This window comes from Rosa chinensis, chromosome 6 (assembly GCF_002994745.2).
Source record: "Rosa chinensis cultivar Old Blush chromosome 6, RchiOBHm-V2, whole genome shotgun sequence".
Taxonomy (NCBI): domain Eukaryota; kingdom Viridiplantae; phylum Streptophyta; class Magnoliopsida; order Rosales; family Rosaceae; genus Rosa; species Rosa chinensis.
In genome coordinates, this window is record NC_037093.1 from 54,776,599 (window position 1) to 54,833,130 (window position 56,532).

Below are 56,532 nucleotides of genomic sequence, written 5' to 3' on the forward strand. Positions count from 1 at the left end.
TAGCGCCTAACTCACTCGACTAGGCTAAAATCAGAACTGGGAGGAGGCGCCTAGCGCCTAGCCCGATTTTTAGAACCTTGCTTTTCTATGATTCACTTTTTGAAGAAACTTTGTTCTGAAAAGTTGTAGAGGGTGTTAAACTAAGTTCGTGGACATGCGGCACTCCAAAATCAGAGTTCGTATGAAGAAGTTACTATTTGAAAAACAAAAATTACTAATTCAACAAACCTACTATAAATTGCAGTTTGACCTTCCATTTTTGGAAGTTTCCATTTCAGTCAACAAACCCTAATCTGGAAACTCTCCCGGTGAGACTCGAATTTCATTATCTGACTCAAAATGTTAACCCAACCGGTTCTCCACCGTTAGGCCACCGTTTGTCTCCACACCGACCACGCTTATGACCTTCTAATCCCCTGCTTCAATTTGCAGTGGAGAAAGAGAATTGAAGCCATAATCTCTTCGGCAATCCGACGCCCTTGACCTGATTCGATCTCCGAACTCCAGCCATTTCAGCCGGCGCCGCCACCGATTTCTGGAAGCCCTTACCCTCTAGCATAATTCATGAAATTTTGATAAGTTATCTAAACTCAAATATTTGAATCTCCACTTTTTGAAAACAAATTCTCAATAATCCAATAAGTCAAGTATCGGCAAAAACTCTGAGAATACTCCATAACTCAAAATGAACTCAATGTCAATAAATCTTAAATAACTTGTTTTTTTTTTTAGTGGAATACGTCAATAGAACCAACACACACACCCATGCAATGTATCCCAGCATAGCCAGCCTAATCACTGCACTGCAGACGCACGAACCATTGGGTGTTTTAACTAACCCAGGTCCCTCAAATCTGCATAATATCAAGAAATCCCGATAATTCAACCATACTCAAATATTCAAATATCATACTTCATTTATTATTAATATAAATCAATATGATAAAAATAATACTACATGCACATTTAATTTAAAAACAAATGTCCACCACCGGAGTTTATAATGAGTTTCCTTTCCAAATTTAATCCTTTCAGATGGTTAGTCGGTAATACCTTCTAGCCATCGCCTCCTCATATTCTGAGCGAAAGTACCCTCCGATGCATCACCCAGTTGGCAGTACCTTCCAGTAGTATGAGATGACTAGTCGGCATTGCTCTCTAGTCGTCGCCTATTTTATCATGTGAGAGTTTTAAATGAGATTTCTGAAATGTTTATGAGATGCTCATATCTTAAATGAAATGATTTACAGATGATAAAGAATTTATTTTGATATTTTAGTACTAGAGAGCGATTAAAAGTATTTTCACGAAATCTTACATGCTTGGTTTTATCTGAAATTAAATTTGGGAAAGTATTAGATTTTATTTTATTTCATTGAAATTATTTATTTTTCGTCCACTCACTCTAACATTAAATACTTTTCCCTAGGCTTTTCAGTTTTTCGTGCCTAGTTTGCAGATTAGTTGAGATCAAGCGTGCGTAGGCGTTGAGGCATAGTGTCCACAACCTTCATCTTTATTGTAGGTTACATATTTAACCGACAGATACGTTATTTCAATATTTCATTTAGATTGCTAAGATTACCGACACTTTAGTTGTATCTAAAATTTGATACTCGAGATTCATCTTTAAGATTCCTTGTATATCACTTATGAAAGTTGAATTGTTGAGGAGAGCTTGTAGGCTCATGGAGATGAAGATATTGTTGGCTATTAGAAGTGTTTCTTTTGTTTTCTTAGGTTTGGATAGTCTATTTTATGGATAATTCTGCCATTTTTTGGGTGAAATTTCCCCTAAGATGGGCCCTACAATGTCACCTCGAATTTCAGGGTGAAATATGGGGCGAGTTCTGTCACTAAATCTTAGTTTATTGATCTCAATATTCAAACGCTTGCGAGTAGGTTGAAATATTCCTCGTGAAATCACTCATTTAATTTAAATTATTCCTCCTAGTCTATTCATGTTGGTACAAGTGTACGTCGGTACATTGAATACTCTCTCACATGTTTGAACCATCCAACAACACCCATAACTTGAGACAACGAAAGGTTGTGGGAGACCACTCTTGTAATGCTCCATGGTGAACGAGAGAAATGAACCCATCATTTGGGAAAAAATAAATATTAAAAACTTTTTCTGGATTCAAAGAGCAGATATTGATTTTGAAAAATAATATTACCGCTAGGATGTAAAACTATGCAACAACTTCCACAAACCGGAAGACCAAAAGGCTAAGAGCCACCACTAAAACAAGAGTTTTTTTTTTTTTTTTGATGACAGAAAAAAAAATTACATAACAAAACCACGAGAGACACTCCCTCTCAACTGATCCAAATGGAATGTTGCGGACACAGAAAGGGGAATACAAGAAAACCAAACCTTACAATTTACATGATTATAGGCTAAAGAGGCCAAATGATCTGCAACAAAGTTCGCTTCTCTGTAAATATGCCTAAATATAATAGACTGAAAAGTAGAAGCTAGCTTTTGATGTCTCTGACAAGCACTTGAATTAATTGTCCAAGGAATAGCAGTTTTTCCAGAAAGAAAATCTATCAACAACTTTGAATAGCCTTCAACAATAACTTTCAATAAATTTTGCAATTGAGCTGTGTGTAAACCTTCACGAAGAGTTGTAGCCTCTGCAACCAAAGCATTAGTTGATCCAATATTTCTACACGCTACAACAAATGGATTCCCTTGAGAGTCCCTAATAATAAAACATGTATAATGGTTGTCGAATTTGACTCCAAAAAGATTGATAAAATAAGGCATGAATCCCATCCAGACCTGGAGCTTTCAAGGAACCAATACTTTGAACAACAGAAAATAATTCATCATATGTAACTGGTGCAAGTAATGACTGATTATCTTCAGGAGAAATAAAAGGATCAATAGTTGAAAGAAAACAAGATAATGAATCATGATGCAGTGTACTAGAATGAGAAAATCTATGTTTAAAAGAAGTGATTAGAATATCAGCAATTTGGGATTGGTCGTTAGTCCAGCAACCAAGATCATTTTTCAGTTTAAGGATTTGATTTTTCTTTCATCTTATAATAGCATGAGTCTGAAAATATTTAGTATTCTTATCACCTAAAGAAAGCCATTTATCCTTAGAGCGTTGAGCCCAAAAAAGCTCTTCATCTCTAAACAGAGAATCAAGTTGAGGAGACTGTAGAGAATCTTCTTGTTGAAATTGATATGAAGAAGGTAAAGAAGACGATTGGAGATTCAGAAGTTGTGAATGTAAATCTTTCATACGCTGAAACAAATTATCAAACACAGTGTAATTTCAATTACGAGCTAAAGCCTGAAAAGCATTGACTTTTGCCACAAAACTCTCAAAAGCATTACCATTAGTTAGAATAAACCATGCAACATTAACTATATTATGAAAATCAGGATGTTGAAGCAGACAGCTTCAAGTTTAAACGGTTTTCGTTGCTCCACGATGTACGAGAGAAATGAGCTATCTTTCGAAAATCACATAAATGATAAACAATGAACAATCCAAATGATTTTGAATCCAAAAAATAGAATTTTTTTCTTCTTCCAACCAATAATATTACCGCAGTCTACTGGCCTATAACAACTCCCCTTACGTCATAACCTATAACAAAATTTACCCCAGTATTACCAAACAAAGCTACGTCTTATCGTTAAACTAACAGGATAAACCAATACTTGATCTCAAAGAAATTGCAAAAAACCAAACTTTGAAAACTCTCAAATAGTTGGTCAGTCTTCTCTGACTCTTGACTCTATCTTCAATCCTTTCTGTCTGTCCTTCTCTCTCCCTTGCCGTCTTTGCATTTGCTTTTCTTGCCTTCACATTTCTTCCTTACATGCCTTTCCCTCCCTCACCGTCACCGTCCTCCTCAACACACCCCTATTTGGTCCCCTCAAACTTTCCCCCAAAACCCTCCTCTCCGATCTTCTCCAATCCAAGTTAGGTATTGTTTCCCATCTGGGTTTTTCTCCCAAAACCAAGAAAAGTCTCCTTCTTGCTTCTGGGTCCAATACTCCAATCCCAAACAGATCTTACCACCCTCAACTTTTCAAAAAAAACCCCATCTTTCTACTCCCCCAAAAGCTTCAATCCACCCTTCAAAATCGAATCTTGGCATCGAATTCCATCAGGGTTCTGTATATGGATCCTGGACCAACATCAAGATCGGTTCTTTTCGGATTCCTTCTACTTGTCTCTTTGATTCTACATGTTTCCGGCAACTTGGTCTTCCCGGTGAGTCACAAGTTCCAGGGCCGCCGCGGGCAGTGGTCACTTAGTGAGTTAAAAGCCCACGACATTCGGCGTCACGGCCGGAACCTCCTCTCTGTTTCGTCATCAGCTGTGGATCTGGAACTGGGCGGCAACGGCCACCCTTCCGAGACCGGTCTCTACTTCGCCAAGCTCGGAATCGGATCCCCGTCGAAGGACTACTACGTGCAAGTCGACACCGGCAGCGACATTTTGTGGGTCAATTGCATTGAGTGCGCCAATTGCCCCAAGAAAAGCGACATTGGAGTCAAGCTCACATTGTATGATCCAAAGGACTCTTCCACTTCCCAATCCATCACTTGTGATCAGGACTTTTGCACTTCGCAATACGATGGTCAGTTGCCGGGTTGTAAACCGGAGTTGCTGTGTCAATATAATGTGGTCTATGGGGATGGGAGCTCGACTGCAGGGTACTTTGTGAAGGATGTGATTGAGTTTGATAAGGTTAGTGGGAGTCATCAGACTTCGGTGACGAATGGGAGCATAGTTTTCGGGTGTGGAGCTAAGCAGTCAGGGCAGCTAGGGAAGTCGTCTGAGGCGCTTGATGGGATTCTTGGTTTCGGGCAAGCGAATTCGTCCATGATATCCCAGCTGGCTGCAGCTGGGAAGGTGAAGAAGCAGTTTGCACATTGTTTGGACAATGTGAATGGGGGTGGCATTTTCGCAATTGGGGAAGTTGTGGAGACGAAATTGAAGCTGAACATGACTCCATTGGTGGCCAAAAGTGCGCATTACAATGTGGTCATGGAGGCGATTGAGGTGGGTGGTGATGTTGTAGACCTGCCCTCGGATACATTTGACAATGGAGACAAGGAGGGGACCATTATCGATAGTGGCACCACTTTGGCTTATCTTCCACAGGTGGTTTTTGAGCCGGTGATGAAAATGATACTGAGCAAGCAACCCCTTTTGAAGTTGCACACTGTTGAGGACCAGTTCACATGTTTTCAGTATTCGGAGAATGTGGATGATGGATTTCCGGTGGTGACGTTTCATTTCAAGAACTCGGTTTCGCTTTCGGTGTATCCCCATGAGTATTTGTTCCAATTGAAAGAGTATGTATGGTGTTCTGGGTGGCAGAGCAGTGGGATGAAAACCAAAGATGGAGGCTCCATGACTCTTTTGGGAGATTTGGTGCTCTCGAATAAGTTGGTGTTTTACGATCTTGAGAATCAGTCCATTGGGTGGATTGATTACAATTGCTCTTCAAGCATCAAAGTGAGGGATGACAGTTCGGGGGCAATATACTATGTTGATGCACACAATATTTCTTCTGCTTCAGGTATATTAATAGGTAGAAGATTATTGACATTCTTGTTATTTGTAATTTGTATGCTGCTGCAAATATCTATATAGTTAAATTAGTTCAACATATAGGCACAGCATTCTTTGATTTTGAACCATAATTTATCAATCAATAAGAATTTGGGTTTGCTCAGCTTGTGCAATGAATCGTCTCTTTTCTGAGGATAGATTGTGCTCTGACACTTCAGTTCAAAGTTGCTCCTGATTGTCATTATGATACACATAGGATATGGGGATGTCTAGTTGGTATAAATAGATAAGAGTGAATAAAGTGGGGATTGAAGTGAGAATTTTGGGTATGTGGATTGAGAATTTGGTGTTTGGAGGAGAGTATTATAGGAATTTTGGTATTGAAGTACGAAATTTGGAAATTTGGGGTTTGGGAGAATGGAGTTTAGAATAATTTTCTGATTATTCAAGGATTGCTCTGTATAAGCTCTTATTTGCTAGTGGGAATTCAAGGAAGCTCTTGTTTGCTTTATGGGTTCTTGTATATGCCAGTATTATTCTATATAATCTCCTAATGAAGTAACTAATGATTCTTCTGTGCAAGCTCACAATTGCTGTGTGTAATGTTGACAAGAGCAAGCCAATGTCAGTTTTTCCAAGCACCCAGGAGTCAATGAAAAGAACAGAACTTTAAACTCCGATGCAATTGAAATTACTATTTTATGTTCAACTAAATTCATTTGACTTGAACAAAATTCATTTGACTTGAATATCTTAAAACATGAGGTCAAAATTGAACAGCTATCACAACCTAGAGAACAAGTTCAGTCTTTTAGAATCTTGCGTGCCCGTCAAGAAGCAGTCTGTGATGTTCCCATCTGTAAATTAGCAGAAAATACTAAATTTCTTAGTGGATTGCATGATGAAAAGAATGTGATATTAATGTATTTAAGTCTAGTTATCATATTAGAAAGTATTGGTAGTGTTATTCATAATTAAAAGAAAAAAGAAAGAAAATATGTTTTCCAAAGAGTAACTAGACGAGCAGACATGCTACAATAAAGCAGAGGAAACCTCACCTTTGTCTCCATGAAAATGAAATACTGCCATGGGCTCAGATCCTAGTCGTAACTTGTAAGTGCAGATTCATATAACTTTCGGGTATTTTGAAGACGGTCTTTATCCCCGTTGGATGCAAAGTTTGATTCCAACTCATTGCAGGTCCTATAGGGGTGTGGTAGAGCAATAAAGCTGCAAAAGGAACATGATGCATGCTTAGATATTCCTTGCCTCCTTGGTAAACAAACAATCTTGGTTGACGTATAATGAAGAGTTATCATAATGTGAGCAATTCCTTGGGATTTTATGTAGAGCTCATAACAAGATGACCTACCACTTATTCACTTCTCTAGCATGTGAAATTCCATTTATTTGGAGAACAAAACTCACAATAGAAGAAGATGGGGAAATCCATTTTCAAGCTGGCAACTTTAGCTAATCATTTCAGCAATCAGAACTTACCTGATAAAAACAAGTTTTTGATTAGCAAAGAACTTGAGGGCCTGCAATATGAGATAGTGTTATAAGTGTTCTCATCAAGATGCTGCACGAGGTAAGTTCAACAGGAGGGAGGGGGAAATTGGAAGGTGTACATAACATACCATTAGCTACAGGCTCTCAGCTTCTGAAATGGATTTCTTATCAAAACTTCTTTAACAAGTTCAATGATGGATTGCAGCTCATCTTTACTCGAAGAAATACAATCTCTTCTAAACTTTCTAATTTCTACTTAGACCCTTAATAGCCATAACTTTGCTGAATATGAAAATTTTCTGGAACAAAGATTTTGTGCTAGTTTCTGGGATTTATCTAGTCTTCCAAGTTGCAATACAATGAAATATGCTGACAGGCAAGTTCCTCGTTGATACACCCCATTGTTCAGCCTTTTTTTGGATAAGTGGGAGTCCAAAGGACCCAAAAAGAAACAAAAAAAAACACAACCCAACCTCAGCCAATGGCTGTTACAACTTTCCTGTATCTAAGGACTTCACACAAATCATCTAACAAAAAACTAGTGATCTGTGGAGGAGGTTGCTCAAAGTAGATGGTACCAATCTCAGCAGTAAATTGCATCTTGATAGTGCATCAGCAACCGTATTAACTTCCCGAAACACATGGCTGATAATACACTCTGAAAAACCAGCCTGAAGGTGAAGACAATAATCAATCACAGTCTTCAAAGGGCACAGCTCATCCACCCCATTATTCACCAAGTTAACCAAGACTTTAGAATCACATTCCACAACCACTTTGTCCATGCCAATATCAGCCGCCAGTTTTAATCCAAGACGCATACCCCATGCCTCAGCTTCCAAAACTTCACCATGCCCAAAATGAGCCAAAAAACCATTTATCCAATTTCCAAACTGATCTCTAATAACCCCTCCAGCTCCAATATTTCCATGAAGATTGGATCTAGCACCATCCACATTCAGTTTGACCCATCCATTAGCAGGTTTCAGCCATTTCAGAGCCACAGAAGCTTGTTCATTCACTACGTTCTTCTTCTCTTGGGAAAGAAACCATTCGGTAGCACTTTCAATGATTATTTTAGTTGGATTAATAGGAAACTGGAATCCTTCTTCAAAGACATTTGTGTTCCTCCATTTCCAGATATATCAACATGTAAAAGTAAAGAGAACATTCCAGTTCATACCCCCATAACACTTCATAGAACAGTGACCATTGGCAGCTAACCAGCCTACCCAATCAAGCTGCATAGCCCTCTTGATACTATTAGAACAGTTAAGCTTCTGCCAAAATTTTAGTAACTCTAGGACAATCTCTTAGCATATGAAGCAGAGATTCAGTATGGACATGACAAATAGGGCAGAACTCATCTCTTGTAGACCTTCTTTTCATCCTTTCAGCATTAGTGAGGAGCTTACCCTGAACAATCAACCAGAAGAAAATTTTTAGCTTAGGGGGCATACACAATCTCCACAAGAACTTCCAACAAAAGTCAGCGTTCTCCTCATCAAAGAGGGATAAGTAAGCAGATTTTACTGAAAAATGGCCGTTAGATGTTCCACTCCAGATAATCTTATCATCATCACCACCAGCAAAACCCACAGGCATACTCAAAATTTTATTGATAATATCTTCTTCAAAAAATTGTTCCAGGAAGCTAATATTCCATCCTCCATTGGTCCAGCTATCCCTAACAGAGATATTAAAATCAATGTTCTCAGTAGTTCTAGCGAGGTTAATCAGGGGACCATTCTTCAACCAATGATCAGTCCAAAACTTAATAGAATTACCATGACCAATTCTCCATATAATTCCTTTTTTAACAAGTTCAGCTCCAAAAAGTATGCTTCTCCATGTGCTAGAACATCGATGAGGTTTCTTGTACCCATTTGTCAAAAGGTTTCCATGCTTCAAATACTTTTTCTGCAATACTCTACTCCATAAACCATTTTCACGTTGAATAAGCCTCCAACTAGCCTTAGCTAACATTGCTTGGTTCATGTGAGTAGTAGATTTAATGCCTAATCCACCAAACTCCTTGGGTTTGCAGATCATATCCCATCGAATTAGATGCACTTTTTTCTTTCCATTGCAATCACCCCATAAAAAATAACGATTTAACTTATCCAGAGATGACCAGATCGAGTTAGGCAACTTGGCAGTTTGCAGGGCATAGATAGCTATGGATGAGGTGACAGATTGAATCAGCGTAAGTCTTCCCGCAATGCTCAGAGTATTACACTTCCACCCAGCTAGCCTTCCCTGCACTTTATCAACAATGCTAGCATAAGTGTGTTTAGTAATTCTTGAATGTATCAGAGGCATGCCTAAATACTTCCCCATATTCTTTGTTAAGACTGAACCACAAAGTCTACTGATATCGCCAGCCAAATCATTGCCAACATTAGGAGAACAAAAAATCAGGGACTTGTCAAAATTAACTGTTTGTCCAGATAGAACGCAGAATACTTCTAAGCACTGTTTCAGAATACTTGCTTGATGAGTATTAGCTTCAGAAAAGAGAATTAGATCATCTGCAAAGAAAAAATGTGATATATAGGGTCCAGAACCAGAGGCTCTAACAGGTTTCCATTCCCCAACTTCAATGGCAGAATTAATTAGGTGTGAAAGCTTTTCCATACAAAGGACAAACAAATAAGGGGATAGCGGATCACCTTGTCGTAGACCTCTTCCTGCTCTAAAGGTAGTAGACAGTTCTCCATTTACGCAAACTTGGAAGCTTGTGGATGTAACACATTCCATAATGATTTTCACCATACTATCTGGAAAGTTAGCCTCATATAAAACATGCTCAATAAAATTCCAGTTCAATCTATCATAGGCCTTGGATAAGTCAATCTTCCATGCAAAGAAGCCCTTCCTACCTTTCGAGTTCTTGAATTTATGCAGCACTTCTTGAGTTATTACAATATTGTCAGCAATATGCCTTTCAGGCACGAAACTAACCTAGTTAGGACTGATGAGCTTTTTTAACATAGGTCGTATTCTGGACACCAAAATTTTTTAGAAAACTTTATATAATGTATTACACAGACTTATGGGTCTAAATAAAGCCATATCTCTAGGACTAGCAACTTTGGGAACAAGAGTAATTAATGTATGGTTTAGACCTTGAGGAATCATACCTGATGAGAAGATTGACTGAATAAAACTACACACTTCATTTGCACAGAGACCCCAGTGTTTTTGGTAAAAAATTGAAGGGTAACCATCAGCTCCAGGTGCCTTGAGGCTTCCAATACCAAACACAGCAGTTTTAACTTCAACGTTAGTAACATCTCTCTGCATCCAGCTGGTCTCACTTCTAGAAAGCTGAGGGAATAAATAAGGAATAACAAATCTGGAGTCATCACTTCTATGATAAGCAAATAGGTCTTCAAAGTATTTTGCAGCAATGTTTCTCATAGTCTCAGCATCCGAGCATAATTTCCCTTGTTCATCAAATAACCCTTCAATTTTGTTTCTTCTCCTTCTAACCATGGTTGTTAATTGGAAGAATTTAGAATTTTTGTCTCCCTCCTGCAACCACTTTACTCTTGCTTTTTGTTGCCAAAACATAGCCTCTTGATCCCTTATGGCTTATCAAATCATACTCCTGAATTAGTTCGTCTTCCAACTTGACAAGGTAAGGGTTATTTCTGGCATCATTGTTCAGCCTTTTTGAAAACACTTAAAAGACGTGAAATATAACTAGTAGAGCTGCAGATGGACTGGCTAAACCAGACAGGTTGTTTTCTCGTTTTAGTAGAGCAGTGGCATGCATAAAAAACTTTGCATACTGGTTGAATATTATGGCTGAAGGCAAAACTTCAATAGCCAACTCATAAACCTAATCATAGCATGACATCGAATATCCAAGTTCTCTGTCAAACAATTATAAGCACAACAAATAATTACACCCAGACAACACATTTGTCTAATTCAGATTCAGTTAAAGCATAGATACCTGAACTGCTTTTTCTACCTGAGAAAGTGTGATTTCCTCACTCATCTCCTGTGTGCTTGCAGGATTGTATTCAAGTCTTGCAAGCCAGTCCCAATACTCTGGTTCTGTTGGGAAGTCTCGCTTCATGTCAGTTGGTATTTTCTTACGTATTTCTTCTGAATTAACAAAGGAAGTTGCTTCCAAGATCTCCAAAAGCCGCTTTCTCAGAGTAAAACTAGAGGGAAGAGCTTTAACTGCTTCAATGTATATGGTTCTTAATATGCTTAAACCTTGCTCTTGAGACTTATTAACTGTGTTGATTGACTTCTCATTATCAGCATCTGACCCTTCACTGTATTCTCTTTCTTGATTAAGGAGCGTGTATAAATCTTTATTTTCGTCTCTCCACTGTTTCTCATCAGCACTTGTGTGAGTACGGTCATCCTCTCGAAGAGCAACCTTTTGATTCTTTAGTTTATTTAGGAATGTTTCTATTCGAAGATACTCATTCCAAAGATCTTCTGAAGTTCTGCAAATGCCCAATCCCTTCATCATTATAGGACAAGCAGCATTGGCATTTAAGTTATGGTAAGTTCCCAAGCTGCAGCATAAATCCAAACTCAGGAACTTTGGTGACACTTAATTACATGAGCCAGGACCTGCATAAAGACATTCCTTGATCAATAATCCCAAGTCTCGAACCGAGTTAAAAAAAAATGGAAATACCAGATGATAATCTGAACAAACCATTTACTGTTACCATACGACACTGTAGTGGCCCCGTTCTAATCTCTATCCCCATCCAAGCAAACAAAACAGAAACATTGGGACGGGGGGATTTTGTCATGCGACTCATGTCTACACTCCAAACGTAACATTCATTACATCAACACAAAACAAGAAAACTCGATCAAACTTCACAGCAGCTATAATAATTGCCTGAGGCACAAACATATCTTCTAGAGACAAAAACAGATGCTGTGTTCTATGTCTCATTTAGAAAGAGACTTTACAAATTCACTAGTACTGAAACACTGAAAGGCATTTGATAATGCTTTCACCATAAAGTAACAAAATAACAAATATATGAGGTTTTGAAAAATAAGGATGGAAGTTAACCAGTAAACCTTTATTGACAATACTGTTCTTCCCAAAAGGTAACATGCAGCAGCATACTTAGATGTTGTTCATTTCACAAATGAAGAATTGAAATTCACCCGTACAAACTAAACAAAATATGATGATGAACTTCAGAGTAGGGTCAAAGAAAAGGATACTTGTCTTCAGCAAAGTTATGAAAACTGAAAGAAGATTTCACTAAATTACAGGATCAAAGAACAAAAAATGGCACGACCTTAACAAAACAAACAACATACAAATGAAACCAAATAACAGAACTATAAACACATAGTACGACCAATGAGATGTAGCTTATACATATTGACTTATTGAGAGATGCCCTAATAGAGATGCCACAGGGAGAACTTTAATAAGATCTCATTTTTTTCAAGCATCTCAGGAATCATATCTTAAACTTGAGGTCAAAATTGAATAGCTTTCACAATCTGGAGAACTAGTCCAGTAATGTCTTTATAATCTTGCGTGCCCACCTATTACAGCAGCAGCTGTCTGTGATGTTCCCATCTGTTAATTAGCAGAAATGAATAAATTTCTAGTGGATGGCATTATGTAAAGAATGTGATATTAAACAATGAGCAGAAAGTCTAGTTATCATATTAGAAATTATTGGTAGTATTATTCACAATTAAAAGAAAAAAGAAAGAAAATCTGTTTTTCAAAGCAGAAATTGTTACTTTCCTAGATGAGCAGACATGCCAGTGATGCCACTAACCTTCGTCTCCATAATAAGGAAATACAGCCATAGGCTCAGATCTCAGTCGATATTTTTTTTTTTTGAGAAGAGATCTTAGTTGAAAGTTCCAAGTGCAGATTCATGCAACTTTCAGGTATTTAGAAGACGATTTTTATCCCCGTTGCATACAAACTTACAAAGTTTGATTCCAACTCGATGCGGGTCCTGTGACTCCTGTCTAGGGTGTGGTAGAGCAATAAAGCTGCAATATAAGCATGATGCATGCTTAGTTGTTCCTTCCCTCCTTGGTAAACAAACAATCTTGGATGAAGTATAATGAAGAGTTATCATAATGTGAGCAGTTCCTTGGAATTATATGTGGCTCATAACAAAATGACCTACCAATTATACACTTCTCAAGCATGTGGAGTTCTATCTTTTTAAAGAACAAAACTCACCACAGAAGAAGATAGGGAAAATCCATTTTCATGCCACCAACTTTAGCTAATCATTTCAGCACTCTCAACCAACTTGTCAAAAAGAAAAAGTTTTTAATTAGCAAAGAACTTGGGGGCCTGCAATATGAGATAAGGTTAAAAGTGTTCTCGTCAAGTTAAAATTGTTCTCGTCAAGATGCGGCATGAGGTAAATTCAACAGGAGGGAGGGGAAAATCGGAAGGTCGACATAGCATACGATTAGCTACAGGCTCTCAGCTTCTGAAATAGACTCTCTCGTCAAAACTTCTTTAACAAGTTCAAAGATGGATAGCAGCTCATCTTTACTCGAAGAAATACAATCTCTTCTCACTGTCTGAGTTCAACTGAGACCCTTAATAGCAATATCTTTGTTGAATGTGAAACCTTTCTGGAACAAAGATTTTGTGCTGGTTTCTGGGCTTCATCCAGTCCTCCAAGTTGCAAATACAATGAAATATGCTGACAGGCAAGTTCCTCGTTGATACACCCCATTGTTCAGCCTTTCTGAAAACACTTAAAAGACGTGAAATATAACTAGTAGAGCTGCAGACGGACTGGCCAAACCAGACAGGTTGTTTTATCGTTTTAGTACAGCAGTGGCATGCATAAAAAACTTTGCTTGCTGGTTGAATATTATGGCTGAAGGCAAGACTTCTATAGCCACCATATAAACCTAATCATAGCATGACATCCAAGATCCAAGTTCTCCATCAAACAATTATAAGCACATAAAATAATGACACCCAGAAAACACATTGTCCAATTCAGATTCAGTTAAAGCATAGATACCTGAACTGCTTTTTCTATCTGAGAAAGTGTGATTTCTTCACTCATCTCCTGTGTACTTGCAGGATTGTATTCAAGTCTTGCCAGCTTGTCCCAGTACTTGGTTCTGTTGAGAAGTCCTTCATGTCACATAGTAATTCCTTACGTATTTCTTCTGAACTAACCAAGGAAGTTGCTTCCGAGATCTCCAAAAGCAATGCTTCAATGTATATGGTTCGTAGTGTGCTAAAACCTTGCTCTTGAAAATTATTAACTTTGTTCCTTGACTTCTGATTTTCAGTATCTGACCCTCATTGTTTTCTGTTTCTTGATTAAGGGGCATGTATAGATCTTTATTCTCATCTCTCCACTGTTTCTGATCAGCAAGTGTCTGAGTACGGTCCAGAGTGCCCACATCCTCTCCAAGAGCAACCTTTTGAGCCTTTAGTTTATTTAGGAATGTCACTTCCATTCAAATATACTAATTCCTAAGATCTTCTGAAGTTTTGCAAACGCCCAATCCAATCCCTCGAGCAGCATTGACATTTAAGTTGTGGTCAAATTCCCAAGCTGCAGCATTGACATTTAAGTTTTGCAAACTCCTACTGTTTCTGATCAGCAAGTGTCTGAGTACGGTCCAGAGTGCCCACATCCTCTCCAAGAGAAACCTTTTGAGCCTTTAGTTTATTTAGGAATGTCATATCCATTCGAAGATGCTCATTCCTAAGATCTTCTGAAGTTTTGCAAATGCTCAATCCCTTCATCATTATAGGACGAGCAGCATTGACATTTAGGTTATGGTCAAATTCCCAAGCTGCAGCATAGATCCAAACTCCGGGGACCTTGGGGTGAAACTTAATTACATGAGAAAGGACCTGCACAAAGACATTCCTTGGTCAACAATCTCAAGTCTGGAACCAAGCATATACAATATGGTAATACCAAATGATAGTATGAACAAACCATTTACTGCTACCCCACAACACTGTAGTGGCTGCGTTCTAATCTCTGTACCCATCCAGCAAACAAAACAGATATATAGGGACAGGGGGATTTTGTCATGTGACTCATGTCTATACTCTACCAAAAGAAACATTCATTACATTAACACAAAACAAAAAAACTTAATAAAACTTCACTGTAGCTATAATAATTGCCTGAGGCACAAACATATCTTCTAGAGACAAAAACAGATGCTATGTTCTATGTCTCATTTATAAAGAGACTTTACAAATTCACTACTGAAACACTGAAAGGCATATGATAGCGCTTTCATCGTAAGCAACAAAACCACAAATCCATGAGAGGTTTTGAAAAATAAGAATGAGAATGAAAAGATAACATGCAGCAGCATACTTGGATGTTGTTCTTTTCATGAATTTACCCGTACAAACTAAACAGAATATGATGATGAACTTCAACTACTATAATATCTATGGTCAAAGAAAAGGATACATGTCTCCAACAAAGTTATGAGAACTGAAAGCAGATTTCACTAAATTACAGATGAAAGAACAGAAAATGGCACGACCTTAACAAAATAAACAACATACAATTGAAACCAGAATAACAGAATTTAAACACAGGAAACTAATGAGATGTAGCTTATACATATAGAGAGATCCCTAATAGGGATGCCACAGGACGAATTCTATTACAATCTCACTTTTTCAAATGTTATCAGGCATCAAATCCAGCAGTTGAACATAAACAAAATACTTGATGCCATCTATAACTGAAAAGGCTGAACATTTGTTTCAAATAGATAAGTTCAAATTGTTCAGTAATGCCTACTGGAATCATATCCACTAGATGAACATAAGCAAAAAACTTGATGCCTACTGCAACCGAAAATGCAGAACGTTTGTTTCAACAAGATCAAAATTCTCAAATGGTTCAGTAATCAATAACATGCATAGCTGAAACTGAAGTCCGACCCAGAACACTATTCTGTGGTTATTTTGTTCATTCAGTGCTTGCACTTAATTAACATATTCATAGATTATGAGGGAAACGTCAAATTGCCAATTGTTATTATATTGGATGTATGCTAAGGTAGGTTTTCAGAGCATTGATTGGACTAAAGGGGTAATAAGCTGCAAGGAATTGGGATGTGTTTCATACCTTTTCCGTATTAGAAAAATACAATTGTAAAGGGATGCAGTTGCACATTGGTGGTTTTTATACTAGTGAGAATATAGATGAATCGAATACAATAACAAATCAACTAATCAACCCTTCTAATCTATTACTATATGGATGTCCTGAGTTCACATATGCAATGCAACTGGGCAGACCCAAGAAATTTGTGGGGGATGAACTAGGAAGATCCTGAATGTGACCGCATTACCCATTTACCCATAATCGTGAAAATGGCTTCTCTAAACACCATTAAATAACCAAGAGCTTGAAAAGTAGAGAACTTGTTGTATGTAAACAAACCCATGTATTACTTTACAAAAAAATGTGAACAGATAAATGAATATTTGAAGAACTACCCATCAGAGTTCTTTCTTAGACAGAAAAAGTGTCCTGAAACGCCAAATAAAAATCTGAAAAAAATGTGCTACACTACACAAACATCCAAGTGAAAACTAGACAGAGTAAACGAGGCTGAGAACTGTACCTATAAGCTCAGCTGAAACTGCAATGAGCTCTTTCGCTGTAGCTTGATTCTGCCCAAGTCTGAGGAGGAACCGATGGATGAGGAAGAAGGAAATTCCGAGAGAGGAGAAGGGTCTGTAGCGGTTAAGAATAGGAGTGGGCTGACTAAACAAACAAGCAAATATTGGATCACTTCGCACTTATAAAACAAGTATTATACGGAAAAAAATACGTTCTTTGGTAATAGTAAGAAAATTATAGGTTTCTACTGAAAATCGTTGCTTTGTAGTTTATGCTCATGGACTTGTATTCTCCTGGAAACAAGTCCATGGTTCATTCATTGCTGAAGGTGGCATACTGTAACTATTTTGGGTTCCTTTGAAGAGTTCATGGAATTTCTTCCAAATTCTATCATTTCTTTGATATTCTTACGAATCTCCAGTAAGGGTCATAAAATCCACTTTCTTGGCAAAGTTCATATAGCTCTCAAGGGGAGATTACAGAGAAACACGAGTACAACAAACCTATGGATAAAGCGTGGAATTGAATTTTTTTTTTCTAAATCAAAACAGTAAGTGCTACAACTTTCACATTACAAGCCAACAGGTACATCAACATCCTTACAAACAACAGCTAAGAAGAAACTACTATTATTTCTAAACCTAGAAACAATCTCTTCCTCATTTTTTTTTTCTTGTTTCCATTTTCTCCTCGTCTACACAGAAAACATTTAACAAGCTCAATTCACAATACTATAACCTTTGCTTCACTCGCCTGCCATTAATGTCACTACCATCAAGAATAGCTTCATTACCAATCCTGCATACAGATACAGAATGTTCACTAACTCTAGCTACATATTCCAAGAGTTCGGTCAGAACAGACGGGCAGCTTTCCCTCAAGTGTTTATAACCATCTGTTTTCATCACACCTACAAAATAAAAACAAAAGAATTCTCAGTTACCGAGTAATATATCATTCATGCATACATTACATCCAGGAACCATTAAATTAGACAAAGACAAACAAGGACCAAGACAGCATGATGTAATACGAAAAGATCTAAACTACTAGTTTAAAGAAGAGATATGATGAAGAATACAAGCAGAATATTTTAAGTCAAGATTTGGAAAGTAGTTCAAATATATCTAGGTTTTTATTATTACGATTCTTATAATTATTAGGATTATTTCTTTAGGATTCTTCAAGGATATCTCTAGTTATTCTACAGTTATCTTAGCCTCCCTATATATAGAGGCCTTTGTAGTCTTTTATTGGGAGATTGAGATTAATAAAATTGAAAGCTTTCTGCTTCTCTCCAGGTTTGTGTGATGCAACCTAACCTTAGGTGTGATGCCTAAGTTCTCTGGGTGTGATGCTAGTAGTTCTATCCTTTTTCTTCTTAAGTTTCTTATTCTAAATCCCTTTTCTTTCTAACAATCGAGACTGCTGCAAATAAACCCGTTCTGCAGTTCTTTTGCTTCTTGTCCTGCATCAAGATAATGTATAAAATCTAAAAGAATGTAAGACATTCATGTGGTCCAAGATTACTACCCATCTAGAAGTTTCCATGTGAAAACAAGATTCAAAGGGTAAAATAGCCTAGATTTGTTTCCTTGCTGTATTAGACAATTCTAACAACCCTTCTCAAAGGCTTGTGACGGAAGCCTCTAGTTTAATAGCTCTTATCAAATGATCTTCCAGATACTAAAGGACAAGGAGGAAGTATTAATGTTCTCACAATAAGCTTAACTTTATGACCTATAGAGGCATTAATTTAAGGTGGGCACGGAGCACAGAAATTTGTACATTAAAAGTAACTAAAGAATAATTGTCAGAGAATTGGTAATAAGATGCAACTGAATGCAAATTCAAAACATCAATAGATAAAGCAGGACATATGAATACCAGAACATTGAAATCATACAAAAGTAATTCTCCATTCTCCAATGATTGATTACACTGTAATTCTAGACAGCTTTTAGAGCTATTCAATTATCCACGTATGACCAATTTAACTCATGCATAATCATTGTCAACAATCTCATTTGGGATGCCGAGAATAATGGTTTTCCTTTCATCTTACAAACCCAGAATTCATTTTTAAATTATTTGTAAAACAAAACTTGATAGATATAAAAGACTCACCTTGTAGATTTCCAGGTGTTGCAATGAATCTGAGACACACAGCTTTCAACTGGAAACAGTGATGTTGTTCTGCCAGAGCTAATGTCGTCGCCACAGTGTTAATTGCTACATCCTTGCACAAATTTTCCTCACACAGCAACCTTAGCCTTTCTAAGCCATACCGATCTGCTGCTGCAAGCAGATGCTGAGCCATCAGAGTGGAAGCTCCATGAAAATTGATGCCGGTAAGCTCCTCAATGTCAGGCAGTGAATCCCAATACATGAAATGAAGTAAAGCCTGCACATGGACAAAATAGGGTTATATGAATTGTCAAGCCTGCTCTCCCATCTTTGTAGAAACATACAATAAGCATTAGTTAAATGATGCATACAAATAATGAACCAAAGAAAAAGAAATGCATCCTACCTTAAAGACTGGAGCCTCTATGTCCTCAACATTTATGCACTGAGAGTTCTGATCTTTCATTGGACCAAATAGTTGGGCCCTGAATACAGGTGATCGAGCCGCTAGTACCAACTTGTGAGCAGCAAAAGTTTCCCCATCAACTTCAAAATTTACATCAGTACCCTTTCCACTTTCTAGTAGTTGCCCAAAATGATGACCCATGTTGGATCGTGGTACTGCTATAGAGTATATTTTTGGCCCCTCAGTGTGTGACTTCACAACGCCAACCATACAGTTGACTGAGAGGCAATCATCTTTAAGGTAGTCTGATGTCTCCAGAGAAGTTCTTTTGAAAAAACGCTTGTAACCCCTGCAGCATCCAAAGAAGCCATTAAATTCTAAAAGTAAACCAATCACCACAGTGGATATATATACATAATATGGAAAGCTGAACCAAACTCATTTCGACTTTTCAAGAACATCACACTGCAGAATATTGAACATAATAAAGTAGGGCATACATTTTACCAGGTTAGATAGCAATCAATCCAAAGCATATATCACAAGAAGTTTTCAACAAAAGTACTAAACAGTTCTAGCAGAAATATATCGATCAAATGGGGCATTGTCACCATAAACACACAGGATTCTATGAGAGCATGACAGAGCTGTTATCTATTGTTCCTACACTGAATACAGTAACTCAAGAATAACCAAAATAAGAGCAAATACATTTGTAACTCTATACATGTCATACATAACTTCTAACAAGGTTGGGCGTGAGCATTTTCTGTTTCAGGTTGCACAATTAGCTCCTTAACATTGATCAAGGCAAAGAACAAATAAGGATTCACAACTTTTCTATTTTAACCCCAACTAGTACAGAATTTATAATTACAAACCAAATGATTGCTTCACATTTCCTAATCATATCTGCAAGGCTTTTTTACACCTAAAACCCTTACTCTTCCAAATCGAACATGCTTCTTTTAAAATCAGAGAATCGAAGCTAGCAATTATAACAAACTCACACACATTCATCAATAAAAAGAAGGCAAGACAAACAAGACTCTGGGAAAGAACTCCGAAGCATTCAACTCACCACATGCTACCCCGATACTTGAGCGTGTAGGGGCCGCTATCCAATGACCTCCCGAAATGGCTATGCACCTTGTGCCTCCCATTTCCACTCTGATCCAAAAGCGTCAGCTCAAACAGAGCTCTCACATCGCTTCCTTCACTCGCGAGCGCAATGAACAGCGACACATACGTGGCATTGTCCTCGGCGCTCTTGCCGTCGGGATAGAAATAGATGGCCCAAGAATACCCACCCACATTGAAAACTTCGGAGGTCACGTACTTCCCAATCCCAATCCCTTTGGACAAAGAATACCCGTTGATCTTGAACTGGTGCGTCCCGTTCACCGTCTCCGTGATCGACGTCGACGAGGTGGTCGTCGGCGCCGGCGAGGACGAGGTCGCCGGAGACGAAGAAGACGACGGCCTGGAGGCTTCTAAAACAACCTTGCCCATATCCAGTGAGAAATTGAGCTGCTTTGGGGTGGAATTTCCCCGAATTCGGGATCTAGGGTTTTACGGTGGAATTGGGTGTGGAAATGAGAAATCTTCAACCTGGGATTGAAGATTCCTCTGCTCCTGAATGAGAAAGCTAGAATCTTTGGAAGAAAGAATCTGTGGGGAAAGCTTCTATGGGGTTCTGGAAGGTGAAATTCTAGGGATTGTGTTCACATTCAGAGAGAGAGAGAGAGAGAAGAAGAAGTGGGAGACGATGACTTGTGTGAATCGTCAGGGTGGATTTTATACTTTGTTTTTTGCTGACAGTGAATTATTGGTGAGGAGCAGCAGAGAGTGTGTACTAGCCCGACCTAACAAATTTTGACCCACTCGCTCTCCTATTGCGCCACGTGTTCTTCAGCTAACGGAAAGGTGTTTTGGTCATTTTGGATGAGGAACCTTTGGATTTACTTTGCTATTTATAGATCACGCATTCACAATTTTGGTACTGCCCTCCAACGATAGTGGTAAACCCACTTTGTGAGCATTTCTTTATTAAAGTTGTCAATAAAGAAAAAATATAAATCTCGAGGAAGAAGGAGGCCGGAATAACTTTTATAGTGGTGAAGTTATATTGAAATTGTAATAGTACGAGCGGTGAAGTTCTTTTATGCTTGGTCTCATGAGAGATAATTATTTAGGTCCATCGATCAAGATATAGACACTTTATTTAAACTTATTTAATTAAGAGCATGTTATCTTAATAGAAGACATTTGTGATTCGATAAGTTTGTGTCAACGATGCCTGCATGATCAAAACTAATACAACTTTATTACTCTCATACATTTTGCAATACTATATATAAACTGTGTATGATATCTAATTGAGAGCATGTTATCCTGCCTAACAAAAATGGTTGTGATTTGATAAGCCAATATCAAACTATCAACGATGTCTGCATGATCAAAGTGAATACAACTTTGTTACTCTTGTACATTTGCAGTACTATATATAAACTGTGTAAGATATAGGCTATTGTTCATCAATAAATAATGTGAGATTGGAGAGTGGTAGCGACGGCTAAGTCTAGAAAACATGAGATTATTGTTTGAGGTGAAACGTCTAGAAAACATGAGATTAATAGCCGTTGCCTTGTTGCTCAAGTGGAGGTTTGTCTTACACGCGCGTCAGGCTGGGCCTGTCTAGAAACTAGAATCTGGATGAAGAGCCGACAGCCTGCTTTCGGAAGAATCCGCTACAAGCAGGAACACGCTGCTTACGGGTGAGGATGGCGTCACAATATTGCCACGTGGCAGACCACCTTCCATGCGTAAAAAAAAACTAAAAATAACCAGTTGGGTAAAATAAAAAAATCCGCACGAAAAATGGGAAATGAAGAAAACCTTGGTTGCTCTTGTTAAGATTTCCCTGCGTACAATGTTTTTTTAGTCGTCAGAGCTTTCGAACAGCGAAAAATGTTGAAAAAAAAAATCTTTTTCATCTTTTTTTTTTTTTCAACTGATTAACTATTATTTAACGAGAATTAAACTTTCAATCAAAATTTATAATAATAGAGAAATCAAAAATGAAAACTTAATAATAACTAAAACTGTAAAAGGTAAATGTTCATAGCAGAGGTTACTACAACTCATTAATTCTGAGTAGTACGTACCACCATACCATAGCTAGGTTTTTGGACTTTCAACGTGGTGGGTTTACATATTCTTGTACAGGACATTATTTCCAGGTTGACTGTGTTTGGTAAACACATTTATATGCATCTCTGTAAGGAGTGGCAAATAATTTTTAGTTCGATCTCTATCTGGTAAGGTATGGTGCATGCCTGGATTAAAATCCATATGCTGGTCCATATTTGTGGGTGAGCTCTTGAATATGGTCGAGTAATAAGTATCTGGTTTTCATAGGTTGACTGCAGGAATTAAGAAGAGTACGTACATCGGTACATGTACTGAAGAAGATGAGTTACGAACTACATGTCACGTATTGAATGTATGATATATATATATATATATAGTTGGTGTAGTCAAATGAGAACATTAAACTTGGTCAAATTAATTTGTATAGGAGTGAAGAAATACTGACTAGAGCATATGCATGTAGATCTGAATCATATGAATGCTCAATTTCATTTATTCCATGTTTGGACGGTCAATTAGGTGTGGCATTATTCTGGTCTACGTACGTGGCATGGTGAGAAATGAGAAGGAGAAGAGAGACGAAAGAAAGATTTTTTTATATTTTTTTTATGGGGTCTACATATATAACTTGATAACTGCGAATTGCTTTCATTGCAGCACCAAATTGCAGAGAACAAACAGCAAGGACTAAGCTTAACCTGATTTGGTGGCTCTCTTATAAATTTCCATCTCTGAAAGTAAACAAATTAGAGTGGATGGTTTTGACGCAGATTGCAATTCCGTTTAGGCTGCAGAGTTCGGTGATTCCTGCATTAGTGTCATTGAAAAGTTCGGAATAAGTAGTTTAGACTTCTTCATTTCCATCAATCCTAATTGCAATTGAAACACCTTCTTCGAGGGCCAATGGCTTTGTGTTGATGGCAACCCTATAGGTAGTTATATGATTATCGAAATTTCAGCACATCTGTATCCACATGCATAACACAGATAACACTTCTGCAAAGAGAATAGCTACGTAGCTTTCAGGATACTGTGATTCATGTGAGGATTAAAACAGAAACATTGAGAATGAAAATCTTGTTTTGGACATTCATGATTCCCAGATAATGGAACTCTAGGAAGTGGAAGTTGGTCAAAAGTAATGAAGTAAGAAAATTAAGAAACTAAGTGGGAAAGCACTTCCAATTCCAATTTAAAGATAGGGAAGATGCTTAGTAAATGACCAGTGGTCAATATCAAGAACCCTAAGGTGTGTGTGTGCGAGAGAGAGAGGGAGAGAGAGAGTTTCAATCTCATTCTCTTTGTAGTCAAAGTATTGCAGCATATTTTGCATGAATCAATTGATCAACAACTTTCCTCTGATTGGGAAACTCGTGGCAGTGATTATATGATTTATAATCATACGCGCAACTGGCTTTACGCGCGCGTCAGGCTGGGCCTGTCTAGAAACTAGAATCTGGATGAAGAGCCGACAGCCTGCTTTCGGAAGAATCCGCTCCAAGCAGGACCACGCTGCTTACGGGTGAGATAGCGTCATAATATTACCACGTGGCAGACTACCTTTCCATGCGTAAAAAAACCTAAAAACAACCAGTTGGGTAAAAAAATATCTGCACGAAAAATGGGAAATGAAGAAAACCTTGGTTGCTCTTGTTATATAAGATTACCCTGCGTACAATGTTTTAGTCGTCAGAGCTTTCGAACAGCGAAAAATGTTGAAAAAAAAAATCTTTTTCATATTTTTTTTTACAACAATTAACTACTATTTAACGAGAATTGAACTTTCAATCAAAATTTATAATAATAGAGAAATCAAAAATGAAAACTCAATAATAACTAAAACCGTAAAAGGTAAAATGTTCATAGCAGAGGTTGCTACAACTCATTAATTCTGAGTAGTACGTACCACCGTACCATTGCTAGGTTTTTGGACTTTCAACGTGGTGGGTTTACATATTCTTGTACAGGACATTATTTCCAGGTAATTGACTGTGTTTGGTAAACACATTTATATGCATCTCTGTAATGAGTGGCAAATAATTTTTAGTTCGATCTCGATCTGGTAAGATATGGTGCGTGCCTGGATTAAAATCCATCTGCTGGTCCATATTTGTGGGTGAGCTCTTGAATATGGTGGAGTAATAAGTATCTGGTTTTCATAGGTTGACTGCAGGAAGAAGAGTACGTACATCGGTACATGTACTAAAGAAGATGAGTTACGAACTACGCAGTGGCAGATCCAGGATCTAATTGTTGTCTAGGCTAATTAGAAGTGCACAAATTTTTTTTTTCTTGAGCTGAAAAACAAGTCCATGTTTGATGTTTCCGAACACCCACTAGAAACAGTGTACATAAACAAACCCAAAACCGATAGCCCCCAACTCACCAATCAAAGACTATATTGCTACAGTGGGGGCTATTAATCTTGATCGTGCTAATCTTGGTGTTGGATTTGGAGCTTTGCTTGCCATTGTTAATCAATTTATGAGAAAAACAAGAATTGAAGCAATTAATCAACATAACACAAAATATGAACATGAATTTAGCCTAATTAATTAGCTTCATCTTTCTCTCACAACAAAACCAAGTCACAGATTCTTGACAAACCTACACCTTAGAAAATGAAATATACACCAATCAAACTGGAAATCTGAAAAATAAAGAATTGAAGCAAGCAACAGAACATGAAATTGAGCCCAATTAATTAGCAAACACTAGCTCTCACAACAAAACGAAGTATGAAACAACTCCCAACAATCCCAATCCTCAACTTATACACAAAAGCCCAACTCACAATTACATCTGCCACTGGTAGCAAACAGAATCGGCGAGTTTCTCCTTCTAGGATTTCTTTGGGAAAACCCCATTGGGAAAAACAAAGCAGGAAGAAGAACAGAGATGTATCAAAAATTCAAAACAGAGGAGATCGATAGAGTTTCATACCTTGTTTACGAGAAAGCGAAAGAAAGATTGTTGCTTTTGTCCTTTGGAGATTTCTTGGTGTGCGTCGCCGATTGAGGCTATTGGACAACAAGGGGTGAGATTTTCCACAAGAAGGGAATTTGGGTGTGTCTTAGTAGTGTGACTGTGTGAGGCTATGAGCTGTTGTGGGAGACTAGGAGTCTAGGAATACACGCGACTTTGATGGATAATTTTTTTCTTTTCTTTGGGATGGTATGGGCTGAAGGTAGAGATATATATATACTCAAGGGTTTTTAGCCCAAAATTTTGTCGAGGCTTGAGCCCATATAGCCTCCTAAGCCCCTGGGACTACGTACATGTCACATATTGAATGTATGATATATATAGTTGGTACGTGTAGTCAAATGAGAACATTAAACTTGGTCAAATTTGTATAGGAGTGAAGAAATATTGACTAGAGCATATGCATGTGTAGACAGTTACATGTCATAGCCCAACCCAAAATTACTGGGATATTTTATATAGTATAAGTGTGCCTTTCTAATTGTTGTCTAACATTGGTTCAGTTGGCAAATGGTAGGGTTGTTTTCTTTCTTCCTAATGTCTCACCTTGGTTCGAATCCCCACAACTTGCAGTTTTCCCATTTCTTTCTCCGTTTTTGTCATTTTCCCCCCTTTTGTTCCCTTTTTTTTTTTTGGGTCCTTTTCCCATTTTCTTCTCCCTTTCTTCCCAGGGCTGTCCCGTGACAAAGTGAGGCCTAAGGCAAGCGTTAGAGAGGCTTTCCTTCAAAAAAAAAAACCTAGAAGGTAACAATGTCGACAAAAACAAGAAGAGAAATTTTCATTTGAAGATCACTCTTCTTGCCTTTTGGGATGCAAAAATGTTGATTAAATTAGTGTATTTAAACTTTTTGAACAATTTTCTTTCAATAGATAACATGGCTAGGCCATTCAATCTTTCTTGTGACATGGTTGATCGTAAATATGATTTTATTAGTTTCAGTTCTGAAAATCTTCTTTCAGCAGAAGCAACTGTCACAGGAATAGTTAATAGTATTTTATAAGCAATCATGGTATTTGAGAAACAATCACATCTTTGAACAAAGTGCATAACTTCAATTGGTGTTTCTAATTTTCGATCTGAATCTTTGTTTAGCATTTCAGTTAACAATCTTAATTCTAAATGCAGCTCTGAACCATCTATATCAGAAACATTATCATGAGTAAAAAACTCTGAGACACTTTACTTTCAAATCAGTATCAACTAATGATTTTAATTATTTCACATCACATAAAAAACTAAAAACACTTTCATATAATTGAAATTGTTCAAATCTACTGTGAAGGGAAGATATGGCTTGATCTACTATATATAAAAAAATACTCAGTCCTAAAAGTATCTTCAACAGATAATGTTGGTTCATCATTTGCATTCTCATCAAACTGCTTTTTTCTACAAGTCCTACGTTTTTCACGAAATATAGGTTCTATTTCCATTTCAAGTGCAATATCTCTAGCTGAAATCATAGCAGATGTAAATCCATATTCTCTATACTTTATAAAAAAATAAACCAAGTCTTCTAACAATTTAATAGCATCACCAATATCCATGTCTTTAGATTGTAGCTTTTTACTAACCAAGTCAACAACATATGGCATATCATACCAGATAATCATGCCTAATAAAAATTCAAAGTTTGCAAAAGCATAGTCTGCTAACATTTCGGCTTCACATTTTTGGGGTGTTTAACCCAATAACACTTACCAATACAAAAGAAAATGAGGAAATTTGGAGGCCTCATAGAGTCACGGGTCTTTCTTCATCGATCTCTCGCGTCGTCTTTAGTGTAGAAAACTGCGTTATGCGTTTTATTTAGGGGAAATGATCATTTACCCAATTTTGGAGTTAATTAACCCCACTTGCCCAAACACTCTAAGAGATTGCCCACTTACCCAAACACTCTAAGAGATTATTTCCCTAATACCAAATTAATTATTTTTTTATTCTTTTTATTTATTTTTGGGACTTTTTTTGCCCTCTCCTTCTTTCTCACTTAGAGAGAGAAGTCATCGGAGACCTTGCCGGACTCCCGTGGCTAGTGGCCGGCCACCGACTCCTGTGACGGACTCCAGCGACCAGTGACCGGATTCCGGCGTCTGATTTTATTACCCCCTAATAATACCCAGTAATCATATTACTGCCCCCAATAATCATATTATTGCCCTCCAATAACAAGTTTATTGAGGATCAATAATTAGTGAAAATGAAGATGTTTTGAATTTTGAAAGCTTTCGGAGGTTTATCCGAATAAATAATTTTATTATTGCCCCCCAATAATCTTATTATTGTCCTAATAAATATTTTATTGCCCCTCAGTAATCTTATTATTGCTTTCCAATAATCTTATTATTGCCCTCCAATAATCATATTATTTTCCCTCAAGTGAATTGCATAAACTCCCAAAACCAAAATGAATTGCATACACAATTGATCAACTTATATGTTCAATTGTACATGTTCACTTTTTTTTTCTTTTTTAGCTCACAGTATACCAAAAAAAAAAGTGCTTTGGGCACCCACCGGAGTGTGAGGCCGGCAATTCGGGTCTCTTCTGATCGAGGCTCTGGGTTCTTTGAGGCGAAGGCTTGGAAGTTGAAGAGGACTTTGAGGTGGAAATGGGGTTGGGCTTCGATTGGGGAGGCTTCGAGGCGCGGCCGACTCCTCCTCCTTCGCTGTCGTCCCATAATTTGCTCTGGACATCAGATCGGATCTACTGGGGATGAAATTTCTATGGTAACTTCGTCGACAGCTGTCAGGTGGGTGGATAAAGATGGTTGACGATGATAGAGCGGCGATCAGAGAGGTCGATGGTGGGGATTGGTTGGGCGTCGGGTCGTGTCGTCGGTGAGGGGGATGGAGGGGAGAGAGAGAGAGAGAGAGAGAGAGAGAGAGAGAGAGAGATGTGTAATTTATTAATTAGGGAAAATGATCATTTACCCGATTTTAGGCTAAAAATTGCCCACTTGCTCCACCAACTGTTTTTTAACCCCATTTACCCAAAACACTCTAAGGGATTATTTCCCCTTTACCCAATTAATTCTTTTTTCTTTTTTTTGAGACTTTTTTGCCCTCTCCTTCTTTCTCACTTAAAGAGAGAAGTCACCTTCCACCTTGCTGTGCTCCGGTGACCAGTGGCCGGCGCGGTCTCCGGCGACCGGAATCCGGACTCCGGCGAACGGTGACCGGATTCCGGGAACCGGTAACCGAAATCCGGCGACCGATGACTAGAATCCGGAATCCGGCTATTATTGCCCCCCAGTAATCATATTACTGCCCCCCAGTAATCATATTATTGCCTCCCAAAAATCATATTATTGCCATCCAGTGAATTGTATGAACTCCCAAAACCAAAATGAATACACTACAGGAACAATTGATCAATTTATAATCATATTACTGCCCCCCAGTAATCATATTATTGCCCCCCAATACAAAGTCCAATGTTTCTACTGCCTCCCAATAGATCACCAAAAATGCACCTTTTTGTAGGATTCACAAATAATTTGTCTTTAATACACAGAAAACAACAGGTAACTTATCAAAACACCACACTATAGTGATCCCTGTCCCTCATATCAAAGTCTACTGGGGGCCAATAATGTGTCTACTGCCCCCCAGTAGACCATCAAACAAATCCCACAGTTACATTGCAATTCCTTCCTCATTCCCGGGGTTCACAATGTACAAAAAAAAAAAAAAATTGATCTGGGCACCCAGAATTGCTCTGGGCACCAGATCAGAATGACTGGGGACGAATCGGACCGGCAAATCTTGAACTCGATATCGGACAGGCAGGTCTTCAAGCTTTGGGCCAACTCGCTCGTCTCCTGCGGCTTCTTCCTCCACCGCACCTCCGCCGACCTCAACCTCAACCACCTTGAGTCTTCGTCGCCGTCGAGTTACCCAAGGAAGACCCGGCCAAGATTCAGATCAAGAAACAGATCTGAGTTGTCCCAAAATCCGCCGGAAAGGTTTCGTCACCGTCATCGGCTTGCCGGGCGACGACTTCTGCAGTGAAGTCTTCACCGCCCTGGATCGGATTCTTGGGCTCCGACGTTCCAACGAGGAGGAGCAGGTGAGAGAGAGAGAGAGAGAGAGAGAGAGAGAGAGAGAGAGAGGATCTGAGATAGAGTCCGGTAGGAGGAGAGAGAGAATTTTGTACTTTAATAATTTGTTTGGGGGTGAAAATGTCATTTGCAATTAAATTGGGTAAATGGGGTCAAAAAACTCTTAGTGGAGCAAGTGGGCATTTTTTAGGTTAAAATTGGGTAAGTGGTCACGGCCCCTATTAATTAAAATAGATGTTAGATTGGGTAAGTGAGATTAAAAAACTCTTAGTGGAGTAAGTGGACAATTTTGAAGCTGAAATTGGGTAGGTGGTCACGGCCCTTTTTATTTATTTTGGGTTTTTTTTTTTTAACTTACTTATATATATAATGAGCATTTTGAGATGAGGCCTTCCCCAAATTGTGGCCCAAGGCCACTGCCTTGTCTGCCTTGGTCATGGGCCGGCCCTGTTTCTTCCCCTCCTGATCTGCCATATCAATTGAATTTCAGCATGTTCTTGATCCTCTGTATCTAGGCTTGTTCTGCATTTTGGATTGATTCATGCTTTTCTGGGTCAGTGGCTGATGGCTTTCAATGAAAAGGAATTGGAAGAGTGAGAAATGCGAAGGAGAAGAGAGACAAAAAAAAGATTTTTTTATATATTTTTTTATGGGGTCTACATAACTTGATAGCTGCAAATTGCTTTCAATGCAGCACCAAATTGCAGAGAACAAACAGCAAGGACTAATCTTAACCTGATTTGGTGGTATCTCTTATAAATTTCCATCTTTGAAAGTAAATAAATTGGAGTGGATGGTTTTGTATAAATTATTCTATGCACTGACGGTGCAAATGACGCAATACTTATAAAATGATCTCAATCCTTGATATTTATAATTAATATTTTTATTAATAACTTAAGAGTGTATTTAATATAATCTAACCATCAATTTATGTTGGTGCAAGTGCACGTCGGTGCACTGAATCCTCCCCCATGGTTTTGACGCAGATTGCAATTCCGTTTAGGCTGCAGAGTTTGGTGATTCCTGCATTAGTGTCATTGAAAAGTTCGGAATAAGTAGTTTGGACTTTGATGGTCCTAATTGCAATTGAAACGCCTTCTGCGAGGGCCAATGGCTTTGTGTTGATGGCAACCCAAATGAGTGATATAACGCGCGCATTCATCATTTTCAGTTGAGCAAATATATTTAATTGTATGAATTAATAAAGATGGAGGATGAGCTACTGTGATTTCGCCTCCTCTACCTAGTATAATTGTTTGTTGATTTGTTAGTTCTTAGCTGGTTGAATTAATTTATCACCTTGTTAATGGACAATGTTCTATACAAGAGATTACTCCAGAGAGAAAAGAGTTAAATGGGAATGATCCAACGGAAGAGAGAGAAAGGGAAGAATTCAAGGAAAAGAGAAGTGAAATAAAAAGAGGAATCCCAGACCATTAGATCTAAATGAGAGAGGTTGGGGAATTTGTAAAGAGAGGCTAGGGGAGATGCTTAGTAAATGACCATTGGTCAATAGCAAGAACCCTAAATGACCAGTGGTCCATAGCAAGAACCCTAAATGACCAGTGGTTAATATCAGATGTGGGTTCCTGATCATACCCTAGTTTATATAATGTAGATAGCTAGGGCTACGTGTAGGAAAGCATGTATGCCAATTCTGCCTGAGACAAACAGGACATATTACAGAGAGATTCTTTTTTGCTGTAAACAGCCCCAGAGAGAGAGAGAGAGAGAGATCATCTTCTATAATATGTCTCTCTCGATCTGTCTTGATCACATGGCTTGCATGAGGGTTGATATGACTGGAAGCTGAGTCTGGCTAACTTAGTGAAACAAATTGAGCATATCACTTGTTTGTTTTATTTCTTGTTTTATCTCAGCTTTTGGCATGGAGGCTACAGAAATTTAGGAGGCCCCTCTCTCTCAGTTTCAACAGTTGTTCAACAGAAAGAGATCGACTTTATTTCATTCATTCATAGTGGACTCTTGGTGAGATTTCTCTTATCGATTTTAGGATAAATTCTCAAACATATAATGTGATCTGGTGCTATATATCTCATCATCATTTTGATTTTATATAGGGATAGATCTAGAGCAGTGACCAGCAGCTCACAACAATCCCAAAACTACTACAAAACCAAGATCCCATCTTTCTTTGGTTCTCAAGATTCAGAGCCTTTTTCAAAATGAAGAGTAGCCACTCTGAAACTGACCAAAACCCTATGACCACTACAATCCTTGACACCAAGCTTTCACTCCCTTTTGGATACCCTTTTTCATGTGCAAAAAAAAAAAAAACCAACCGAATTTAATCCCAAAGGTTTTGTCAGGGAACAAACACAATATAAATATTTATCAAAATTTTCAGAATTTAAGCATCACTCGCTTCCCCTTTTTCCTAAACTTAGATCTTTAGTGTCTATTCCATATATTTCATCTTTAATACGTATGGTAAAGTGTAAACATGTCTCTAGTTGTAAGAATAAATACACCATACTATCGATCAAATTAGCCTTTATAACTTAAATATCGACTCGTCAAGAACATAACTATGTTTTGGGGTTCTCAAACAATATCAGAATTACACAAGACAGGAGAGTGAAGTGAGAGAGAGAGGGAGATGAAGATGAAGACTGCTCACCGAGGGGAGGATAGAGCAAAGGCGGAACCAGGATTTAAATCTTGGGGGGGTCCAAGCCGTTACGTATATTTTTATTTTTGAAAAAAAATACTTGAAAAATATTAGAAGAAATATTGTCAGATGTGTTTGCACAGAAACCTTCTAAAATGTTTGCTCGGATCCCTGTTGTATATAGACTAACAGTGGTGTTCACCTGGTCAGTTGCTGACAAAAGAATTTATGCTCAATAACCCTTAGATTTACATCAAATGGTGGAAAACAAAATACTTCAACTTAATAATAATTCTCTCTGCCATTAGAATTATATCCAAAGGTGGTTGAGCATTTAGTAGTTTACGTTTTTTCTTAGAAAATTAATTCCCTTATTATTTATCCAAAAATTAGTCATGCATATCAGACTTCATTTGTCTTAATTGACAAAAGACTAGTATAATTATTTTTTGGGTACAGTAATAAATCTTATTGTTGGGTGAATAATAAAGTATATAATTTACCAAATAAATAGTTAAGTAATTAGTAAACTAACTAATTTAGTTTCTTAATATTATTGATTTCTGTTTTGAACTTTGATTAGTTATGATTTATGAGAAATTTTTGGGACCCCCAATGCTTGAATTAAGCTCAGTTTTAAAAATCTCAAAGCCTAATTAGCTAGTTAATTGAGATTTACCAAAACATCCCCGCGGGGGGGGGGGTCTGGACCCCTTCAGACCTTGTAATGGGTCTGCCCCTAGGATAGAGAGAGTAAAGTATCTCATTTAGGACACTAAATATTAATCAAGAAAAAGAACACATAAACACATAAAAAGCAATATATATGCCGCATTTTGTTTATTTCTATTTTTTGTAAACATTTGTATTTAGTTTATATTTTGTTTCATCTTTGACTTTTTTTTTTTGAAAGGTCATCTTTGACTATGCATTTAGTATATCTTTAGTTTCTTCACGACTGAAGATGAGTGGATCGGAAATCTTTATCATTTAGAAATAATGCAAAATAATTTGTGTTTATGATTCTTGACATGTCTTTAGTTTCTTCATAAAAGACACAAGATAAATTATCAATAATACCAAGAAAGAGGTTTAAGAATTGTAAGTGTCTTGGCATGGAAATTTCAGTGTTTAGACTTTCCAAATTTCACATTTGTTTGAAAATAACTAAAAAGTAGTCTATCCAAAAGGATGAAAAGGTAGCCTAAAAAAGGGTAATCTAAACTAGAAAGTCATGATCCGTTAGCAAAGTTGTAGGTTGATCAATTCATCATATTGAAAAGAGATTATTGGTACTATACTGTGTGTCTAGTCATATATGAGGGGTTCTGTTCTCAAAAAAAAAAGAAAAAGAGTCATATGAGGGGTCTGAATACTGAAATTTTCCCAAGCCTAGATTGTAAACCCAGCTCTGTGTTTGACACGGCACCCAAGATTTCATGATTTGATGATAACTCTCTCAAATGCACATGAAACATTGAAGGGGTAAAATAGCAATTCCTTGTTTGACGAGCACGATCTACGCTCAGCTCCAGTTGTACGACCTAATTACGAGCAGATGGAGTTTTCAAAATCAGCAAACCAATCTACATTTCTCACTCTCATGAAGTTCAGAATGGCTCATGGATCTCCAGACCTGGTGGGCTGTACGGTGGCGCGGAAGAGAGAGTGCGGTCGGAGGAGGAAGAAAGGTGAAGCCTGCAAGAATGGGTTTCTGGAAAGTAATGCTGCGGAAAACCCTAGGTATAGGAATTGAATTCCCAGGGGTCATGTTCACGGCGTTTGCGGTTAACGGCGTGTGCAAGGCGACGTGAACTGTGAAAGGCGCGTGGGTATAGTTTCTATGGAGGTCACGAGTCTTGCACCTGTGAAGACTGTGTGAAAGGCTATATGAGTCATTTGCTCAGTTTCCCTTCAAGAAATTTTTTCTGTCAAATAGCCATTTTAGCCCCATATTTTATTGTCAAAAAATAAAAAGTTAGCCCCACACTTGGGGTTTCATCCTTATCTTATTACCTATCTGGCAAATACTTCTCTGGTCCAGAATATTAATATTTACATATGGTCAACAACTCTAGAGATACAAAGACAAGCGAACTTGAAATTAAGATTTTATTCTCTGTTTTTTTTTTTCAGCTCACATATATATATATATATATATATATATATATATATATTCTCTTAACTCGTAATATGATGCTCGCATCCTCTTTTCAAAGCAGCCGCATATTCCACAGGTTAACAAAGAGTTACACGTGTATTTAATTGAGAAGCTTGACTTCCCCATGTGTTTGGTTAAGATAGTTCATTTTGCTTACCGTAAAAGTGTAAATCCTCACATCTCTTTTCAAAAGTTGTAACCTATTGAAAAGGTTAACGATACCAAGAGCTATAAGTGTAAATGATCGATAGAATTAATTTGAAAAAATTTCTCCATATTTTGGATAGTTTTACATAATATTAAATTATTAATCAACAAGCAAAAGTGACTAGTTACTAAGAGTTTTTTTTTTTTTTTATAACATTGCTTTCGACTCTTGAATGCTCGTATCTCATTTCAAAAGTTGCCACCTATTAAAATGTTTAGGTATAGTTAAAAAAAAATGTTTCAGGGTGCATGGGTTTAAACTAAAAGTGAAAAAAAAAATTAAAAAATTACAATTACAGAAGAAAGGTGGCATCCGCATCGACTAGAGACGCTCACAGGAGGAATAAGATGAGGCATAGTGAAATCTTTTGGGATAAGATCTTGCACTTATTTATCTCAAAGTGGTAAGAGAGAGCAACATTATTTAGAAAGGTCTTAGCAAAATTACTCTAAAAGGTAGGGGAAGGCCTCCAATGAATTTGGAGCGACCTTATAAGGATGAAACCTAGGGTTTCGTGTTCATGGTGGCGGGGAACCTTCGTTTCCCTTACCGAGGAATGGTGCGCTCCAGGAGAGGGAGGTGTGATGTGACAGGTACGGTGGCGACGCGAATTGTTGGGATTGTGTGTGGCTTCCTCTTTAGATTATGGCGTTGGTGGAGGATAGAGGCTGACCGCTGGAATAGTAACGGGTTGCGGCTCTTTCGATGGCGGCGGCAAATTGATCTAAGGGAATGAGGTGAGGATGGTGGGTTATGGGTCGTTGGGCCTCTGCCTACCTGGGTTGCAGCAGTGCACTTTAGCTGGGCTAGCCTAGAATCTTTTCCCTTTTCCTTTTGGATTTGGCTTGGGGTGGACCTTTGGGGAGTGATTTAGGCCCATGCCATTATACTTTGAAGTTGATCCTGTGTTGCTTGCTACCAGGGACATAGCTAGGAATTAAATTTGGGTTGGGCTAATTTTAGCTATATAATAATTAGACAAAATACTGTTTACTTCCTATACTTATAGGGTTTCGACGTTTCAGTCCCTGACGTTTCAATTTCACCTAAAAAGTCCCTGAACTTTCCAATTTCACCCAATTGGTCATTGCTGTCAATTTTCCGTTAAAAAATCAGTTATCTTGATGGCGTGGCACTCCTTTCAACAGTAAAATGACTATTTTACCCTTACTGACTAAATTTTTTTTTTTTTTTTTTTAATTCTCTTTTCTCCTTTTTTTCTTTTTTAACTCTCTTTTCTCTATTTTTTTAATTTGTTCTTTTTTATTCCTACTCTTTTTTTTTTAACTCTCTTTTTTATAACTCTTTTTTCTCTATTTTTTAAATTTGTTCTCTCTCTCTCTCTCTCTCTCTCTTTTTAACCCTCTTTTCTCTTTTTTTTTTTTATTTGTTCTTTTTTTTCCCTACCCTTTTCTTTAACTCTTTTTTCTCTTTTAAAAAAAAAAAACTTTTTTCCTCTTTTTTTTATTTGTTCTCTCTCTTTTGTTTTTTTTTTATATTTCTTTCTCTTTTCCGTTTACCTCTTCCTCCTCTCTGCTCTTCGGCCTTCTTTTCCTCCTCCCTGATCGCAGCTCCAGTTTTCAGCGAGTATCACCACCTCTCCTAATCACCGTTGGCGTGCCCGCCGCTCCAAGCAAGTGCTGGCCATTCCAGCATCCATCCAACATCCCCGTCATGCTAGCAAGCATCCCCACCTCTCCTAATCACCCCTCTCCATACAGAGGTTCCAAACCAAATCGGAGCACACCCAAATCAAATCAAATAAATCCACGAAGGGGCTCATCATCTCAGCAAACCAACACCAAAGAAACGTTATCAACGTCGAGAGAAAGCTTCTGATAGGGCTGTCAATTTCGACACGACCCGATAACACGACTTGAAACCTGCACGAAATAAAGCGGGTTGAACCCGCACGATTAAAAAGCGGGTCAACCATGGGTCAACCCGCCATGACCCATTTAATAAATGGGTCGGCCACGGGTCAACCTGCCAACACGAAGTGAACCCGTATAACCCGATTATGCTATACTTTTTCCTGAAATTTTAGACGTTGGGAGTATTTGATCATATGATAGACAATTTGAAATATTTTTCTTTATAATTATTGGATTTAATTATTTATGAATTATATATAATTATTTATATTCTTTGTCTTGTGGAGTTTTTAGTGAATTTAATTAATTTATGCATTTTTTTAGTTAAATGGGTCGCATTGTTAACCTTTAAATGAGTCATTTTGTCAAACACGACACAACTATTTATTAAATGGGTCAAGCGGGTTGGAAACAGGTAACCCGTTTAATAAATGGGTTGGGTTTGAGTTTAATTTTTGACACGATTATTAAATGGGTTGGGTTTGGGTTTGTATCTTGCGACACGACAAATACCTTGACCCGACACGAACCCAACCCGACACGACCCATTGACAGCCCTAGCTTATGATATAGCTCCGAAACCACGAAGGGGCCGGAATCTGAAGGGAAAAGAACCCAACCATTCCGGCTTCCAGGCGTGGCCGAAAACTGGAGCTACCATCAGGAAGGAGGAAAATAGGGCCGAAGAGCAGAGAGGTGGAAGAGGAAGAAGAGGTAAACAGAAAGAAATATAAAAAAAGAAAAAAGAGAGAGAGAGAACAAATGAAAAAAGAGGAAAACAGTTAAAAAAAAAATGAAAAAAAAGTAGGAAAAAAAGAGAACAAATAAAAAATAAAAATAAAAAGAGAACAAATTAAATAAAAAAAAAGAGAAAAGAGAATTTAAAAAAGAAAACAAAAGAGAGTTAAAAAAAGAGAGAAAAGAGAGTTAAAAAAAAAAAGAGAACAAATTAAAAAATAGAGAACAAAGAGTTAAAAAAAAAGAGAGTTAAAAAAAAGAACAAATTTAAAAAATAGAGAAAAGAGAGTTAAAAAAGAAAAAACGGAGAAAAGAGAGTAAAAAAAATAAAAAATAAAAATTTTGGGTCAGTAAGGGTTAAATAGTCATTTTACTGTTGAATGAGTGCCACGTCAGCAAGATAATGAATTTTTTAACATAAAGTTGACGGCAAGGATCAATTGGGTGAAATTGGAAAATTCAGGGACTTTTTATGTGAAATTGAAACGTCAGGGACTGAAACGTCGAAACCCTATAAGTATAGGAAGTAAACAGTATTTTGTCCATATTAATTTGGGCTAAATACTGGTTACTACCCTGTGGTTTAGGTCCAAAATCAATTCAGTTCCTGCACGTCTAATTTCATCGAAAACATCCATATACTTTCAATTTTAATCTAATAGGTCCAATTCGTTAATATTTTGTTGTGGGTTCCAGTTATAGTTGAATTATTTATTGAAAAACTTTTTATTTAATAAATTTCTAATAATGGGACCTACTCTTAAACTGATTATGCACGCTACCTCAACACCACATCATAAAACATAGGCCATATATGAGCCACGTCAACAAGTTAAATGACTCAATTAACGGAAGACTAATAGATTGGACTTATCAGATCAAAAATGAAAGTGCAGGGGTGTTCTTGATGAAATTAGAAATTCAATGACTGAATTGATTTTGGAGTCAAACTACGTGATAGTAATCAGCTAAAAATTTTGCGAATAACTCAATTTTTGTTTTGAGGTTTGGAATCTAGTGAGAGGCTCATCTCACGCCTTTATTATTAAAAACATATAAAAACATAATCGATTAAAACCCAAATGAATAGCAATTTTAATTGATCCTTACTTCAATTTGTGGAGCAGTGGAGGTGGCTGGATTGAGCGTCTGAGCCTCAGAGAGTCAGAAGGAGTTGCGGTGAGGAGCTGAGGAAGTTAGACTGGCGAGACTGAGCCTCAGAGGGAGGTGGCTTGGTGGCTACGTAATTGATTCTCACTTCTCAGACAAAAGGTGACTGAGACACAAAGTGTCGAGGCCTAGTGTGTGTGTGTGTGTATATATATATATATTTTATTTGGGCTATACCTATACTTGGCAACTTTTGGCCCAAAATCTCCTTTGGGCTACAGCCCAAATAGCCTTAGGCACAACTACGTCCCTGCTTGCTACGATATACAACAATAATACCTTAGACATGAAGTTCCAAGATAGTTCTTTGATCTAAAATTGTATAACCGTTGGTTTTCTTTTTCTGCATTTCTTTTTGAATAATTAAGCATCGCTCTTAACCCTATTCTATCCTTAAATCAGATTAGGGTGGGATAGATGGATGGGTTTTTATCTTTTGTTTTTATAGTTTTTTTTTATAATTTTTTTGTCTTTCCACTTTAAGCTATTTGATTTGTGCATCCAGTTGTAATATGAGAGGATTTTAAATCCCTCTAACTTGACCGAGTGATTGTCTTTTAAAGCACACATTGTGTGTCGTAAAAGACTAGTTTTGTTGTAGTGATTGTTTTGTAATTATGTACCACTTCTAAACAGTGATGCCCACATTAGTAAGTCTACTTATTGTCAGAACCGAAAAGGTTACTGTAGCTCAAATATAGTCTCAAGATTAGCATTTTCAAATTTTCCAAATTTGTTGAAATTACACCAGTTAACTCGTTGGCCTCTAGAGCAAGAACACTAGGGTTTTTCAAAGACCACAGCTCAGTTGGTATGCTTGTCGTTAGATGATTATGATAAAGCTACAAAACTGAATAGCAAACACAAAACCTAGATTAGGAAGCATATTAAATTTAGAGTTAAATACTATTTACTCCCTGAACTTTTGGGGAAAAAACAGTTCAGTCCCTGCCTTTTCAATTTCACACGTTTACTCCCTCATCTCTCAATTTTGAACCAATAGGTCCATTCCGTAAAAAAAACTCTATTAAAATGTCTATTATACCCTCAGTTCATCTTTTTTCTTTTTCTTAATTTATTTTTTTATCTTTTTTTTTTTCCTTTTTTGTTTATCTCTTCTTCTTCCACCTCCTTCAACACCAAAATTTCTAAACGACCAAATCAATCTGAAACACAAAACCTCTCTTCATCTGCCCAATCAAAAAAATGAAAAAAACAAACAAAACAAAAGAGAAAAAAAATCTTTTCAAAAAAAAAATTAATTAATTAATTAAAAAATTTGAGGGTAGAATAGACATTTTTGGTCAAAGAATAATAAATTGGACCTATTAGTCCACAATTGAGTCAACGTATGAAATTGAAAAGGCAGGGACTGAACTGTTTTTTCCCTGAAAATTTAGGGAGTAAACAATATTTAACCTTTAAATTTAAACTGTGATAGAAAACCATGTAAAAAATAGGAAAAAAAAAAAAAACATGATTCAGACAATTTTCAAGTAATGGCAATGCAGGGGCAAAAACATCTAGACACTATTCATAAAGAAAACCTTCGACAAAAAGACAAAATTATGGAAGCCTTAATTAGCCAATGCTTAATTGCATAATTAAGACTGATAAATTAACCAACAGAAGAAAACAACATGCAATGTGCAGCACCCAAAGAAAGTATGGGTTAATTACCCATTGATTAATTGATCACTTGACACGTGGCATGGCAATTTCATTTCCCTTTGTAAAAATGTAAAATGCGGAAGGGCAAAAATGTCCGGGTCTTTCCGTGTGCAGATCCAAATATATACCGGACATTTGCGTCTTCCCAGCTTTGTTCGACTACTTCGACCTCGATAAAACTCATTTTCAACGATGAGGCAACCGGCAGCAGTGAACGTCGAAGCGGACCTCGAGGCCGCCGCTCAATATCCCAGGGGGCATCCGCCAAGGGAATCACTTTGGGCTACCATACAGCCCCCACTCACTTGCCCCTTCCCCCCTCCGGGTACGTTGCATGCTTTGTTTGTTTTGTTTCTGCCCTTTTCTTTTTACTATAGCTGGAGTTATTGAGAGTGAGGTGGGAGGAGGAAGAAAGGTGAAGAGTTTTGAGAGTGGGAGGAAGAAAGATGAGAGCTTGATTTGAGAGTGGGAGGAAGAAAGTTGAGAGCTTGATTTGAGAGTGGGAAGAAGAAAGATGAGAGCGGGCATTACATGATTTGAGAGTGAGAGCTTGATTTGAGAGTAGGAAGAAGAAACAGAGAGTGGGAAAAAGAAAGATGAGAGCTTGATTCAATGCTGCGGAAAGCCCTAGCTGTAGGAATTCCCAGTTTCCCAGTTCACTGAGGGTCAGGTTGACGGCGTTTAGGGATGCCGGCGTGTGCAAGGCCGCGTGAAGTGTGAAAGGCGCGTGGGTATAGTATTATGGGAGGTTACGAGTCTTGCACTTGTGCATTCGGTGAGAAAGGCTACATGGGTAATTTGCTCAGTTTCCAGGATGACTTGATTTGACTCATTTGAGTTGAGGCTGGATTGCGTTTCTTGATCATATTTATATTTGGGCCTTGCTTTTGTTGCCTAATGCCTAGGATGCCTGAACCTATATTAGACCCATTTTTTAAAAAGCAATTAAGCTCTATTCTTATCATCACCCTGATTGATGATATTCAGGCTGGCACTATGTTAGGCATGTTACAGATTAATTAAAGGTCATCCTCAGTATGTTATGACTGAGGTTGACTTTAGCAAGGAAGGTTCGCTCTTTGATGAGATAAGGTTGCTAATGCAAAAATTGTATTCAACACCAGTCCCAGATGGTGTTTCTCGCTTAGGTTGCATTACGGTGGTACACCATTTCGGTAGGAATGTGCTGTTAATTTAGATGAACCTTTGTTGTATTCAGAAGAGTCTACATGGCATTCATTTATACTTTGCTAATGACGTAATTGAGTTGTGAGTTAAATCTTTCATGATTAAAAAAAAAAAAAAACTTCAGTTGAAATGTTGAAAATTAGAATTTTGAATATCAGGTAGGGGGTGGGCTGCATAGCAGTTTGAAAATTTACATGACCAACTCAATGCAAAAGTAGAGGGCCGGGATTTAGACATTGAGTTTCACCGGGCCTTTGTAAATATCCTAAAGCTATCTTTAGGTTGAATGAATCAACTAATATTCTGTCTCTTACACTATTCTATATACTCTCTAAGAAATTATTTCTGTTAATTAGCTCCATATTTGGGGTTCCGTCATTATCTTATAACCTATCTATTTATTTTATTATAACCTAAAATTGATTAATATTATTAAGTAACATAATTATGTATATGCAGGCTGTGGAGCTACTACCATTTTGATGGCTTTCCAGCACACAGTCGTCATGCTTGGCCAGCTGGTGATGATCGTCAGCCTCCTTGTCCCATTGATGGGGGGTGGAGAGGTAATTAAGCTAATAATAATTTTAATCTTTTTTTTATTTGAGTGAAGAACCAATTTATAACTAATAGCTTTCTCTGATGCCTGCCTACTTGATAGGAGGAGAAAGCTAAGATCATCTTGATCTCCTTGTTCATATCCGGGTGGACCACGTTGATGCAGTGTTTGTTGGGCACTCTGCTTCCTTCGGTGATGGCATCTTCATCATATGCCTACTTTATTCCGAGTATGGCCATTGCCGAGAGGTTTGCCCATGAGGATCCTTCAAAGGTTAGTTTACATTCTTCTTTTATTAACCTTAATTTTGAAATTAATTAATTGCATCATAAATCAATATTCAATAGCTAGAGTCACATATACATTTAGAGCAACTCCAACAGTTTCCTCATAGATCTCTACTTTAGGGAAAAATGAGTCTCTTTTGCTCCAACACATTCCCTATAATTATCTCTATTTTAGGGAAAGTGAGGAAAGAGAAAACCAAATTCTCTATATTTAAAGTAATCTCTAAAATTTTAAGGAAGAATATGGAGATTTTAGAGATTGTTGTAAAATAGGGAATCTGTTGGAGTTGGAGAAGAAAAAGGTGCTAAAGCTTTGACTTGTGCTTCCCTATTGTACAGAAATTATAGGGAAACTGTTTGAGTTGCTCTTAGTCATAGTAACCGAGAGCAATTATCTTTTGCTAGAACCTCAGTGTAAATTTTTGTTTTTGTTTTTGAGGGGAGCGGAATCAGGTTCCACTAATATAACGACCTCACTCGGTCAAACTAGAGGAATTCGAAAATCCCTCATATTACATCTTGATGCGCAGATCAGACTGCATATAACAGAGCTAACAAAACAAAATCAACCTAAAAACAAGAAAATAAAAACAAAAGGTAAATAAACTCCTACACGTATCCAACCCTAAAATCAGAGCCACTATCTTGACAAGCGTTGACGCCTAAGACCTCATGGTGTACATCGCCACTCATCAACCAGCAAACAGCTACAATCGAAGGCAGAACAAGGTGAGGGCACTTATTGAAAGCAAGGAAAAAGTTAGCTTAATTGGGCCACTCCTCAATAGCCCAGCCCAAGCTTGATCCAAGAGAAAGAGTGAAGATAATGGGCTAGCCCAGCTAGGTTGCACTGCTGCAACCCAGGAAGGCTGAGGCCTAGACCCGACCCCGAAACCCACCATCCCCAACCCAGTTCCCAGATCCGCTTGCACTAGCCATCACGAGCAGCCGCCTATCACCACTCCGGTGGCCGGCCGCGCTCCTCCACCATCGCCGTAGTAAAAAAACCTCGACCCCGACCTAGGCAATCAATAAGGCCGACAGCCGCCCTACGTGAATGCAGTCGCTGAAGACCTCCGATGCACTGACCAAAGTAGTCAAACAACGGACCCGGATTCACAACCCAATCGCCGACAGCCGCGAACCCTGTCGCCGAAACAGATAAGATCGAAGCAAAGTTGGAATCAATCTGCCACCACCGAACACCCAGCACGACCGCCGGATCGAAACCAGAAAAGCACGGTCATATAGGCCTCCAGACCATAAGCTTCTCGACGCCAAACACGATCGACGCTGAGTACCCTCCTAGCGCCGCCGCCGTACCATGCCTCTCCACGATCGCCGCCTTACCTGAGGGAAGTGTGCCGCCGCCGATCGAAACCCAAGTTTAGAAAAGCCTAGGTCACTCCGATAAGCTCGGAGACGCCTGAACCTCCGTTCGCTCAGTGACTATTTTTAGAACCTCAGTGTAAATTGTAATACAGTAAACACAACAAATGAATACCTTATATTCCTTTTTCATTGTATTTTGGTTAATTAATTTATTGTTGAAATTTTATTATTATTATTTTTTTTGGTAGAGATTCAGCCAGACCATGAGGACTTTACAGGGTGCACTCATGATGGCATCCCTTTTTCAGCTGGTGATTGCCTCACTTGGGGTTGCTCAGTTCGGGAGGTCTGTTATTATAATCACTTAGTAAAAAATGATTTTTTATCGTTTATCCATTCACTTTGATAGTAACTTGTGGCGGTGGAATACAGGAGGCTCAGCCCTTTGACTACTACTCCATTGGTTATCTTATCGGGATTTGGGTTCTTCTCATCAGGCTTCCCCCAGGTAATTAATAATTGTTTGGAGCCTAAATTATTAAAATATCTAAATGTGAATTTTGAATGTTAACTTTCACCAGCATATTATTATTAACACTAGATATGTGTGACCATTGAATGAATGAGAACTCTCATTCTTTTTCCGTTATATGACTCTCTTTTCTTTTCTTTTTTCTCCTCGGTGGTTACAGATACCATTATGCTCTGAGGTTTCATTTCCAGCTCTGATGATTCTAGTTTTCATCTCGATTGTAAGTATCACATTCAATGACCTTTAATGGATTTCAATTTAATTCAGTCTTCTATCTAACTATACATTGTATTGCAGATTCTGCCTTACATATACTACAACAGATCTACAGATATTCAGCGTTGGAGCCCGGCATCTGTTACTAAGGTACTTTTCATTTTTCATGACTACTACATATTTTCATTATTTTTTTTCTTTATAATAATACTTCATCCTAAATTCTATTGTTTTTTCTTTCAAGTTTAAGAGGCTGAGTTTAATATGGAGGAGGTTTGGGTTACTAGCATCTCTTGGATGGTGTTGGTTACTTGCCTACATTCTATCCATTAGACATGCATATCACCACAGAGCTCCACTTGCTCAGAGTTATTGCCGCACTGAGCGATACGGACTTCTTAGGAGCGCTCCTGGGTTAGTTTATACATGTAGTATTTTACTATTTTTCTAACATTAATTGTTCCATAATTTTGTAATCATTTTAAAATTGGTAATTAGTTATTATACCAAGTAGATACAATAAACAATCTTTTATTTGCAGGATATGGTTTCCATTGCCATTACAGTGGGGGACTCCTATCGTTGATTTTAGAGATATCTTTCCGATGTTGGCTGCTGCACTAGTGTCCACTATTGAGGTGAGATTTATAATATCTTTTTGGTTTATATTGAGATCTATAATATTGATTTTTGTTGTGATTATTGCATAGAAATATTATAAATGAATACACACACACGCACTAGCGAGGGATCCATTTTTTGGGTCATTTTAAGGGATTGCTCATTAGACCCACCTTTTGATCATATATTCATATCTTAACTGTTCAGTTTTTAGGTATATATGAGCAGATCATTTATGCAAATTTTTAGCCAAATTGATAATCATTAAGGTATTTATAACTGTGAATTACAATTATGAACACAAACCGCTTCAAGTTGGACAAATTTGATTCGTCCATTGATTTAATCTAGTTTGATACATTAACGATCATTAATTTTATTTTGGCATTTCGACTGTTTAGTTTTCAGGTTTTAATGTATATATCATCTAGTTTAATCTAATTTGCATAGATGATCTATACATTAAGACCTGAAAACTAAACGGTCGAAATGCCAAAATAAAATTGAAAAGTTGGTCCGACAAGGATCCTTAAAATTGTCAAAAGAAAAAAGGGTCCTTTATTGAAAGGGCAAAAAACTCATACATCAAATGTTGTTGAATATAATTGAATTGATGATGACTAGGTTTAAAACAAAGAAAACCATACTGTCTATTTCCTCTAATCACGAGGTGGTTATTGTATATATAAGCATAATAGAGAACTGAACAATTTATTTGTTATTTAGCCCTATATTTTACATTAGAAATATATTTAGGGAGCTCATTAGAGATGCCTAACCAAATTGATATCTCAAAATGAGAGTCCCTTACTAATCCTCTATTGTGTGCACGCGCGTGTGTGTGAGAGAGAGAGACTCTTGTTGACATATTTCCTCAAATGGTAGTGTTCTAGTGGATTTATTGCATCATCCCGGTTATCTGGACTGACCCATATTCCACCTTTTGTCCTGAGGCGAGGTGCGATTTTTCAGGTAATAAATCTCTCACTTTAATGATATTTATGAATGTTATAAGATTGTTGGGAAACTAATTATTGTGTTTACACAAATTTTAGAGCATTGGCAGTTTCTCTGGTAGTATGTTTGGCACAGTCACTGGCATCACGACCTCAATGTAAGTTAATTTGATTAATTTTTCATGAAATATTAAGTATTTTAATGATGTGGTAAAATTCGTTTTAATAATTTTTATGGTACTTTTAGTGAGAGTGTAGGTCTTGTCGGACTCACTCGTGTTGCTACCAGAGATGTGACTCCTGTGACAGCACTAGTGATGATATTCTGCAGTTTAGTAGGTAATTACAACCACAACTGGGCAATTAGCGCACATGTTTTTGATGTGTTCCAATGGTAGTTCAGTAGTTCACAATATGGTTTGTGAATAACAGGGAAGATCGGCACATTTCTTGCTTCGATCCCATTTCCGATTGTATCTGCGTGGTACTGCATATTTTGTTGCTATATTGGTACGTGTGTATATTTAATATTTTATATATATATATATATATATGACTTATGCTTTTCATTCATTTCAAATAAAGTGATTTCTTAGTTTCTAGTGTTAGTTTCACTATATTGATTATGCACACTTGTTGCTTCTAAATCCTATTATTTGGTTTATCTTTTAACAAATTGTTAAGAATTAGTGAAAGATTATGTTTGTTGAATTGCATCAAAAGCCAAAGCTATTATACCTTTGGTAACTTTCCCTTCATTTCAAATAAAGTGATCTCTTAGTTTCTAGTGTCAATTTCACTACCTTAACTTCTCAAGCTTGACCGAGTGAGGTCGTATAATTTAATATCAATTGATTTGTCTTTTAACAAATAGTTAAGAATTGGTGAAAGATTGTGTTTGTTGAATTGCATTTAAAAAAAAACAAGCTATTGTACTTTGCATGTTCCTTCTATTTGGTATATCTTTTAACAAATAGTTAAGAATTAGTGAAAGATTGCGTTTGTTGAATAGTTTGCTTCGATGACCAAAGCTCTTGAATGTGTTATTGATATGAGACTTAATTGTTGTGATCATTTGTTGGGATGTTTTAATATCTAGTATTTGAAGTGAGCATCTAGACTCTTTGGAATTTGAATATGGTTGTTGTTCTATTTTGGTATGAATTTAAATAATTGCAGATTTTTTGGTAGTTCATTTTTAAAGAAAGTTCTATCGAATTTTCGGTAGAATTTTATCTAAAGTTGACTTGCAAAATCACTATGGATTTCGAGCCATTTTTTTATATTGTTTTTTTTTTGGAAATATTATATTGTTTGCCACTCATTAATGCCACATCATCACTAAACTTATATTTTAGATGAAAAACTTAAGAGTTTTTCTATTGGAACCTCCAGATTTACTCACTTGACCTCTATGCTTTTTACACCTCTTATCAAATTTTCAAATACTAAATTTACTCACTAAACCTCACTAAACTTCCTCAAATAACCTTACTCATATAATTTGCAAACAAATTATTACCTTTAAAATAAAAAATTTAGTCATTTCAATGATTTAATCACTCTATAAATCTTAACTAAATATATATTTCTTAATCAAACTTGAGTTTCAAAAATTAATGTCTAATCAATGAGAAAATGCCATGAACTATTATTATTTTTTTTTTAATTTCTATTTTAGTTGTGCAAAAAAAAAATGAAGAAATCATTTGTTTTGATTCTAAAAAAAAAAAATCATTCGTTTTTTAATGTTTATTGTTTGTTTATGTATTTTTTGTACCACATGATTAATTATTTAATTTTTTTTTGTGCAAATATAATGGATTGACTTAGACTTAGGTCATAAATCATAAGAGGATTTATTTTGTTTTCCCTCACCAATATGCATTCAACATATATATCATACATTTTTATGTCACATGATCTTAATCATATTTTTAATTCTTATTAAATATATATGAATGCTTTAATGAGTATGTAGTGAAATTGGAAAATGAAAATAAATAAAGAAAATAATAAGGAATACAATCTAATATTATTGAATTGGAAAGTCTATATAAAATAAATATAATATTTTTTTGGTATAATTATTGTCCTTAATAGTCATTTTATAGTAGGTTATATATGTCATTTAATAATTCATAATAAAGTGAGGTCAAGTGAGCAGATTTGGAGGTCCCAATAGAAACAACCTATATTGCAAAATATTGAAAATTATAAACTATTAAAATTAAAGCATTATATAAATTTGTATAAATTACTAAATTGTAATTTTAAAAAAGCTTAACAGTTGGTGTTGTTTGGTGCAGTTTCTTCTGGTTTCAATTTTTTGCAGTACTGCAACTTGAACAACAGAAGACACATGACCGTCTTAGGATGTAGCACAGTTATGGGAGTCATAGTACCTTTGTACTGTCGGCTGCTTCCCCCAAGTTCAGCGGTAGTCCTAACTTCTACATTTTTTTTTTATGACAGTCCTAATTTCTACATTTATTTTGGTTGTAAGTAATTTTGATAATTTGTTTGGCTAAATTTCTTGGTTTTGTTGAATTTTGTGTAGGTGAGTGATATAGTCTTGGTCTTCGGCACATCGGCACCGACTATTGGGGTCCTCACTGCGCTGCTACTAGACCTAGTCATGCCTCGAGAAGAGTCAGATGATCTTGGATTAGACAGTGGCATGCAGTGGTTTATCTGTTTCTGGGACCCAAATGACCAGACCGCGATCTACTATTCAGTACGGTTCTATCTTAGGCATTTATTTGAGAGGGTTTCTGTATCTTTTAGGGGACTGTTCTAGACATTTTCATATATTTGAGATATTTATTTGTTATGGAGTTCACCACCATTAGTGTGAGCTATACTTATGCTATTATGCAATTTTTGTATACCGACTAGTGAAGCTCATCAATGGCATATTATTCTAGTTTCTCATTTTGTTAGTGTCTATCGTCTTCCTAGTATAACAATTTTAGTTTTTGGCCGTTCTTTCTACAAGTTCAACACAATTGTGAAGTTAATGAAGCTAACTAATCACCATTGACAGATCCAGATTTTTTTTTGAAAACAAATTTTAAAGAGAATGTCAAAACCTCGTCAATCTGAAAAGAAGATCGTAGATCATACAAAAGTTTATTACATTATTATAAAAAGGAAAATGATTTGTGGCCTCAATGAGGCCTAAGATTTATGGCCTCAATATTAGGTGTCATGCCATGTCACCTACACACATCACTTATTTGTCAAATCATGCCATATAATTCTTGAGAAAAATACCATTTTAGCCTTCCAAAATCTAATGACTCTAAGTTATTTTGATTTTTTTTCTAAAAGAAAAAATTATTTTGTCTTTTTTTTTCTTTCTTTTCATTACACTCATGCTTAGATTTAAATAACAATGTCAAGAATAGAAAAAATTTCATGTAATTCAATCAATAGATTTGCACATACATCTGATCAATAGATTTGCATAACACATGTATATGAGTTCAACCTTTGTTGCGTTTATGTAAATTTTGAAAATATAATGTGAAAAATACATAGTTACTGTAGAATAGCTGTAAATCTTATGTAATTATGATTCTTATTTATTTAGGTTATCATGTAATTATAGGAATTATTGTTTTCTATTAGGGTTAGACTACTCCTCTTGTCCTTGTATATATACCCCTTTGTGGGATGAATAGTATTATTATTGAAAACCTTAAAATCAAAGTATTCTTTTCTACTTGGTATCAGAGCAGGTTCAATCCTTTGAACTTGCCTGCATCCTTTGAATCCTAAATCCTGAATCCTGAATCCTGAATCCCAAAGCACACCACAAACCGTTGCGTACCACCACCATTAAAATCAAGCCATCCCTGAATTTTTGAAACCCTAGAAAAAACCAAACCTGAAAAAAAACAAACAAACCCCAAATTCCTCAATGGCCGGACCTGCAATTGAAGGCTAACAGTCAAATCCCGAGAAGACAATGGTGTCATCCTCACCGATCATCCATCACCACTACACCACCCAACAAGACAACTCTGCTTTCCCCACAAGTGTTGTCTTGAATGAATCCAACTACACCATATGGGCTCCTCTTATGAGAATGCGCATTGGAGCACGAGGGAAGGTTGGTTATCTGACCGGAGTAAAGGCTGAACCCGCCATGAATTCTGCAGAGTATGAAGCTTGGGCCACGGACAATGAAAAGGTGAAAAGTTGGCTAATTGACTCCATGGAATCCTCTCTCATGAACCGGTATATTCGTCTCCCTACTGCGAAAGATATTTGGGAAGTTGTAGAGAAAACCTTTTATGATGATTCTGATGAAACCCGAATCTTTGAGTTGAATAAAAAGTGTTTTGAAGCAAAGCAGAATGGAAGGCCCATTCCGACCTATTACAATGAGTTAGTGGCAATGTTCCAGGAGATTGATCAAAGGGTGGCCTCTCAACATGATAATGTTGCAGCTGTCGTTCAAGAAACTTCAGCAATGTCCCGGATGCGTGTTCACTTGTTTTTGAGTGGACTTGACCCAGAGTATGATCAGGTGCGTGGAGAAATCCTACGCAAGGAGCCTAAATTCTCCTTGGAGCAGAGCTATGCTTACATTCGCAAGGTGCAATCAGAGAAACAAGCTATGGGGCGTTCGGTACCTACCGAATCTTCTGTTATGGCCGTTCAACGCCGACCAGGTCCTCCTCCAGGCTTCTCAGGTCCTTCTCCACTCCGTCCTCATGACAAACCAAACCCATACGCAAACAAAAAATGTGTTGTCTGTGGGGAAGTAGGTCATACCAAGGAGCGGTGCTATGAAGTGATTGGCTACCCTGATTGGTGGGACTTCACCGGGAAACCGCGAAGAATCCGGGCAAGGCGGCTATTGCTACTACAGAGGAAGAGCATCTCGACAATGCCTCCGCTAATGTAGCGCAGTCAGGTATGAAGGGTAAGGCTACTTTGAATAATACATGGATAATTGATACAGGTGCATCTGATCATATGACCAATGACCCTAGTCTTGTGAAAAACCTTAGACGTTCCTCTCAAAATATTATCTCTACTGCTGATGGTACTCCAACTCCGATCACCGGAGAAGGTTCTATTGTTGTATCTGATACCTTAACCCTTGAATCTGTCCTAGTTGTTCCCTCACTAGCTTATAATCTCCTATCTGTTGGTCAGATTATTTTAGCACTTGCATGTATTGTGACCTTCTATCCAACTTTCTGTGTGTTTCAGGACATTCTGACTCGGCGGATTCTTTGTTATGGTGTTAGAAGGGAAAAATTTTACTACCTGGATCTGACAGAGACTGGAGAAAACCAGAAGCATCTTTTGGGGCAAGCTAATCAGATAAATGGGGTAGAGAATGCAAAGGAAGCAGTATGGTTATGGCATCGCCGTTTAGGTCATCTATCTTTTAGTTATCTTAAGAAGCTGCAACCTCATTTGTTTTCGGTTGTCAGTGATTTGGATTTCCATTGTGACATTTGTGAACTGGCCAAGAGCCACCGTATTTCATATTCACCAAGTCTTAATAAAAGTCCTGTTCCTTTTATGAAAATTCACTCTGATGTCTGGGGTCCTGCAAAGATTCCTTCTCTTTCTGGAGCTCGGTATTTTGTAACGTTTATTGATGATTGCACTCGCATGACATGGGTGTCATTACTGAAGAATAAGAGTGATGTATTTGGAATGTTTATCGAATTTCACAAAATGGTGGCAACTCAGTATCAACAATCCATCAGAGTGTTTCAGTCTGACAATGGTGGAGAGTTTGTGAATGGCCCTATGATTGAGTTTTGCCGGTCACATGGAATTCGTCATCAAACCTCCAATTTTTATACTCCTCAACATAATGGGTTAGCAGAACGGAAGAACAGGCAGTTGATGGAAGTTGTTCGTGCTTCCTTATCTGGCATGAATGTACCTCGGTCCTATTGGGGAGAAGCAGTAAAATATGCAGCATATCTTATCAACCGTACTCCTTCACGGGTGATTGAGTTTCAGAATCCTCATCAGAAGTTTCATACATTTTTGACCATCCCTTCTATGCCTAATTTGGAGCCCCGGGTGTTTGGGTGCACAGCCTATGTTCATATTCCCAAGCCTCAACGCAACAAGCTTGATCCCCGTGCCCGTAAGTGTATCTTTGTTGGTTATGCTGACTTCCAGAAGGGTTATCGATGTTATGATCCCCTTACTGGCACTTTACATGTCTATCTTGATGTTGCTTTTCATGAATCTGAGCCTTATTACTCAGGGGGAGCTTCTCAGTCTTCCCTTGAGGGGGAGAGAGGTTGTGAAGGGAATCCTCGTTCTATTATTGATTTTGATGTCTTTGAAGACTTGGAAAATTTGGAGGATACATTTGAGGGTAGAAAAAATTTGGAAACAGGAAATGCAGTTGCCGAACAGAGCATTGTGAATTCCGAAATAACAATGCGACTGCCGAACGAAGTGTTGCGAATTCCGAAACAGAAAATGCGACTGCCGAACAGAGTGTTGTGAATTCCGAAACAGAAAATGTAACTGCCGAACAGAGTGTTGTGAATTCGGAGACAGAAGAGACGACTTTTCTGGATAGTTTGAATCAAAATCAAGACGTATCTGAAGCTCACACAAAAGATATTCCCCCTTCTACATCACCAACTAAAGATCCCGGTCAGAATGATCCTCCTCAGGTACCCCTAAACTTTAATGAATCTTCTGGGTTAGAAAGTGTCGAATCTAGGAAATCACAAAGGGTTACCAAGGGAATTCTTAAGAAACAATATGAACCAGATATCAAAGCCAAAGCTAAATACCCTATAGCTAATTTTATGTCTAACCATAGGATTTCTGGGTCACATGCACTTGTTATTGATCAATTATCTACTGTATCTATTCCTAGTAACGTGCAGGATGCATTGATGGATCCAAAATAGACAAAGGAGATGAATGAAGAATTGGAAGCTCTTCAAAAGAATGCAACATGGGAACTAGTACCTATGCCGGTTGGAAAGAAGACTGTAGGGTGTCGTTGGGTATTTACTGTGAAGCTTAATGCAGATGGAACTATTAATAGATACAAGGCGAGGTTGGTTGCCAAAGGATACACACAACGTTATGGGATTGATTATGAGGAGACTTTTGCACCTGTGGCAAAGATCAATACTGTTCGGATTCTAATCTCACTTGCAGCAAACAAAGATTGGCCCTTACACCAGTTTGATGTGAAGAATGCGTTTCTTAATGGGAATTTGGAAGAAGAAGTGTACATGGATGTGCCCCCAGGTGTTAAGAATTACCCAAGTGAAGTTGGCAAGGTGTGTAAATTGAAGAAGTCTTTGTATGGCCTGAAGCAATCTCCAAGAGCCTGGTTTGGGAGATTTTCAGAGTCCATGAGAGCCTTTGGGTACAGACAGAGCAATTCTGACCATACCATGTTTATCAAGCGCAAGAATGGTAAGATTACAGCTCTTATTGTGTATGTTGATGACATGATTGTTACAGGGGATGATCCGAAAGAGATGAATGAGTTACAAAAGTATCTGTCAAAGGAGTTTGAAACGAAGGATCTGGGGCAACTGAAGTATTTTCTGGATATTGAAGTTGCGAGGTCTAAGAAGGGAATTTCACTGTCACAGAGGAAGTATGTTCTTGACTTACTTACTGAAACGGGGATGCTGGACTGCAGTCCAATTGAGACACCCATTGAGATGAATCACAGACTTGCCATTTATCCTGATCAAATTCCAACTGATAAAGGAAGGTATCAACGTCTTGTAGGAAGGTTGATTTATCTTTCACATACTAGACCTGATATTGCTTATGCTGTGAGTGTTGTCAGTCAGTTTATGCATTGTCCTAGTGAAGAACATATGGATGCAGTTTTTCAGATTTTGATGTATTTGAAGATGGCGCCAGGTAAAGGATTACTGTTTGAGAAAAAGGATGAATTGGAAGTTGGGGGATACACAGATGCAGATTGGGCCGGTGATAAAACTGACAGGCGTTCTACATCTGGGTACTTCACTTTTGTAGGAGGGAACCTTGTCACTTGGCGTAGCAAGAAACAGAAAGTTGTGGCTAGATCAAGTGCAGAAGCTGAATTTTGAGGTATGGCACATGGAGTCTGTGAAATGTTATGGATTCGTAATGTCCTGAAAGATCCAGGTTACAAGCTTAGACAACCTATGGATTTGCATTGTGATAATAAAGCTGCAATTGAGATTGCACATAATCCAGTTCAACATGATAGGACAAAGCATGTGGAGGTTGACCGTCATTTTATTAAAGAAAATCTTGACAGAAAGGTTATTCGTTTTCCATTTATAAACTCATAAGAGCAGTTAGCTGATGTTCTTACTAAAGGAGTGTCCAGGAAGATATTTGACAGCTCAGTTGACAAGTTGGGCATGATAGACATCTATGCACCAACTTGAGGGGGAGTGTAGAATAGCTGTAAATCTTATGTAATTATGATTCTTATAAATCATGTAATTATAGGAATGATTGTTTCCTATTAGGGTTAGACTACTCCTCTTGTCCTTGTATATATACCCCTTTGTGGGATGAATAGTATTATTATTGAAAACCCTAAAATCAAAGTATTCTTTTCTACTTGGTAATATATGTTCTTATGTTCATTCTTTTCTCTTTATGTAGCTAGGGTTTAAATGTTATATTTTAGTTTATTATTTTCTGTTTGTTTATTTTCCTTATATTTAGATTGTAGATGATAATTAATGAATGATACTAACATGAAATTTTTTTCTTACCTCTTAATTTAGACATATGTATTTTCTAAATTCAATTTATTAATGCTATTTTTTTGGATGAAATTAATCAATAAAGTTATTGCCTATTTCTTGACACCTAATTCAATATATTTATGCTATTTGGAAAGAAAATTATAGGAAAGAATTTAAATAAATGAAGAAAAATATTGGTTAAAGAATTTGTAGACATATCTCTTAAATTAATACATAATTAATAGCAGATTTTTTTTCGTCACCTAATTAAGTTCATTAATGTAATTGATTCACCCCTAACATCTAAAAGGAAATATAAAAGGGTAAAGTTGGTGTTGCAATAGTATGATGTGGCAAGATATATTATGTGAAATTGAAAATAAAATTAGTATTTGCTTACATGGCATGACACCTAGGATTTGAGGCCATAAATCTTAGGCCTCATTGAGGCCCTATATCATTGCCCTTATAAAAATTGGGTTTAGGTGGAAGTAGGGCTGGACACAGGCCGGGCCGGGCTTGTATAAAATTTGGATCGAAAATTTTCGAATTGGGCCCAAATAAAGTGTTTCCATTTTAGGGACCAAATCAGACCCAAACCTTTTTTTTGGCTGAGTTTCTAGGCTTTTGGGTCCAAAAGGCTAAAAATGGAAAATAAAAAAAATCATTCCACGAAACTCAATCTTCTTTTTCACAATATAAATATTTCTTCTCAATCCCAAATACGCCATCTTTCCAGAATCTCAATCTTCTTCTCAATTAACATTTCACTCTCACCAGTCTAAAGCCATTAACAGGACCCACCCCTAATTTCACACTGAAATCCAAAGTGGCTATGAGGGGCCCATGTTGCGCCTCGTACCTAGAATTACCCGTTTACTATTTGGAAGAAATAATAAAATCTTTCATTTTTACTTTATCTCGAACAATTAAGGGCCCTAAAAGTTGACTCTTTCTTCCCCAAAACTATGGAAATTTATTTGTCTCCTATGCTATTTTACTCTCTTTAATCTATTTTCTTTTATTAGTAGGAAACCATGCATTGAGAAGAAAATGATCAAACGGGCCTTGAAATACGGAGATTTGAAGCTAGGAGAAGAAGACATGGAAATTGGAAGAAGATTGCAAATTGACTTTTTCGGCAAGTCGCCATTTATGGATGACCCTTTGTCTAGCCGAGGAGGACCATGGTTGTGGGAATCTCCTACTATTTGGAATTTAAACATCTCAATCTCTTGCACATCTTGGGACCAAAGGGACATACATAGCTGATGAAAGAGAGGGTAAAGATCATATCTTCATCATTCTTGGCTCCATTCATCATACATCTTAACAAAACATCCATTTTTTCTCTTTACAACACCACACCACCATTTCCACCTTCATAACCACTATTTCCACCATCACACTCATCTTCTCACTAATTCCATAACCCTCCATCACCACAAACCATCACTAGCCACTCTTACTTTCAGCTTTCCCACATCATCAAGAGCTTGGAGCAAGGAGAATGAGACATCCACCACTTCATGAGCTTGGATAACCATCTCCACCACTAATTTTGGCATCACTAATAGTCACTCTTTACTCCCTAACTCTTTATTCTTGATGTATCTTAGAATGTTGAAGTTTGTTTATCTATTTATGAGTGAGTAGTGAATTTGTTGGGGTTAGGGTTGAAAGCCCTAGCCAATCTCTCTATGATAGTATCCTTCAAACTCACGGGCCTCATGAACTTCCTAGTTGGGGCCATGGCCTGTAACGTTAGAGTACCACTATCTATGGCGTTGGTGCCATGCCTACCTCCATGTAGGGTGACACGACGTCCTCTCATAGGAACGTACATTCTTGCAGGCATGTTTGCAGCAGAGATATATGTGATCTCGTCACTTTATCGGGGATCGAAATGAGACATAGTGGGTACAAACCATGACAATTCCTGTCATTTCTGCTGAACAACCATGTTCTTATCTCCCCCTAATGACAGGAAGACTGTCTCATTGAAGTGACAATCCGCAAGACATGCGGTGAAGAAATCGCCTAACAAGGGCATTAAGTGGCGGACGATTATTGGAGTCTCATATCCAAAGCATTTACCCATTCGTTTGTAATAACCCAACGTAGTGCGATGTGGCGGAGCAATAGGCACATAAATGACACACTCAAATATGCGTAAGTACGAGATACTTGTACCCAGTCACTAGCTGTAACGCAGAGATAGATTGAGTG

At 37.4% G+C, this 56,532-nt stretch overlaps 5 protein-coding genes across 5 annotated transcripts; 3 read left to right on the forward strand and 2 right to left on the reverse strand.

Moving 5' to 3' along the window:
• Window positions 1–3,748: 3,748 nt before the first annotated feature.
• LOC112174556 (aspartic proteinase 36) lies at window positions 3,749–6,067 on the forward strand. Its single transcript, XM_024312345.2, has one exon. The coding sequence runs from the start codon at window positions 4,155–4,157 to the stop codon at window positions 5,637–5,639; it is 1,485 nt and encodes a 494-aa protein (XP_024168113.1). The 5' UTR covers window positions 3,749–4,154; the 3' UTR covers window positions 5,640–6,067.
• A 4,691-nt stretch (window positions 6,068–10,758) lies between these two features.
• Window positions 10,759–11,568, reverse strand: LOC112171589. Its single transcript, XM_024308749.1, has 2 exons — window positions 11,035–11,568; window positions 10,759–10,917 (listed from the first exon to the last, which is right to left on the reverse strand). Exons 1-2 carry the CDS (start codon window positions 11,566–11,568, stop codon window positions 10,759–10,761), a joined length of 693 nt encoding a protein of 230 aa, XP_024164517.1.
• A 5,618-nt stretch (window positions 11,569–17,186) lies between these two features.
• On the reverse strand, window positions 17,187–21,045 carry LOC112174557 (BTB/POZ and MATH domain-containing protein 2). Its single transcript, XM_024312346.2, has 4 exons — window positions 20,308–21,045; window positions 19,227–19,575; window positions 18,821–19,097; window positions 17,187–17,603 (listed from the first exon to the last, which is right to left on the reverse strand). Exons 1-4 carry the CDS (start codon window positions 20,736–20,738, stop codon window positions 17,425–17,427), a joined length of 1,236 nt encoding a protein of 411 aa, XP_024168114.1. The 5' UTR covers window positions 20,739–21,045; the 3' UTR covers window positions 17,187–17,424.
• Window positions 21,046–40,071: 19,026 nt separating this feature from the next.
• On the forward strand, window positions 40,072–44,136 carry LOC121049878 (nucleobase-ascorbate transporter 6-like). The gene is made up of 7 exons (XM_040508202.1): window positions 40,072–40,211; window positions 41,534–41,640; window positions 41,736–41,906; window positions 43,509–43,598; window positions 43,685–43,760; window positions 43,945–44,004; window positions 44,082–44,136. Exons 1-6 carry the CDS (start codon window positions 40,079–40,081, stop codon window positions 43,959–43,961), a joined length of 594 nt encoding a protein of 197 aa, XP_040364136.1. The 5' UTR covers window positions 40,072–40,078; the 3' UTR covers window positions 43,962–44,004; window positions 44,082–44,136.
• LOC112171590 (putative nucleobase-ascorbate transporter 10) lies at window positions 43,981–48,377 on the forward strand. The gene is made up of 9 exons (XM_040508586.1): window positions 43,981–44,004; window positions 44,082–44,150; window positions 44,245–44,414; window positions 44,542–44,638; window positions 45,677–45,735; window positions 45,825–45,916; window positions 46,010–46,087; window positions 47,887–48,017; window positions 48,138–48,377. Exons 1-9 carry the CDS (start codon window positions 43,981–43,983, stop codon window positions 48,375–48,377), a joined length of 960 nt encoding a protein of 319 aa, XP_040364520.1.
• The last annotated feature ends 8,155 nt before the right edge of the window (window positions 48,378–56,532 follow it).

Excerpts from the sequence above, each read along its gene's own strand:
- LOC112174556 (XM_024312345.2), top strand. The coding sequence starts at position 4,155 with ATGGATCCTGGACCAACATCAAGATCGGTTCTTTTCGGATTCCTTCTA.
- LOC112171589 (XM_024308749.1), bottom strand. The coding sequence starts at position 11,568 with ATGATGAAGGGATTGGGCATTTGCAGAACTTCAGAAGATCTTTGGAAT. Across the intron at positions 10,918-11,034 it reads AGGTAGAAAAAGCAGTTCAG|GTTTATGAGTTGGCTATTGA; the intron begins GTATCTATGCTT and ends TGCTATGATTAG.
- LOC112174557 (XM_024312346.2), bottom strand. The coding sequence starts at position 20,738 with ATGGGCAAGGTTGTTTTAGAAGCCTCCAGGCCGTCGTCTTCTTCGTCT. Across the intron at positions 19,576-20,307 it reads AAGTATCGGGGTAGCATGTG|GGGTTACAAGCGTTTTTTCA; the intron begins GTGAGTTGAATG and ends TGGATGCTGCAG. Across the intron at positions 19,098-19,226 it reads TAGAGGCTCCAGTCTTTAAG|GCTTTACTTCATTTCATGTA; the intron begins GTAGGATGCATT and ends GTCCATGTGCAG.
- LOC121049878 (XM_040508202.1), top strand. The coding sequence starts at position 40,079 with ATGAGGCAACCGGCAGCAGTGAACGTCGAAGCGGACCTCGAGGCCGCC. Across the intron at positions 41,907-43,508 it reads CCCATGAGGATCCTTCAAAG|CCAGACCATGAGGACTTTAC; the intron begins GTTAGTTTACAT and ends GTAGAGATTCAG. Across the intron at positions 43,599-43,684 it reads GGGGTTGCTCAGTTCGGGAG|GAGGCTCAGCCCTTTGACTA; the intron begins GTCTGTTATTAT and ends GGTGGAATACAG.
- LOC112171590 (XM_040508586.1), top strand. The coding sequence starts at position 43,981 with ATGATTCTAGTTTTCATCTCGATT. Across the intron at positions 45,917-46,009 it reads GATATTCTGCAGTTTAGTAG|GGAAGATCGGCACATTTCTT; the intron begins GTAATTACAACC and ends TGTGAATAACAG. Across the intron at positions 46,088-47,886 it reads CATATTTTGTTGCTATATTG|TTTCTTCTGGTTTCAATTTT; the intron begins GTACGTGTGTAT and ends TGTTTGGTGCAG.